General features: G+C 35.9%; 3 protein-coding genes, 1 long non-coding RNA gene and 1 other non-coding gene across 5 annotated transcripts; 3 read left to right on the forward strand and 2 right to left on the reverse strand.

Annotated features, from left to right (window-relative positions):
- The first annotated feature begins 32,722 nt into the window (after nucleotides 1-32,722).
- On the forward strand, nucleotides 32,723-32,830 carry LOC112713452 (small nucleolar RNA R71). The gene has a single exon (XR_003158425.1). It is a non-coding gene; the product is annotated as a small nucleolar RNA R71 (small nucleolar RNA).
- A 17,085-nt stretch (nucleotides 32,831-49,915) lies between these two features.
- LOC112709008 (protein ANTAGONIST OF LIKE HETEROCHROMATIN PROTEIN 1) lies at nucleotides 49,916-51,208 on the forward strand. Its single transcript, XM_025760919.2, has 3 exons — nucleotides 49,916-50,335; nucleotides 50,418-50,643; nucleotides 50,736-51,208. The coding sequence occupies exons 1-3, from the start codon at nucleotides 49,916-49,918 to the stop codon at nucleotides 51,206-51,208; spliced, it is 1,119 nt and encodes a 372-aa protein (XP_025616704.2).
- A 1,886-nt stretch (nucleotides 51,209-53,094) lies between these two features.
- On the reverse strand, nucleotides 53,095-55,409 carry LOC112712941 (uncharacterized). Its single transcript, XM_025765786.3, has 9 exons — nucleotides 55,271-55,409; nucleotides 55,026-55,148; nucleotides 54,673-54,744; nucleotides 54,488-54,559; nucleotides 54,332-54,403; nucleotides 54,073-54,144; nucleotides 53,898-53,969; nucleotides 53,558-53,784; nucleotides 53,095-53,407 (listed from the first exon to the last, which is right to left on the reverse strand). Coding segments are annotated over exons 3-9 (552 nt in total). The 5' UTR covers nucleotides 54,675-54,744; nucleotides 55,026-55,148; nucleotides 55,271-55,409; the 3' UTR covers nucleotides 53,095-53,372.
- A 727-nt stretch (nucleotides 55,410-56,136) lies between these two features.
- LOC140174958 (uncharacterized) lies at nucleotides 56,137-58,129 on the reverse strand. The gene is made up of 4 exons (XR_011865112.1): nucleotides 57,975-58,129; nucleotides 57,829-57,883; nucleotides 57,611-57,740; nucleotides 56,137-56,210 (listed from the first exon to the last, which is right to left on the reverse strand). It is a non-coding gene; the product is annotated as an uncharacterized lncRNA (long non-coding RNA).
- A 10,324-nt stretch (nucleotides 58,130-68,453) lies between these two features.
- On the forward strand, nucleotides 68,454-70,269 carry LOC140175085 (protein MAIN-LIKE 1-like). Its single transcript, XM_072201999.1, has 5 exons — nucleotides 68,454-68,573; nucleotides 69,195-69,332; nucleotides 69,415-69,878; nucleotides 70,055-70,142; nucleotides 70,231-70,269. Exons 1-5 carry the CDS (start codon nucleotides 68,454-68,456, stop codon nucleotides 70,267-70,269), a joined length of 849 nt encoding a protein of 282 aa, XP_072058100.1.
- The last annotated feature ends 1,820 nt before the right edge of the window (nucleotides 70,270-72,089 follow it).

Consider the following 72,089-nt stretch of genomic DNA (forward strand, 5'->3'; position numbering starts at 1 on the left):
GAAAGTAGACATCCTGGGCTTTCCAGAAATATATGATAGTCCATACTTTGCCCAAGATTTGATGGCCCAAACCGGCGTTCAAAGTCACCTCAAGAAATCCCAGCGTTAAACGCTGGAACTGGCACCCAAATGGGAGTTAAACGCCCAAACTGGCACCAAAGCTGGCGTTTAACTCCAAGAAGAGTCTCTACACGAAATGTTCTTCATTGCTCAGCCCAAGCACACACCAAGTGGGCCCTGAAGAGGATTTTTATGTCATTTACTCATTTCTGTACACCTTAGGCTACTAGTTCTTATAAGTAGGACCTTTTGCTATTGTATTAAAAAAAAGACTTTTGGTAGCTATCTTCATTTTGATGCTATCTTAGATCATTGGGAGGCTGGCCATTCGGCCATGCCTAGACCTTATGCTTATGTATTTTCAACGGTGGAGCTTCTACACACCATAGATTAAGGTGTGGAGCTCTGCTGTACCTCGAGTATTAATGCAATTACTATTGTTCTTCCATTCAATTCCGCTTGTTCTTGTTCCAAGATATCACTTGTTCTTCAACTTGATGAAGGTGATGATTGACGCCCATCACCATTCTCACTCATGAACAAAGTGACTGACAACCACTCTTGTTCTACAAGCATTTGAGGCTTGGTGAATATCTCTTGGATTCCTGATTGCACGATGCATGGTTGATCGCCTGACAAACGAGCCAACCATTCCGTGAGATCAGAGTCTTCGTGGTATAGGCAGGATCTGATGGCGGCATTCAAGAGAATCCGGAAGGTCTAAACCTTGTCTGTGGTATTCTGAGTAGGATTCAATGATTGAATGACTGTGACGTGCTTCAAACCTGTAACCTACTGGGCGTTAGTGACAGACGCAAAAGAGTGATTCTATTCCGGTAGGGGAGGGAACCAAACCGGTGATTAGCCGCACTGTGACAGAGTGTATGAGCATTAGTTTTCACTGCGAGGATGGGAGGTAGCTGCTGACAACAGTGAAACCCTACACGAGCTTGCCATGGAAAGGAGTAAGAAGAATTGGATGAAGGCTGTAGGAAAGCAGAGAGACGGAAGGGAAGGCATCTTCATACGCTTATCTGAAGTTCCTACCAATGAATTACATAAGTATCTCTATCTTTACCTTTGTGTTATTTTCGTTCATCACTATATCCATTTGAGTTTGCCTGACTAAGATTTACAAGATGACCATAGCTTGCTTCAATACTAACAATCTCCGTGGGATCGACCCTTACTCGCGTAAGGTTTATTACTTGGACGACCCAGTGCACTTGCTGGTTAGTTGTGCGAAGTTGTGTAATGCCATGGTATTGAGCTACCACGTTCTTGGAGCCATTACCGGGGATTATGAGAGTTGTGAAAAAGTATTGTTCACAATTTCGGTTATTATCTGTCATCTATGCAATTCAGTTGGAATTATCATAAATGGAGACATCTCCATTAGGGAGGATAAGCCCATCACTAAGAAGAGGATGGAGCAAACCAGAGAGCATACACAAGAGCCTGTGCATCCGCCTTAGCATGAGATCCATGAGATGTCTCAAGGGATGTACTTTCCTTCCCAAAGCTATTGGGATCAATAGTAAACTTCTCTTGAAGAATTGAGCACTAACATGGAGTAATTGAGGATGGAGCATCAAGGGCATGCTACCACCCTCAATGAAATAAGAGAAGATCAAAGGGCTATGAGGGAAGAGCAACAAAGGCAAATGAGTGATATAGAAGAGATCAAGCATCACATTGGATCCTTAAGGAGGAGCACTAGCCGCCACCATTAGAGGTGGACTCGTTCTCTTTTACTCCTTTCTTGTTATTTTTCTATTTTCTGTCTATTTATTTATCTGTTCTCTTGTTCTAGTTGCATGATCATTTGTATTTGATGTCTTAAAAGATGTAAAATATTCCATATATCTCTCACCTTACTTAAAATAATTTTTTTTAAAAGAATTCAGAGATGCATGAATTTCAAGTTTTATAATAAGATTAGTTTAATTATGTTGATGTGGTGGCATTGCTTTTATTTTCTGAATGAATGAATAAACAGTGCATATTTGAAGTTGAAATTTATGAATGTTGGCTCTTGAAAGAATGATGACGATAGTGAAATATTATTGGTAATCTAAAAAATCCAAAAATTGATTCTTGAAGCAAGAAAAAGCAGTAAGAAGAAAAAGAAAAAGCTTGCATGCAAAAAAAAATGGTGAAAAAAATACAAGAGAAAGCAAGCAGAAAAAGCCAAAAGCTCTTTAAACCAAAAGGTAAGAGAAAAAAACCAGTAACCCTTTAAACCAAAAGGCAAGGGTAAAAGATCCCAAGGATTTGAGCATCAGCAGTTAGGAGGGCCCAAAGGAATAAAATCCTGGCCTAAGCGGCTAAACCAAGCTATCCCTAACCATGTGCTTGTGGCGTGAAGGTGTCAAGTGAAAAGCTTGAGACTAAGTGGTTAAAGTCGTGGTCCAAAGCTAAAAGAGTGTGCTTAAGAACTCTGGACACCTCTATATGGGGATTCTAGCAAAGCTGAATCACAATATGAAAGGGTTCACCCAGTTAAAGGGTCTGTGGCATGAATGTATCCGGTGGTAATACTGGAAAATGGAGTGCTTAGGTTCACGGCCAAGACTCTAAAAGCTGTGTTCAAGAATAAAAAAGAACTTAACTAGGAGAATCAGTAATATCATCTGGATTCTAAGTTCCTAATGATTCCAACATCTCTGAGTTTCAATGGATAGCGAGATGACAAAACTATTCAGAAGCAAAAAGCTACTAAGTCCCGCTCATCTAATTGTAACTAAGCTTCATCTGAAACTTAGAAATTTATTGTATCTTAATTTTCTTTTTATCCTACTGTGTTTTTAGTTGCTTGGGGACAAGCAATAGTTAAGTTTGGTGTTGTGATGAGCGGATATTTTATATGCTTTTTGGCATCATTTTCATATAGTTTTTAATAGATTTTATTTAGTTTTTATTGAGTTTTTATAGGTTTTAGTGTTAAATTTATATTTTTGGATTCTACTACAATTTTTTTGTATTTTGTACAATTTTAGGTATTTTCTGGCTGAAATTGAGGAGCCGGAGCAAAAGTCTGATTTATAGATAGAGAAAGCACTGCAGATGTTGTCCAGATCTGACTTGCCTGCACTCGGAAGAGCTTTTCTGGAGCTACAGAAGTTCAAATGGAGCGCTCTTAATGGTTAAGGAAAGTTGACTTCTAGAGATTTTCAGAAATGTATAATAGTTTATACTTTTCTTCGGATTAGAAGGCCCAAAACTGACGTCCAACGCCAGCTTCCTGCCCCCTTCCAGGCGTCCAGCGCCCAAAGAGTAGAGACCAGCATCCAAACGCCCAATGAGGACCCCCTAACCAATGTTCAACACCTTATGAGCCTCATAGCACATGGATCTCATCAAAGCTCAGCCCAAATACTCACCAAGTGGGCCCTAGAAGTGGATTTTAGCACTAAATAGACTATTTTACCCTTACTAGTTATCTGTTTAGTATTTAAAGTATATTTTACACAATCATTAAAACAACATACGAGAGGACAACCATTATTTCAAGTTTTACTTTGTATTTTACATCAGTATGAGTTTCTAAACCTCCTAGGTTGAGGGGAGGAGCCCTGCTGAGTCCTATGCATTAATAAAAGTATTACTGTTTCTCTTCGATCCGTGTTTAATTAATTCTAAGATGTATATTCATACTTCAACATGGTGAATAGGATGATCAGTAACAATTAGCTCTGTTCATCACATTAAGACGAATGTGCCTGACAAACACCCACGTCTACATGGGTTCAGAGTGCGTCTTTCATCGGACAATGATGAACCACCAGCTTGAATATACGTCTCTCAGATGGCTAATCCATGACTTCATTGGGGACTTCTCGAGACATCAGTTCAGTCGATTTACGGGGAGATTAGGGTCTTTGTGATAGAGGTTAGAACCCAAGGTTCAGCATTCTCTGATCCGGAAGATCCGACCTTGTGTGTGGCGTTTTGAGTAGGATCATTAAAAAGAATGGACTGTACGAGCTTCACCCTCAATCAGAATGGATCTGCACTAAACCTGGGGTTCTGATCTGGAGGAGTATTGGCAGCTGCTCAAACTAGTGTCAATCACACACAGCCTGCCATTGAAGAAATCACTCACAAGCAAAGAAGACAGTAGTACCAAATTAATTCAGAAAGACAAAGCAACTCCAATCTTTAACCCTATTCCTATTAGTATTTTCTACCCCTTTTGCTTTATTCCTATTACTGCTTTTAATCCTAATACAAACTCCATATATGACATAAAATCAACAACCTTCTGATCCGCCTGACTAAGACCTGCAAGATAACCATAGCTGGCTTCAAACCACAATCCTTATGGGATCGACCCTGACTCGCTCAGGTATTACTTGGATGACCCAGTGTACTTTCTGGTACAGTTGTACGAATCTTGATTAGCATATCATCCACATATACTTCCATTAGTTTTCTAAGGTGGGATGAAAACACCTTAATCATTAATTGTTGGTATGTAGTTCCAGTATTTTTCAGTCAGAAAGGTATTACTACATAACAATAGTTAGCCTTGGGAGTGATGAAAGGTGTAATTGCACCTGTTTTTTCACGACCTGTGTCTTTTTAGGACCGAGCTTCTGCCGCTTTTGCTGAACCGGTCGAGAGCTGGATAAATGGCGAGCTTGTAAGACATAAGGTTGGGGTCTATACCAGGCATACCAGAGACTTTTCACGCAAAGATGTTGGAGGTCCTTCGTAAGAGATTAACGAGTTGAGCCATTAGAACTTTCTCCAGGTTGGCCCCTATACTCGTTATCTTTTTAGCATGATCCCTGATTTGTACTTTTTCTATCTTTTCTTCTACAGTTGGGAACTTCATACGTAGGTGAGGTGTAGAGACAACTGCAGTTAGTCGGGTTAAAGTGGTCCGGCCTATTAAGGCATTGTAAGCGGATATGACGTCGACCATAATGTAGTCAATACTTAACGTTCTTGATCTCGTGCCTTTACCAAAGATAGTGTATATCGAGATAAATCCAAGAGGTCAGATCAGTGTGTCTCCCAACCCAAAAAGGTTCTCTAGATATGCTTTTAAATCATTTTTTTCTAGTCTGAACTTGTCAAAAGCGGGTTTAAATAGTATGTCGGCCAAACTCCCTTGGTCCACCAATGATCTATGTAGATTGGCATTAGGGAGAATCACTATAATTACCACAGGGTGGTAAGGTGTCACCCTTAGTGCATCTTCTTTGGTAAATGAGATTGTTGGTAAGTCAAGAGTTTTACTATCTTTTCCGACTTAATATACTTCTTTGAGATGAGTTTTACATGAGGATGTGATGATTTCCCCTCCTGCAAATCCTCCATTTGGCATGTGTATGTGCCTCTCAGAAGTTTGTGGGGGTCAGTCTCGTCGTCCTCCGTCATCGTGATCTCTTTTCCTTTTCCTTGGGTCGTCCGACCTCTCGGCCAGGTACCTTTCTAGCCAACCTTCCCTGTGCAACTTTTCTATGAAGTTCTTTAAGTCATAACAATCATTAGTAGAATGTCCATATAGCTTGTGGTATTCGCAATATTCTAACCAGCTTCCAACATTTTTGTGCTTGATGTGGCGAGGGGGTGGAAGCTTTTCAGTGTGATAGATCTCCCTGTAAACATCAACAAGAGAAACTCGGAGTGGGGTGTAGTTGTAGTATCTTCGAGATTTTTTCGAGTTTTACTCTTCCTTTTTCTTAGCCTCCTTTTTCTTATCTCGAGCTTGGTAAGGAGGGTTTAGCGTTAGGGCTGGTTTTCTAAGTCGGGAATTCTCTTCCATATTGATATACTTCTCTGCCTGCTCTTGTACTTCATACAAGGGAGTCGGGTGCATTTAGATATTGAGGGAGAACGACCCTTCCCTATGGCCATTAACCAAACCCATTACTATTGTTTTAGGAAGTAAATTTTGTATTTCTAAGCAAACTTTGTTGAATATCTCTATATAATCATGGAAGATTTCTCCGACTCCTTGTTTGACCCCCAGCAGGCTTGGAGCATGCTCGACTTTGTCTTTCTGTATTGAAAATTAGGTAAGGAACTTCCTTTCCATGTCATCAAAGTAGGTTATCGATCTGGGTGGTAAGTTGTCAAACCACTTCATTGTTCCTTTCATCAGTGTTGTCGAAAAAGCTTTGCAACAAGTCGCATCAGACACAAAAGCTAAATACATCTGACTTTTAAAATTGCTAAGGTGATGTCTTGGGTTGGTTGTTCCATCCTTGAGATCCATGTTGAGGGTTTTAAAATTTCTGGGAACTTTGACACACATGATCTTTTCAGTGAACGAATCCTCCCCTCCCAGAGGACTTTCCTCCAGATCCGTCCTATGGCTCCGATTTCGACGGCCGGTCTTTAACTTTGAGAGTTTTTTCTCCTACTCTCTCTGTCGGCATACTTACTTTTGTAATTCTCTTTATGCTTCTCGGTGTCATTCAGTCTCCTGCTCAAGTTGTTCCAGCCGACCGCAATATCTATGTACTAGTCCTAATTTCTCCGTTAGATGAGGAGGATCTTCCGCCTCGGGCGAGTGGACTTTTGAGTGAATTCGTTGTAGATGGGGGTTTTCTGGTGTTCCTTCTCCATGGGGGCGCTTGTTCTTTCCCATGGTAAGGGTAGCGCAAGTTCTCGGTCATCGTTGTGAGGTTTTGGCTCGGACTCAGATGCAGTGTGTCCGTCTTCAAATTATTCATCCGCCATGGTAGGGTGTAGACTTCCAGGTCTCTGGCAACAGTGCCAATGTTTTGAGGGTTACCTGAAATTGAGTTTCTTTTAGGTGTGAACATGAGGTCCAAGCCCTTTTAAGGACAACATCCAACTTCTTTGTTGGTGCCGCTGTCCAAGTTCTTCGTAAGGAGGTGGGGAGTGGTACTTACAAGGAACTCCGTTGCTTAAGTTAGCAAGGATTTTTAGTAGGTTTTAAGTAGATTGAGTTTGCCATATACCTGAGGTTCTCAATACATTTGTAATAGGAGTAATAACCATCTTTGAGAGTAGTTTCTCCTTTGGTGATGGATAACTGTTTTCTTTTTTTGAAAAAGTCATTGAGATCTTCTTTCTAAAAAAGTAGGAGATATATTAAAAATTAGTTGCTGATTTAGATAGGTAGAACTACCATCGTCATGTTTGACTTCTATAACATTGGGTAAAAACAGAAGGAGCCATCCTTTTAAGTGAATTTTTTTTGACCTAGCTTAATATTTTTGGACCGATATGAATAACAAACAAAACTTGAATCAAGAGAAAGAGAAAATACAATTTCTTGACTTTTCATTCAACGGGACATCATTTTCAACTAATTAATGAACATTAACTTATATGTAGAATGAACCATACCATTTCATTGAAAATGATTGGAGCCTTTGAATTTTCTACCTCAAATGCATAAATTTTTTGACTACTGTTGATAATATCCAATTTGTGTGATGTTTTTCTTTTTCTAAATCACGAATATGACATTATCTGTGCTTGCTTATAACGTAAAATTCAAATAGTGTTAGTCAAAATAATTATTTTCGAAAGATTAAGCTGATTCAAAATGTTGGTAAAGTATCAGAAGGGAAGCAGAGGCCGAAAAGATACACGTGCAAGCGTTAAGTAGAAATTATTTGATACGAACTCGATTTCGGTACTTTGATAAATTGAGCAGTTACTCGAATGAAGAATCGGGCAGTTTCTCGAATGTAGAATTGAGTGGTTACACGAATGGGGAAAATCAAAGGTTCTCTCTGAGTTAAGGATTTATTGGTAACGCTCATGGGCAAAAGAGCGGAACGATTACCTAGAAATCCCCATACGGGGCAGCATCGTGCAATTAATGGTCGGTTATGGAAGTAAGTTATAAATATTAGTGAATCTTAGAAAATCATGATTGGAACTTTTCTCCAGAAATACACTCAAGTACACTCACATCCTCAGCGAATTTCTGAGTCTGCAATCGAGTTCAATTTTTGTAGGGTTCCTTCCATTGTCTTTGCTTTTCAAACTTTACAATTTCTGCAAGTTTTATCTTTTCCCGTTCAATTTTTCTTCAGAGCATACTTTAATTTCATTGTTAAATTTACTTTTTAGTATCTTTATTTTTCATGTCAAAAGTCCTTTGACCCAGTCGAAGGCATTTTAATTGCTTTATTTAAAATTCAATGCAAACCATTTCAATTTCAGTCAGTTTTACTTTTTGAATCTTTTATTTTAAACTTTTTCAGTCTTTTGCACTTTTTAAACTCATTTTCTTTCTTAGTGCTCATCTAATTCGAGGACCTTTCATGCACTTATAGAAAGACTAGTACCTGCAAAAGAGGAGTAGGTTTCACTCCCAGATCATTAGAATTGAACCACCATCGATTTGCTAAAAATTGACAAAACAAATTGGCACGCCCGGTGGGACAGTTTTAATCTGAGGTGTGTCAAAAGATTTTTTGGCGTCATTTGGTGTATGCAATTGAGAAGTGGAATGATTATTCACATGGCTGATGAAGTGTCAAATGTAAATGGTGGTTTGTCCACCAATAACAGTATACCAGTAACTGTGTAATCTTTGGACGTTACTTCACGTTCGGCAGGTTTGATTGTAAGTGAAAGTACAATGGTTACTAGCGTACAAACTGGAAATAATGGGCGTAATATTCACCCACGTGGTAACTTACCACCAGTCCAACCTCCAATAACTACTAGTTGGCCCCCTTATGGCCTTTTTCCTGGTTATACTCCACCAGTGAGTGGCTTTGTTCCTCCCATTCATTTTGGGAGTGTAAATGGAGTAAATAATTATCAAAATCAACAACAGTATTCTGAATTTTCTCGTGATTATAATGTGTGTTCTACGTTGAATGCCTCTAATTCTATAGCAGTATTTCGACAACATGTAGAGGAAAGTCATCATGATTTGGTCAATTTATTGACTCGACAAATGACTATAATTCTAAATCCTATGATGGCTGATCATGAATCAAAATTCGAACGTCTTGCAAGGCAAGTTGAACATGTTGCTCGAATCATTGATTATGATGAAGGAGAGAGGCATGCTGCTAGGGGGAATAATGAGAGTTTTGACAATGTATTTCAAAATGAAAATGATGTTTTAAATAGAGGGTGTTCTCTGATAATTCTCCATGGTCAAAATGCAGATGATGTTTTAGCCTTATTACGTGCTAATCATAGTGGTGAACGTTATCAAGTCACAAGGATTGTGAAAGATGTACTCAATCAAGTCGGTTTGAACGTTGGGTTTATGAACTGCCTCCATTTTGTATCTGCTTTTCCTCAAGTTGTTCAAATGGCCAAAGTGCCAAGAGGGGTGAAGAATCCAAAAATAATTATGAAATTTTCAGGGAAAGTTAGAGAATCGACTACTAAATATGTCGCGCGATATTTGGTTAAGATTGGGAACTTAGCCAATGATGAGAATTTGACATGAAGTTTTTTCCTTCTTCATTAACGAAGAATGTGTTTACTTGGTTTTTGAATCTCAGACCAAATTCAATAACGACGTGGAATCAGTTACAGACTGCTTTTCATGCTCAATTTTACCGAGGGTAGTTGAATGTAGCAGTTACTGATCTAATAGCTTTGAAATGAGAAGATGGTGAAACCATTGATGACTATATGATACATTTTAAAAATGCTAGAAGTAGATGTTATGTGTCATTACCTGAGAGTGAAGTTGTGAAAATAGCAGTCATGGGATTAGGATTCTATATGCGTCAAAAATTGCTTAATGTGCATATACCTGACTTAGTTCATTTGGTTGAAAGGGTTTGTCAAGTTGAACTTATGAAGAAGGAAAAAGAGAAATATAAGAATGAACAAAGGTTAAAGAGTAAATCTTTTACTTGAAAGGAGAAGGTTGCTTATGTAACATGGAGTCCTTGGAAGAGGAGTTCGATCTCGAAGTAGAAGTTGATTTGGCTAAACTTAAGAAGGGTCCTCCATATGTTTGCTCTTTACTTAAAAAGCTCCCTAGTAATGAAAAGTCGAATGATTCAAAACTAAAAAGTGGAAAGAAATATAGTTTTGATATCTCGAAATCTGATCAGATTTTCGATGTATTGCTTAAAGATAAACAGTTGATTCTGCATGAAGGTAGAACTTTACTTTTGGTGAAAGATTTAAAAGGAAAATCTTATTGTAAATTTCACCAAGCAACTAGTCATTCGACTAACAGCTGTGTTTGTTTCAGGGACCTGATATATGAAGCTATTATGGAAGAACGTTTGAAGTTTGATGATGGGAAGAAAGAGATGAAAGTTGATGTTGATCCTTTCGATGTTAAGGCCAGTTTCGTCGAACCATATTTTGGCATAAATATGGTTGGAATGTCTTATGATTTTGACGTGGCCCTAGGTGATTTCGAATCACAAGTCCGATCAGTATATCCTCGAGCGGGGGATGGTTTGTTAGATTTTCTGGTGCAGCAAAAGATCAAAGATCGAGACGTATCTCTGTGTCCTCGATGTAATGCTGTATTTGACGTTGAGGCTGCTACAATCTTTCAAAAAAAAAAAGGATGAAGAAAAAATTGGCTCAAATTATAGTAATTCTCTAACTCTATAGTGAGAACCAGCGAGGATGACGTTCTCACTCCCCTACAGATATCTTTTTCAGGTTAAGGACGATGAGGTTCGGAAGAACTTATATATTCCTTTTCTGTTTAAAAGATGTTTTGTGCTGTATTAGTTACTTTTTTTCCTCGCCTTTATCTTTACAAGTTTGTTTAAGAGGGATAGGATCTTGTTTATGTAATGCTTGTAAAACTAATATATATATTCTTTGTAAGTATTGTAATTTGTATTGAAAGTATGGACGTATGTTTAGAAAAATACGTGTTAAGTTCAAACAAGCTCATACTTTAGTATTAAATATTTAAGAGTCGTCATAATATCCGAGCTATCAGAGTGGCGCAGCCGAAAGCGTGACATTTTGATAGTTCGGGTCTTATATTATGGTATCAGAGTGGTCCTTCCTGTAGAGCCTGAGGAATGGACCGACTATGCTTCAATTGCATACTCTGAGCGTTTGTCATGTAGTAGGTCTTGGTCGGATAACGAGAATTAGAACTTTATGCACATGACGGTCTATTGATTAATGCCATTAGTCTTGCATTGCATATTTCCTGGTATTAAGTTTGGCCAGCTTAAAACTCGGGAATTATGTATATGAGAGTACTAATGGGTTGTCATAGACGATATACGAGTAATAGGTAATGCTTATCGTAGGTTTTAGGAACGTTAGAAACTATTTCTCGAGGTTACTCAATTATGTGTCTTGAATTCTGTTGGAGTCACGTGACTTATTACTTCCTAACCTATCTTGATGTTCATGTTGCCTTTTCTTTTGGAAAGCAGATTAGTTTTTCCAATCCTATTTTTCTGTTCATATGCATTCTTGCTTGATCCTAATTGCATATGCCTATTTGAAATTCTTGGTGTATCTGTCTTCCTCTGTTCAAACTCTTCTTCTTGATTTATGTAATTTTCGACATGACTTTGAACTTGTCTTGATGCAACATGCTTGTTTAAGCCCTTATTCTGAGTCTATTTTTTTAAAGAAATTGTGATTCATATTTTCTCTTATTTGATTGTATTTACAACAAATTTTCAAATTTTTATAAAATCGCTTTTGATTCAATATACACTTATCTATGTAAAACTTTGAAAAATTCCTTATGCAATTTAAAAACTATTTATTTCCAATACCTCGCCAGTTCTTTTACTGGTTTATGAAAATATACTTATTTTAAAAATACAACTTGATTTTCTAATAACTATATTACAGTTTTTACGAATATTTTTATTCGATTATGTATTTAGATATTCTTCAAAGAAATATTTTTGTCTCTTTCCAGTGATTTTCGTTGATAAATTTTACCTAATTTATTTTTAATTTGAGTTTGGTTTAGCATACTACATTGTTTATGCCATTGTTGTTCTTTTGAAAATGTTGGACTTATATATTTCTTCTTATGAACGGACTAATTCTTGCTTAAGCTTTTCATTTCTATGAATGTCATACTTGATTCTGTTTTTAATCATTCTTTTACATCTTGTGAGCACTACCATCAATCTCAACTTCCCTTTTATTGTGAATCTCATTTTTATATGAGTCAGCTTGATTTGTTTTAATTTAGTGCATCATTTTTCTTTTCATTGTTTTTTCCAGAGTTCTTAGTCAAATATTTTTTTCTCGAGAATTGCTACTGATGAGTTGATTTCCTTTTAGTGCGTCCTAATCTTCTTAGATGTTCTTGTGAGGTGGTGATTTTAAGTATACTCTCGGAGTTTTGTTTTGAACTTTTTAAAGACGTTTTGACTCCTCTTTAAGAATATTGTAAATCAAAATTTTCTGTTGCTTAATTATGATTGAAACCATTCTTCAATTGTTGACAAAGTCGTTTTAAAGTTGGCATGCACTATTTTAAATGAATTTTTGAAAAGCTTCCTTATTTAGCAGAAACTTGTCTATTTGTAACGCACTACTTATTTCCTTTACCGACTTATAAGTAAATTTTTACTACGGATTTTCTTTTCTGAATAGAGTTTAACTTCTTCTTCCATCCTTGCTATAACTTTTATATACACGCTTGTTTGAATATAAATCTTGAGTATTTTTGAACAAACATTTGATTTTATTCCAATCTTGTCACGATTTCACTATATACCTTTATTTGATAGAGTACCTAAATGTCTCTCGGGACTTTCGGAAAATTGTTTTGGCCTTAACCCAATTGATTTTCATTTTTCAAACCTCACCTATTTTGTCTCTAACTTAAAAATTGTTTTGACGTGAGGCAACTTGTTTTTCTTCTGAGTTTTATGCTTGTTTTTGGTTAAGTTGTACACCTAACTATCTTCCTGAATATTTGAGGAAATATTTTTGCTCTTAGTCAAACCGGTGTTCGTTTTGTTTTAAAATTTTACATTTTTTTTCACATAAAATTGTATTAAAGAACTGACACATTCATATTTTGTTATTCTTTTACAAAATGTTTGTTGCACACGTTTTCTTTAAGAATGTGAAATAGTTTTTGAAAAGTTTTTCCATTCTTTATAAGCAATGCATTCGAGAGCATTCTTAATCTTACTCTTGAGTCTTGTAAGCTTTGTCTTTGGTATTAGACATTCTTCTTCTGTAAAACTCATACTTATTGGGCTCAACTTAATTTTGTTCAGACTACTGCCTTGCTTTTTCTTTTATTGTTTCTATCAGTTATCTCTGATTCAGAAGTCATCATTGAGATTGTTAAACTGATTTTCTTTCCAGTACTCTTCATTCCACATACATCCTTGATTACTTGTGATCCCAATAAATCTTTTCAAGTTCTTGTGGATATTGTCCTTGTCGCTTGTCTTTTTCTAAGGCTTTGTACCCTTCTGAGTGAACTCGAGAATTATCTTTATGTCACGTGCAACCTTTAGGTATAGTAATGCAATGTGTTAGTTCTTTAAGACGTGGTTTGTGGATATGGAAGGTGAAGCGGTCTTAGTGCAACATTATGAGAAGTTTTGAGAGTTTCATTTCTCGCGAAAGGGGTTTGCGGATGTTAGGTTGGCGACCGGTTATGGGGTTGTGAAGTGTTTGATGGTGTTGGGAAGTTGAAATTCTGAAGTGGGTAAGAGATCTATGAGTAAATATTATATCCGTTATTTTAGTACTAACCTGCTTTGTAGTCTTTGCCACATTAACTACCGCTTTACTTTGTGAACACCTATCTTGACTTGCACCCTATTTTGTTCCTCTAAGCTTTTGTAAAGTTTTGGAAACCATATAACCATTTTGCATTGAGCCTATCTTGTATCTTCTACCTTACACCATACTTTATCCTTATATTTAAATCTTATACTTATCTGGTATTTGAACTTATATTTATATATGTGCTAAGATTTCTTACATTTTTAAAATGTATTTGAAAAGTAGAGAACTAAATCTATATATTATCTTATGTATTACTTTAATTTTCGAGGACGAAAAATTTTATAAGGTGGGTGGAATGTAAGACCCAGAGCTTTTGAAAAGTCCTATTTTGGACTAATCTAAAATCATATATATATATATATATATATATATATATATATATAATTGATAATTTTATCTAATTTTATAATTATTAAATTATTTTTTATATTTAAATTATAAAAAATTAGTGGTTGTAAAATAATAACATTTTTATTTGATAATATTTTTATAAATAAATACTTTAGGTTTTGCTAATAAAGAAAATTAATTATATTGTATTATATTTTCAATTAGAGTATGTGAGTGAAAATAGTATAGCAATTTGGTACAACAAATAATATTTTAGATTAATTAGGATTCAATTAGTTTCAAGTTAAACCTCAAAATCCTCAATTTTATACACAAACCCTAATTTTATTAACACACACATTTCTCCATTTTCCTAATTCAAACTCTAGCCGCCACCCACCCTTCCTAAAACACAAATGCATGCACTCAACGTAGAAAAGGGGAGAAGAGAAACAGGAAGAAAGAGAAGGGAGAAGGAGGACGACGTTGGCGGGCGTCACTGCTACCGTGCCGTTGTGTTGCGCAGAGAAGAGAGAGGTGAGAGCCGAGGAAGGAGAGGAGGAGAAGAGGTTGCTGCTACCGTCGAGCTTGCCACCGTCCTCACTGCATCGCCGCTGTCGAGCTCACAGGCGTGGAGGAAGCACAGCGCTGCCAGCTTCGTCGGATTTCTACCGTCGAACTTGTCCTTACCACCGCCGCTGAACTCGCATACAGAGGGAAAGGATGCGCGAAAGGGAGTCGTCGCGGGGATGCTGTCACTGCCGCATTGCTGGGCTCGCCAATTGTGAAGGGTCGTCACCGTTAATGTAGTTTCGCCAGGAGAGTGGAGACGCACGAGGAGGGAGCCAGAATCGTGGCCAGTCATGTTGCTCTCACTGTCGGAGCTTCATCCACCGCTGCTGCTTGACGTTCTGAGCTGCTGCGCCGCTTCTGCCACCGGAGAATGCCGCTGCGTCGCCGGGATCCACTACCGGTAAGGGTCTTGTTAATGGATTCTGTCCTTCTCAGATTCTGGGAATACTATAGTCACTGCATGTTGGTTTCAGTTGTCGTGGCTGAAATTCGTTGCCGCTGCTGCGTGAGGTGGCTACCAGGGGCTGCCGCCAAAATTGGTTCAAAGTCCGCCGCTGCTTCACTTTTCTATTACAGTAAGTATTTCAGCTTTGGAGACCCTGTATTAGTGTTCTATTATGTGTATTAAAGTCTTTGCAATATTAATGTTTTTTTGAATTAGAAAATCAAGTTTGCATGTTGCGATTGAGGCTGTTCTGCTATTGAGAAAGCAAGCAGAGTTGAGATTTCGGTTGCGGTTAATTTTGGGTTGAGCGAAAAGACTTCAGTTGACACGTTTGGGTTATGGTTTCACTTATTGGGGTAGGGGACTTTTTAGAAAACTATACTTTATAAATTGGAATTATTATATATGGATAATGATTTGAGAAAATGTATCTTTGGTGATTGTATATGTTTTATGTATTGTTTAATTATCTTGAATGGATAAGAATGCTTGTTTGATTGGATTATTGTTTGGTTTTGTGAAATGGACTATTTTAAAGTGTTTCTTTGAAGTTAGTTCTTTTAAAGTTTTGAAATCAAGTTTAATTCGTTGGAGATTGATTTGAGATTGAGTTGGATTTTCTTGAAATATGAAAATGGTATGCACTTTTGGATTCAGCTTGATTTTGAACTGATTTGGTTTTGAACTCGTTAAAGAGGGTTGTGGAATGGTTTGGTTGGGACCCAGAAAGGGTGGCAAAGTCCAAGTTTTAGGGAGTTGTTGCCGAATTTTCTATAAAATCTAAAATTTTGTTTGAAATGTTATTTAAAAAGTTTGAATTTGAGAAATCCTAATATTAGATTTATTAAGAAAATAGTATGTTTCGAATTTAATTTAATTGAAAAATACATGTATCTTGAGTTCAATTTATTCAGAAAAAGAATTACTTTACAGTTTTAAATCACTTAAGAAAAGTATTGTCCTAAGGTCGATTTTATCTATAAAAAGAGTTTATGTTTTGAATTAGACTTGAGGAATTTGTTCAAAGGAGCTTTAATGACTTTACAAGAAAATGGACTTTGATGGAATGATGTCGTTTTGTGATGTTTTTGAAAAAAGTTGAAAGAATTGGTTTCTAAGAATGAAATTGAGATTGGTTTTGGATTTTAAACTTGGTTTGGAATCACATAATTTAGTTTAGAAACTTCCTTTGAATAACTCAATTTAAGGAAACAATTATTTTTAAGAATCTTTACTGAATTTATGGAAATGAGGTTGGTTATTTTTTCTCTAAAGTCTTGAGACTCTGTTGAGGAATTTTATGACCAAATTCTAATTTAGAATGAATGATTTTGAGTTTTTAGAAGAGAATTTAAATGTGGCTTTGTTTTGAAAGGAAATTAAATTGAAGAAAAGTGGTCATTGAATATGTTTGTTATTGAAAGTAAAGGGGTCAAGAATAATTTTTTTGAAATAAGATTTCAAGCTTGATTGATTATGGATATTATTGAAAATATGATGAGGGTTTCTGGCCTGGTAAGGATGGTGGTATAGTCCCACTTGTTCAGTGCGTAAACCATTGTGCAGGGATGGTGGTTTTATCTCACATGCAGTGAGGACGGTTGTTTTATCCCGCTCACGTATTGATGAATTGTTAAGCAAGGACGGTAGTGTGATCTCACTTGCATATTGATTTATGTGCCCAGTAAGGACGGTAGTTTAATCTCGCTTGCGTGTTCTGGGCAAGGATGGTGGTTCAATCCTGCTTGTCTATGGAACCTACGGATAAGGATGGTGGTCTAATCCCACTTATCCGAGTCGGGTTTGGCAACATAATCGACGCGTGAGCTCATGGCCAGTAGGACAGGCATTCATCATATGCATCTATATGACATTGTTTGGCTGTGCATATTGTACTTGGTTTGCCTATGTGATTAATTGTGTTTAACTATTAATTGTTCTACTCGATGTAACTGCTTGATTGTATTTGAATCTTCTTACTTATGTTTGTGACTGAAAAATTGGTTGGATTGTGGTGGATTGGCTGTTGTTTGGATTGTTTGGGCCTAGGGCCGTGGTTGATTATGAGATGGGCCGAAGGCCGTGTTTGGTTTGTGTTTTTGGTTTAGAAAAGTATGAAAAACTAAACTGGTTCAGCATAGACTTAATGAATCTATGATTGGGACAGCTTGGTCCTTCATTCTATCTAGGAAAAACTTTTAAAAAGGTTTTGGAATTTTTGAAGAGTTGATAGTTTTCTCTTTTAAAAAGGATTTCAAATATTTGAATGTGAAAGGATACATAAGGCGGATATTAATCATTGTACTTTAAAAAGAGTTTTATTTTCACGTATCCTATTATAATAATTCTCTAACCCTATAGTGAGAACCAGCAAGGACGACGTTCTCACTCCCCTACAGATCTCTTTTTCAGGTTATGGACGACAAAGTTCGAAAGAACTTATATATTCCTCTTCTGTTTAAAAAGATGTTTTGTGTTGTATTAGTTACTTTTTCCCTCGCCTTTATCTTTATAAGTTTGTTTAAGGGGATGGGATCTTGTTTATGTAATTCTTGTAAAACTAATAATATATATATATATATATATATATATATATATATATATATATATATATATATATATATATATATATATATATATATGTTCTTTGTAAGTATTGTAATTTGTATTGAAAGTATAGATGCATGTTTAGAAAAATACGTGTTAAGTTCAAACAAGCTCATACTTTAGTATTAAATATTTAAGAGTCGTCGTAATATCTGAGCTATTAGAATGGCGCAACTGGAAGCGTGACATTTTGATAGTTCGGGTGTAACATTTTGATCCTCAATAATTTTTTTTTAAATATTATTTTCATTAGATAGATTGATTCTTATATTATTTTAAAGAGGGACTAATTTATTTTAAAGTGTCTCTTTTAAAGATCTAATTAATGGACATGCTTTGAAAATGTGACTTAAATTAAAAATTAGTCACACTTTAAAAACATGTCTTATTTTTCTACAGCCACACTTTGATAAGTGTGACATATAAAATGTGGCTAAAATTCTAGTCAATTGCCACTCTTATAAAAATGCAGTTGTTGATTATTTTAGGCCACGTTTTTAAAGCGTGGCAAAAAAAAATCGTTGCGACAGAACTAATTATTTTTTGTAATGAATAAGATCCCTGGTAGTATTTAGTGAATATTCTCTTATGCTCAAGAAAAAACAAAAATGTTATATATGTATTTTATATTAATGACTAATTAAATAACTAATTTTTAGTATACACTTAACACGACGGCTGATGCAAAAATATTTACTCCTTCATCCTGGTGAAAAAATTCTTCTTTTATTATTTTTTTATTTTTTTTAATTTCTTCTTCTAACACATAAATATTAAAAAATTCTCCTTTCTTTGTTATCATAAGTAAGAATTTGTCTTCCTCGTGGAAAAAACCTTGCATCTATCTTGTACTTATACGTTCGATACGCGTTGCATTTCCACTCCAACTAAATTATTATTTAATAATTTTTAATTATTATTTTTACATAATTTTTTTTTTATCTAATACATCTTATTTCACGTTATAAATATAGGAGTGATGCTAACCTCAAGCTCATCAAGGTAATGGAAGAAAAGATGTCATACATAAGCAAGCACCACCTGTTAGTATTGACTTTTGCACTTGTGCTACTCTTCCATACTCCAGAAGCTCCAAGGGTGCCGGCGCCGGAGCCTGTTTCTGTCTGCCCGCCTCATGAAAAAAACATACCGCTGCAAAGGTACCCTCCGCCATGCATACCGCGGCCACCAGTACTTGGCATTTCTTCCCCGTCTATCGATCATGAACAGGACACCAAATATAAGAACACAACTCATAACTGATAAACCAACCCTCCTCAGTCATCATACAATAAATATTTGTTGAATTTTATTTGTAAGGATATTACAAAGTCGTATGTATTGTCTTCAATTAGATATGATATTACTATTAGGATCTATTTGGGCGATTATGAAATTTTAAGATCAAGAATAAAAGTCACCATTATTTATGCGTGATGATTTGGCTGTCTCATTGTCTAAAATGAACTAATGATGGAGAGGCTCGGTATGATAGCCCTGTATTAATTCTAATTTTAAAAAGAATAGGTGACTTAGCTTATGGAGTACTCGTAACTAATACTCGATCGATCAACCCAAAGCCATCGGCATATAACACAACTGTTTTCAATTTTTCATATATACAAGAAATTTTTAGGAGCCCAAATATATAATTATATATATATATATTATAAGAGTATTTATATTCAAATTAAATGTATTAATTTTTACTGTTTTAATCATTATAAATTTATAATTATAGAAATAAATTATTAAAAAAATTATAATTAACATAATAGCATCTAAAATTATACTAAATATATTTTTTTTGTCTAAATCAATTTTTTTCAAAAAATATTGAATATCAATAAAAAAATATAAAATGACAAACTTAAAATATAATAAGGCTTTTTTTTATTTGATACTATGATACCAATTATTGTATTGTGCAACATATTAAAGATAGTAGTGATATAAAAAAAATTAAAATATTAGACTTATTTTAATAAATACTTATATATATATATATATATATATATATATATATATATATATATATAGTTTATCTATTTTATAATTTAGTTGAAAAATAATTTTATTTTATAAAACATTAAAATTAATAAAATAGTATGAAATCATTTATTTGTATTATTTATTATTTCATAGTTGAATTTTATACTTTAAAATAATAAGATTCTCTTTTTATTATAAACATAAAAATAAAAATGAAAATTAAAAATTTGTTGACCTTAAAAGAAAAAAAGAAAAGAATATACTATATATATATAAACACTCACAAACAGGAGAATGTGTTTCTAGTAAATTTTAAACCCAAGACCAAGAACTTGTGAAAAAATTGTAACAAAAATAATAATCAATTGAACAACTTGTAGAAAATAAAATAAATGGTCAAAATTTTACATACTTTTATAAAATATTTGGAGGACCATGGCCCCCTATATATTATCTTAATAAAGCTCTGCAGTGGTGGAGCTTGAACTAAAATTTTGTGGGAGTCAATATATAATTTGAAAAATAAAAAATATTAAACCAAACATATTAAAATCGTTTTGAATAATTTGTACTAGGTAAATAATAGTTATTTAAAATTTTTTTATATTGTTGTTATTTATCATAACATCTTTTAATTTCATTTTTTTGTTTGAATGATATTGCCAAAATTAAAATTAACTGTTTCTAAGATTTCATTCTAAAAAAATAAGATCAAACAAATAATATCAAATTTATTAATTAGTTATGATTATTTGAACCTTTAAAGGTTATATACTTGCATTGAATCACTTTTTTCATGATTTATTAAAATAGTAGAACCATCAATAGATGTTAATATTGTAGACTATATATTTTTCTTTTTTAAACATTAGTTTTTCTCTTAAAAAAGATATAATTTTTTAATTTTTATCATTATATTTGTAAAAAAATTAGAATATATAAAATATTAAATATGTAAAAGAAATTGTCATTACAATGATAAATATTAAAAATGATAATATACGCTAATTGATAATTTAAATTTTTATTGATAAAAAATTTAATTAAAAAAATAGAAAAATATAAAATAATATTAAAATAAATTAATAAAAAAATTATTTAATTTTTCAAAGATAATACATGAAATTATAATTATTTAAAATTTAGCTTGAAACTTAAAAGATTGAAACTTTGAATATTAATTATAACACTAATATTTATTGAATATCTTAATTTTGTATGTAAAAAATTAATAAAACTTAAAATAACATTAAATTAAATTATTATCAAAAGCTAATTATCAAAGTTTATTATAGTCCAATATATTAGGTTTTTTTACAATTTGTAAAACTTCAATTACATAAAAAAATCAAAGTCCAAAGTTCATTATATTAAATTTGGCATAAAATGTTACCAAGTGAATGAATTATGTGAGTTTTCAATACGCATAAATAACTTTAATAAAAAGATAGATAACCAAATTAGTTAAATAATATATTTAAAGAAATATTACTCATTTTTATATAAAATATTTGGGGGCATGGCCCCATTGCCCATAAAAAGCTCCGCCTCTCCGCCATTACTTTGTATTATAATTTATTTCCAACTTAAACTTAAAATATAATGCAGTTAATACAGTTTTATCTGTGACGGTTTTAATGTAATTACATTTTGCGACCCAATTTGAAGCATCCTTATCAAAAGTAGTGTACGTAAAGATTTTTCTTGAAGGATCTCAATTTTGTTCTTGTGTGTCTTGACTTTCGCCCGTGAAAATTTGCAAGCCAATTACGTTAACCACGCCGCAAAACATATGTTCCAACTACCCTTAATAATCAACATCACTACAACATTTTTTATTTATAGTAATATATGTTCAAGATAACATTTTAAAAAAATTATCTAAAATATATACGGAGAATATTTTATACTAATCACAAAAAATAGAATTATAATAATATATTTTTTATTAACACACCATAAATAATGTCTTTGATAAATTAAAAGACACTTATTAAGTGTTGCCTTATTAAATACACATAAATAACTATTATAAAGTTAATATATTACTTTTTGTAGATGTTGTCTTTAAATTTATTTTAAGCTTCACTCTTTAAATATTGTCTAAAATTTATAATGCCTCTTCCAAAAAATAAATCCTACCAATATATTTTATATAACTTTGTTTTTAAATTTTTACCAATTTTAAAATAAAACAAATCCAATTTAATAACTAATAAAAACAAAAGCACCAAAAGAGGATTAGGGTTCTACTGTGAGAAAAAGGAGGAAAAGAAGAAAGCGAAGAGAGAAGAAGGAAAAACCGCCATCGAAGAAGGAAGAAGAAAAAGAAGGAGAAGAAGACGGCAGAGAGAAAAGTTGCTATAGCCACTTTCTTCACCTTTAGCACCATCTCTGCCTTGTGCTGCTGTTGTCGTTTCTACCTTGCACTAACGGATCTGCCACTGTTGTATCCCTCTTCTCTGCTTGTCGTCGTGTTTCTTCCTCATTGCTCGAGCTCGCCCTGTGTTTTGCTTTGCTCGCGTTTGAGCTTCGATCCTCTCTGCTTGCGTTTGTTCATCACTGCTAGTTACTATTTTGTAGGTACCTATGATTCTACCTATTTTTTTCTTTTCCATTTTTGCGCTATGAATCCTAATTTTAATAATGTTGCTATTGCTATTATAGCATTTTTGGTAATAATATTGATGTTTTAAACTTCTTTAGTTTCTGTTCGCCATTCATTTTTTACCAAAGGAAGGATGGCAGGAGTTGATTCAGGTTCCCTCTTATTTAATCTTATGAGATATCTTCAATTCAGTAACAATATTTAGTAACCTACGAAGTGGTAGTGATGTTGTTGCTGTTGTCGATATTACATCCGTGACGTAGTAGTTGCTGCTGTTTGAATTGAAGCTGCTGCCACTGACTTGGTGCAAATTCTGCGTTCTTTGGTTCCATTCTATTCCAATCTTTCTCACTTTTTAATTTGGTACTCTGGGTTTGGTCTCTTCGGTCCTTTAGGACTACGCTGTGAGCAAGCTTTACATTTATAACCGTTAACCTTTCAGTTTATGCCATTTTGAGTTTTTAATTATATTTATAAAACTATTGTTGAAGAACTTTGATTTGATTAGAATAACTGATTTATTATAGTTGAATACTTATTTTTATGAAACTCATACCTTAAAAATTTTACATGAGACTATATATATATGTCTGATAAAGCTTTATATTATTTTAGAATATTTGATTTTACTCGAATATATACTTTTGAAGTATTGAAGTATTTGTTGGCACTCACTTACTTTGAAATTGTGAAATATGTTCTTATGATTGAAAAAGATTTCTGATGAGAAAGTATTATCTGATTCGATTTTATTCGATACCTTATATATTTGAAAGATCAGAGATATTTGAAATTATATGTTTTGAATTGGTTTGGGAGGCTCATATTAGAAAATCGTAGTTAACGGCGGTTATGACGTTAACCTAGATGCATCTGACTCAGATCTCAGCTAGCAGGGGCGTTGCTAGCCTAATGTGTAGGCCACATGTTGGATCTATTATTTCGTACGAGCACACGAGAGAAAAGAGCTACCCATAGATGTGGAGCCACCCAAGTGTGGACTTTTGATTTGATTTCTATAGAAGAACTCCCTTATTAATTCACTTATTATTATTAACTAATTTTTTCTAATTAAAATTACTTTTCTAATAATGTTTATATAGTTTTATATCGATTATAGATGTATTGTCTAGTCAGTGAGTTGCAAAACTCAACTCGTTTTTCTAAAAATATTTTTCAGGAATAAATATTTGATTATGTGAGCCTTTTTATTCAAGAGTAATGATCTGCAATGGGTATCTATTCTTTATTGAGTTCTTAGACGTCATCTGTTCCATATGTCACAGGTAGCATCCAACCATATTTATTTATTTTATTTTTGTTTAAAATATGTAATTATTCATTCTAAAAAGTGTAAATTTATCAAAAAATATTTGTAATCTTATTTATCTTATATTCGAATTTGTTAGGCTTACTTGTGGGTCTTTTATGAACACTTTAGCTTTTGTAATAGTTAATTTTTGACCAACTTTTATTTTGCTCTAGTTGTAGTTTAAACAACTTTTATATTTTGTTAAAATCCTTCCTCCACTATTTTAATAGTGTTTTTTTTTCATAAATGATTGTGTCGTCTGAAACATATTTCTTTAGTCAGTACAACTGTTTAGTTGAACATGAATTTTTATTATTCCGACAACTTTGAAGTTTTTTTTTTGCTTAGAAAAGACATCGGTGAAGTAGGTCTATCCTTTCTAGACCTTCCGTAAATATTATTTCTCTTAGATGTTAGAGTTTCGACTTCGAGTAATTAGACTATATACCAAGTTACTTTTACATTTCATTTTCGGTCCAATTTATTTTGAGGTCGGTCCAGGAACTGCTTACATAACTTCTTACACTAATTTATACCTCGTCGCTTCATCTCACCAACCATGTAGGTCGGACAATGATTTTTTCAGTTTTTTGAGCTTAAATTAATGCATTTGAAATGAAAAATCTGGTAGAAAAATATTTTATTATTAAGAGAGAGAGGGTTTACATAAATTTGTTTGATACTAAGGATTTTTCTTATCATCCTTAGCCCTTACTATGATGCCTCGTTAAAATCCTTTTTAGAAAAAAAACTATGAAGTTAGAAAAAAGAGTACTCCAGGAAACAAGGCATGCTTCTTTAGCTACAATACCTTTTCAAGTTACTTGCATGCCACGACCTAAGGAGCTTGTTCCCTTGCAAGTCGGATACCTTACAATAACCTTTTCCTAAGACTTCGACGACCTTGTAAGGTCCCTTCCAGTTTGCAGCCAGCTTTTCCTCACCCGACTTCTAAACCTTGATGTTATTTCAGATTAGTATGAGGTCATTCATGGTGAAGCTTCTTCTAATGACTTTCTAGTTGTATCGTAAGGCCATCCTTTGTTTCAATACTTCTTCTTTTATCCAAGATTCTTTCAGACTTCTGGGAGGAGGTCGAGTTCTTCTTTTTGTGCTTAGACATTGATCACTTCATCCTAAAATCTAACTTTTGGAGATTCCTCAGCAATCTCTACAGAAATTATAGCCTCTACACCATAAGCAAGTCGGAAGGATGATTTTCCTGTTGCTGAGTGGGGAGTTGTTTGATATATCTACAAAACTTGAGGAAGCTTTTTTGTCCATGCTCCCTTTGCCTCTTATAGTCGGCGTTTTAACCCGGCCAATATGACTTTGTTTGCAGCTTCAACTTGTCTGTTAGCCTGAGGGTATTCTACCGATGTAAATTGGTGTTTGATCTTGAAGCTGGTCACCAAGTTTAATTTCTAAAGGTCGAGTCGATGAACTGAGTTCCATTGTCCGTGGTGATAGAGTGTGGAACTCCAAATCAGGTGACAATGTTCTTATAGAGAAATTTTTTACTTCTTTGAGCTGTGATGGTTGCCAAAGGTTCTGTCTCAATCCACTTAGTAAAATAATTAATACCCATTATGAGGTATTTACTTGTCTGGGAACTTGTGCAAACAGAATGAGGAGGTCAAGGCCCCATTTTGCAAATGGCCAAGGCGAGGTGACACTGATAAGATCCTCTGGAGGTGCTACATAAAAGTTGGCATGCTTTTGATAAAGTGGGAAATTTTTAACAAAGTTGGCTGCCTCATTTTGCAAGGTAGGCCAAAAGAAGTACGCTCGAATCACTTTCTTGGCTAATGATCATGCTCCTAAGTGATTTCCACATATGCCACTATGAACTTCTTCTAGGACCTCCTTAGTTTTGGAGGTTGGGACACACTTTAATAGAGGTGTGGATACTCTTCTTTTGTAAAGAATATTGTGAAACAAAGTATAGTTTTATGCTTCCTTTATGAGCCTTCTTGCCTCCTTTCATCTTTCAGGGTGGTATCGAATTTAAGATATTCGATTATGGGAGTCATTCACCCTAGGCTTTGGTTGGATATGGTCATTGTGTATCACTTATCTTCTCCCTTCGATACTGAGGGTGCGTGGAGAGTTTCCTGGATTAGGCTTCTATTTTTGTGCTATATGTCGGACCTTCGTTTTCAAGAACTGTGCTAATTATTCTCGTGCTTCTTTCAGGTACTTTTTCATGTTGGGATCTTTAGCTTGATAAGTGTCGTTAACTTAGGAGGTGATCACTTGAGAGTCACTAAACACTACCAATCTTTCTACCCCTACTTCTTTAGCCAGATTTCATCCAGCAAGCATGGTTTCATATTCTGCTTGATTATTAGAAGCGGGAAAGTCAAACTTTAGTGATAGTTTAATCTGAGTTCTTTTTTCATTTTCTAAGATAACTCCTGCCCCACTCCTGGATTTGTTAGATGATCCATCTACATACAGATTCCAAATTGACGGTTTCCCCAGGTTTCAGTGTATTCTGCCACAAAGTTGGCCAAATATTAGAATTTGATAGCTGTCCAAGTTTTATATCTTAAGTCGAACTCGGATAGCTCTACAGCCCATTGTAGCACCCTTCTCGCAAGGTCTGTCTTCTGTAGAATATGCTTCATGGATTGATTAGTTCAAACCTTAATATTGTGAGCTTGAAAGTAAAGTCAGAGCCTTCTAGAAGTGTTGATAAGGGCATATGTAAACTTTTTTTTCTTTTAATAGTTTAGTTTTGCCCCCTGTAAGGCTTTGCTTCTGGTGCGCGAAATTGTGAACAATACTTTTTCACAACTCTCATAATCCCCGGTCATGAACCCCAAAAACTTGGTAGTTCAGTACCATGGCATTACACAACTTCGCACAACTAACCAGCAAGTGCACTGGGTCGTCCAAGTAATAAACCTTACGCGAGTAAGGGTCGATCCCACGGAGATTGTTAGTATTGAAGCAAGCTATGGTCATCTTGTAAATCTTAGTCAGGCAAACTCAAATGGTAATGGTGATGAACGAAAATAACACAAAGGTAAAGATAGAGATACTTATGTAATTCATTGGTAGGAACTTCAGATAAGCGCATGAAGATGCCTTCCCTTCCGTCTCTCTGCTTTCCTACTGTCTTCATCCAATCCTTCTTACTCCTTTCCATGGCAAGCTTAAGCAAGGGTTTCACCGTTGTCAGTGGCTACCTCCCATCCTCTCAGTGAAAGCGATTGCATATGCTCTGTCACAGCATAGCGGAATTCATCTGTCGGTTCTCAATCAGGCCGGAATAGAATCCAGTGATTCTTTTGCGTCTGTCACTAACGCCCCGCCTTCAGAAGTTTGAAGCATGTCACAGTCATTCAGTCATTGAATCCTACTCAGAATACCACAGACAAGGTTAGACCTTCCGAATTCTCTTGAATGCTGCCATCAGTTCTCGCCTATACCACGAAGACTCTGATCTCACGGAATGGTTGGCTCGTTTGTCAGACGAGCACTCGGTTGTCAGGTGATCAACCATGCATCGTGCAATCAGGAATCCAAGAGATATTCACTAGAGCCTTGATCGCTTGTAGAACAAGAGTGGTTGTCAGTCACCTTGTTCATGGGTGAGAATGATGATGAGTGTCACGGATCATCACATTCATCAAGTTGAAGAACAAGTGATATCTTGGATAAAGAACAAGCGGAATTGAATGGAAGAACAATAGTAATTGCATTAATACTCGAGGTACAGCAGAGCTCCACACCTTAATCTATGGTGTGTAGAAACTCCACCGTTGAAAATACATAAGCATAAGGTCTAGGCATGGCCGAATGGCCAGCCTCCCAATAATCTAAGAACTAAATGTCCAAAGATGATCAAAGGATCTAAAACAATCCCCCGATATATAAATACAATAGTAAAAGGTCCTACTTATAGAAAACTAGTAGCCTAAGGTGTACAGAAATGAGTAAATGACATAAAAAATCCACTTCCGGGCCCACTTGGTGTGTGCTTGGGCTGAGCAATGAAGCATTTTTCGTGCAGAGACTTCTCTTGGAGTTAAACGCCAGCTTTTATGCCAGTTTGGGCGTTTAACTCCCATTTGGGTGCCAGTTCCGGCGTTTAACGCTGGGATTTCTGAGGGTGACTTTGAACGCCGGTTTGGGCCATCAAATCTTGGGCAAAGTATGGACTATCATATATTGCTGGAAAGCCCAGGATGTCTACTTTCCAAAGCCGTTGAGAGCGCGCCAATTGGGCTTCTGTAGCTCCAGAAAATCCACTTCGAGTGCAGGGAGGTCAGAATCCAACAGCATCTGCAGTCCTTTTTAGTCTCTGAATCAGATTTTTGCTCAGGTCCCTCAATTTCAGCCAGAAAATACCTGAAATCACAGAAAAACACACAAACTCATAGTAAAGTCCAGAAAAGTGAATTTTAACTAAAGACTAATAAAAATATACTAAAAACTAACTATATCATACCAAAAACATACTAAAAACAATGCCAAAAAGCATACAAATTATCCGCTCATCACAACACCAAACTTAAATTGTTGCTTGTCCTCAAGCAACTGAAAATCAAATAAGATAAAAAGAAGAGAATATGCAATGAATTCCAAAAACATCTATGAAGATCAGTATTAATTAGATGAGCGGGGCTTTTAGCTTTTTCCTCTGAACAGTTTTGGCATCTCACTTTATCCTTTGAAATTCAGAATGGTTGGCTTCTTTAGGAACTTAGAATCCAGATAGTGTTAATGATTCTCCTAGTAAAGTATGATGATTCTTGAACAAAGCTACTTATTGAGTCTTGGCTGTGGCCCAAAGCACTCTGTCTTCCAGTATTACCACCGGATACATACATGCCACAGACACATAATTGGGTGAACCTTTTCAGATTGTGACTTAGCTTTGCTAAAGTCCCCAATTAGAGGTGTCCAGGGTTCTTAAGCACACTCTTATTTGCCTTGGATCACAACTCTTATTTCTCTATAATTTTTTTTTCGGTTTCTTTTCTTTCTTTTTTTTCGAAATATTTTTTTTTTTGAATAGAAATGCTTTTTTCTTGCTTCAAGAATCATTTTAATGATTTTTCAGATCCTCAGTAACATGTCTCCTTTTTCATCATTCTTTCAAGAGCCAACATTCATGAACCACAAATTCAAAAGACATATGCACTGTTTAAGCATACATTCAGAGAACAAAAATATTGCCACCACATCAAACTAATTAAACTGTTATAAAATTCAAAATTCATGCAATTCTTTCCTTTTTTCAATTAAGCACATTTTTATTTAAGAAAGGTGATGGATTCATAGGACATTCATAACTTTAAGGCATAGACACTAAGACACTAATGATCACAAGATACAAACATGGACAAACACAAGCATAAAATTCGAAAAACAGAAGAATAAAGAACAAGGAAATCAAAGAACGGGTCCACCTTAGTGATGGCGGCTCTTTCTTGTTCTTGAAGATCCTATGGAGTGCTTGAGCTCCTCAATATCTCTTCCTTGTCTTTGTTGCTCCTCCCTCATGATTCTTTGATCTTCTCTAATCTCATGAAGGATGATGGAGTGTTCTTGATGCTCCACCCTTAGTTGTCCCATGTTGGAACTCAACTCTCCTAGGGAGGTGTTTAATTGCTCCCAATAGTTTTGTGGAGGAAAGTGCATCCCTTGAGGAATCTCAGGGATCTCATGATGAGTGGGATCTCTTGTGTGCTCCATCCTCTTCTTAGTGATGGGCTTGTCCTCATCAATGGGGGTGTCTCCACCTATGTCAACTCCAACTGAATAACAGAGGTGACAAATGAGGTGAGGAAAGGCTAACCTTGCCAAGGTAGAGGACTTGTCCGCCACCTTATAGAGTTCTTGGGTTATAACCTCATGAACCTCTATTTCTTCTCCAATCATGATGCTATGGATCATGATAGCCCGGTCTATGGTAACTTCGGACCGGTTGCTAGTGGGAATGATTGAGCGTTGTATAAACTCTAACCATCCTCTAGCCACGGGCTTGAGGTCATGCCTTCTCAATTGAACCGGCTTTCCTCTTGAATCTCTCTTCCATTGGGCTCCCTCTTCACATATGACTGTGAGGACTTGGTCCAACCTTTGATCAAAGTTGACCCTTCTAGTGTAAGGATGTTCATCTCCTTGCATCATAGGCAAGTTGAACGCCACCCTCACACTCTCCGGACTAAAATCCAAGTATTTCCCCCGAACCATAGTAAGGTAATTCTTTGGATTCGGGTTCACACTTTGGTCATGGTTCTTGGTGATCCATGCATTGGCATAGAACTCTTGAACCATCAAGATTCCGACTTGTTGAATGGGGTTGGTAAGAACTTCCCAACCTCTTCTTCGGATCTCATGTCGGATCTCCGGATATTCACCCTTTTTGAGTGAAAAAGGGACCTCGGGGATCACCTTCTTCAAGGCCACAACTTCATAGAAATGGTCTTGATGCACCCTTGAGATGAATCTCTCCATCTCCCATGACTCGGAGGTGGAAGCCTTTGCCTTCCCTTTCCTCTTTCTAGAGGTTTCTCCGGCCTTGGATGCCATAAATGGTTATGGAAAAACAAAAAGTAATGATTTTACCACACCAAACTTAAAATGTTTGCTCGTCCTCGAGCAAGAGAAGAAAGAAGAGAGTAGAAGAAGAAGAAATGAGGAGAAAGGGAATGGCTATGTGTTCGGCCAAAAGGGAGAAGAAGTAGTGTTTAAGGTGTGTGAAAATGAAGGAGTGAAGGATGGTTTATATAGGAGAGGGGGAGAGAGATGTTCGGCCATTAGAGGGTGGGTTTGGGTGGGAAAGTGGTTTGAATTTGAATGGTGGGGTAGGTGGGGTTTTATGAAGGATGGATGTGAGTGGTGAAGAGAAAGATGGGATTTGATAGGTGAGGGGTTTTTGGGGAAGAGGTGTTGAGGTGATTGGTGAAGAAGAGAGAGAGTGGTAGGGTAGGTGGGGATCCTGTGGGGTCCACAGATCCTTAGGTGTCAAGGAAAAGTCATCCCTGCACCTAATGGCACTCAAAAACACGTTTTGAGCCATTTCTGGCGTTAAACGCCGGGCTGGTGCCCATTTCTGGCGTTTAACGCCAGCATCTTGCCTCTTTCTGGCGTTTAACGCCAGTCTGGTGCCCCTTTCTGGCGTTAAACGCCCAGAATGGTGCCAGACTGGGCGTTAAACGCCCACCAGCTAACCTCACTGGCGTTTAAACGCCAGTGGGTGCGTCCTCCAGGGTGTGCTGTTTTTCTTCCTATTTTTCATTCTGTTTTTGCTTTTTTTCATTGTTTTTGTGACTTCTTATGATCATCAACCTACAAAAAGGAGAAAATAACAAAAGAAAATGGTTAATTATAAAACATTGGGTTGCCTCCCAACAAGCGCTTCTTTACTGTCATTAGCTTGATAGAGGACTCTCATGGAGCCTCACAGATACTTAGAACCGTGTTGGAACTTCCCAACACCAAACTTAGAGTTTGAATGTGGGGGTTCAACACCAAACTTAGAGTTTGGCTGTGGCCTCCCAACACCAAACTTAGAGTTTGACTGTGGGGGCTCTGTTTGGCTCTGTTTTGAGAGAAGCTCTTCATGCTTCCTCTCCATGATGACAGAGGGATATCCTTAGGCTTTAAACACCAAGGATTCTTCATTCACTTGAATGATCAACTCTCCTCTATCAACATCAATCACAGCCCTTGCAGTGGCTAGGAAGGGTCTGCCAAGGATGATGGACTCATCCATGCTCTTCCCAGTCTCTAGGACTATGAAATCAGTAGGGATGTAATGGTCTTCAACTTTGACTAGAACATCCTCCACAAGTCCATAGGCTTGTTTTCTTGAGTTGTCTGCCATCTCTAGTGAGATTTTTGCAGCTTGCACCTCAAAGATCCCTAATTTCTCCATTACAGAGAGGGGCATGAGGTTTACACTTGACCCTAAGTCACACAAGGCCTTCTTGAAGGTCATGGTGCCTATGGTACAAGGTATAGAAAACTTCCCAGGATCCTGCCTCTTTTGAGGCAGTTTCTGCCTAGACAAGTCATCTAGTTCTTTGGTGAGCAAAGGGGGTTCATCCTCCCAAGTCTCATTTCCAAATAACTTGTCATTTAGCTTCATGATTGCTCCAAGGTATTTAGCAACTTGCTCTTCAGTGACATACTCATCCTCTTCAGAGGAAGAATACTCATCAGAGCTCATGAATGGCAGAAGTAAGTCCAATGGAATCTCTATGGTCTCATTTTGAGCCTCAGATTCCCATGGTTCCTCATTGGGGAACTCATTGGAGGCCAGTGGACGCCCAGTGAGGTCTTCCTCAGTGGCGTTCACTGCCTCTTCTTCCTCCCAAAATTCGGCCATGTTGATGGCCTTGCACTCTCCTTTTGGATTTTCTTCTGTATTGCTTGGAAGAGTACTAGGAGGGAGTTCAGTAATTTTCTTGCTCAGCTGACCCACTTGTCCTTCCAAATTTCTGATGGAGGACCTTGTTTCAGTCATGAAACTTTGAGTGGTTTTGATTAGATCAGAGACCATTGTTGCTAAGTCAGAGGTATTCTGCTTAGAGCTCTCTGTCTGTTGCTGAGAAGATGATGGAAAAGGCTTGCTATTGCTAAACCTGCTTCTTCTACCATTATTGTTATTGAAACCTTGTTGAGGTCTCTGTAGATCCTTCCATGAGAGATTTGGATTATTCCTCCATGAAGGATTGTAGGTGTTTCCATAGGGTTCTCCCATGTAATTCACCTCTTCCATTGAAGGATTCTCAGGATCATAAGCTTCTTCCTCAGATGAAGCTTCCTTAGTACTGCTTGGTGCATTTTGCATTTCAGACAGACTTTGAGAAATCATATTGACTTGTTGAGTCAATATTTTGTTCTGAGCCAAAATGGCATTCAGAGTGTCAATTTCAAGAACTCCTTTCTTCTGACTAGTCCCATTGTTCACAGGATTTCTTTCAGAAGTGTACATGAATTGGTTATTTGCAACCATTTCAATCAGTTCCTGAGCCTCTGCAGGCGTCTTCTTCAGATGAAGAGAGCCTCCAACAGAGCTATCCAAAGACATCTTGGACAGTTCAGAGAGACCATCATAGAAAATACCTATGATGCTCCATTCAGAAAGCATGTCAGAAGGACACTTTCTGATCAATTATTTGTATCTTTCCCAAGCTTCATAGAGGGATTCTCCTTCCTTCTGTCTGAAGGTTTGGACTTCCACTCTAAGCTTACTCAATTTTTGAGGTGGAAAGAACTTTGCCAAGAAGGCATTGACTAGCTTTTCCCAAGAGTCCAGGCTTTCTTTAGGTTGAGAATCCAACCATGTTCTAGCTCTGTCTCTTACAGCAAAAGGGAATAGCATTAGTCTATAGACCTCAGGGTCAACCCCATTAGTCTTGACAGTGTCACAGATTTGCAAGAACTCAGCCAAAAACTGATGAGGATCTTCCAATGGAAGTCCATGGAACTTGCAATTCTGTTGCATTAGAGAAACTAATTGAGGCTTAAGCTCAAAGTTGTTTGCTCCAATGGCAGGGATAGAGATGCTTCTCCCATAGAAGTCGGGAGTAGGTGCAGTAAAGTCACCCAGCACCTTCCTTGCATTGTTGGCATTGTTGTTGTTTTCGGCTGCCATGAGTTCTTCTTCTTTGAAGAATTCGTTCAGGTGCTCTAAAGAGAGTTGTGCTTTGGCTTCTCTGAGCTTTCTCTTCAAGGTCCTTTCAGGTTCAGGATCAGCCTCAACAAGAATGCCTTTGTCTTTGCTCCTGCTCATAAGAAAGAGAAGAGAACAAGAAAATGTGGAATCCTCTATGTCACAGTATAGAGATTCCTTTAGGTGTCAGAGGAAAAGAAGAGTAGAAGACAGAAGTAGAAAATTTGAACTTATCAGAGAAGATGGAGTTCGAATTTTGCATTAAGGAATAGCGTTAGTCCATAAATAGAAGGATGTGAGAAGGAGGGAAGTAATTTTTCAAAAATTAAGTGAAAAATTTTGAAAACATTTTTGAAAAACATTATTTAATTTTTGAAAATGAAAATGGAAAAGAAATCAAGTGATTTTTGAAAAAGATTTTGAAATTAGAAATCAAAAAGATTTGATTGAAACTATTTTGGAAAAGATGTGGTTAAGAAGATATGATTAGTTTTAAAAAGATGTGATTGAGAAAATATGATTTGAAAAACATTTTAAAAAGATTTGATTTGAAAATTAAAAACTTGACTAACAAGAAAAGATATGATTCAAACATTAAACCTTTCTCAACAGAAAAGGTAACATACTTGAAATGTTGAATCAAATCATTAATTGATAGTAAGTATCTTTAAAAATGGAAAGAAATTGGTTTTGAAGAAGATTTGATTGGAAAATTGATTTGAAAAATATTTGATTTTGAAAAGATTTTGAAAACTTAGAAAAAATTTGATTTGAAAACAAAATCTTCCCTTCTAGCCATCCTGGCGTTAAACGCCCAGAATGGTGCACATTCTGGCGTTTAACGCCCAAAATGCTACCCTTTTGGGCGTTAAACGCCCAACCAGGTACCCTGGCTGGCGTTTAAACGCCAGTCTGTCCTTCTTCACTGGGCGTTTTGAACGCCCAGCTTTTTCTGTGCAATTCCTTTGCTGTATGTTCTGAATCTTCAATTCTCTGTATTATTGACTTGAAAAGACACAAATTAAAAATATTTTTGGATTTTTAATAATAAGGAAAAATCAAAATGCAACAAGAATCAAATAACAATGCATGCAAGACACCAAACTTAGCAGTTTGGATACTACTGACACTAACAAAATGAAAATGCAAATGAGACACTCAAGTCAATAGAATTCAAAGATCAGAGCACGAAAATCATCAAGAATTACTTGAAGATTCTTAAGACACATGCATGAATGCAATAAGAACAGAAACATGCAATTGACACCAAACTTAACATGAGACACTAGACTCAAACAAGAATTATTTTTGGATTTTATGATTTTTTTGATTTTTTTGTGTTTTTTTCGAAAATTAAGTGGAAAAAGGTATCAAAATTCTTAATGAGAATTCCAGGAATCAGTGCAATGCTAGTCTAAGACTCCGGTCCAGGAATTAGACATGGCTTCACAGCCAGCCAAGCTTTCAAAGAAAGCTTCGGTCCAAAACACTAGACATGGCCAGAGGCCAGCCAAGCCTTAGCAGATCACTGCTCCAAAAGCAAGATTGATAAAAAATCAATAAGCTCTTGTGGTGATAAGTTGAAACCTCGGTCCAATGAGATTAGACATGGCTTCTCAGCCAGCCAGATTTCAACAAATCATCATGAAACTCTAGAATTCATCTTCAAGAATTTCGAAAAAAATAAATACCTAATCTAAGCAACAAGATGAACCGTCAGTTGTCCAAACTTGAACAATCCCTCGCAATAACGCCAAAAACTTGGTGTTGTTGCCGGATCTTGGCACTGATGTTACCAAAAGCTTGCTCAAAACTTGAACAATCCCCGGCAACGGCGCCAAAAACTTGGTGCGCGAAATTGTGAACAATACTTTTTCACAACTCTCATAATCCCCGGTCATGAACCCCAAAAACTTGGTAGTTCAGTACCATGGCATTACACAACTTCGCACAACTAACCAGCAAGTGCACTGGGTCGTCCAAGTAATAAACCTTACGCGAGTAAGGGTCGATCCCACGGAGATTGTTAGTATTGAAGCAAGCTATGGTCATCTTGTAAATCTTAGTCAGGCAAACTCAAATGGTAATGGTGATGAACGAAAATAACACAAAGGTAAAGATAGAGATACTTATGTAATTCATTGGTAGGAACTTCAGATAAGCGCATGAAGATGCCTTCCCTTCCGTCTCTCTGCTTTCCTACTGTCTTCATCCAATCCTTCTTACTCCTTTCCATGGCAAGCTTAAGCAAGGGTTTCACCGTTGTCAGTGGCTACCTCCCATCCTCTCAGTGAAAGCGATTGCATATGCTCTGTCACAGCATAGCGGAATTCATCTGTCGGTTCTCAATCAGGCCGGAATAGAATCCAGTGATTCTTTTGCGTCTGTCACTAACGCCCCGCCTTCAGGAGTTTGAAGCACGTCACAGTCATTCAGTCATTGAATCCTACTCAGAATACCACAGATAAGGTTAGACTTTCCGGATTCTCTTGAATGCTGCCATCAGTTCTCGCCTATACCACGAAGACTCTGATCTCACGGAATGGTTGGCTCGTTTGTCAGACGAGCACTCGGTTGTCAGGCGATCAACCATGCATCGTGCAATCAGGAATCCAAGAGATATTCACTAGAGCCTTGATCGCTTGTAGAACAAGAGTGGTTGTCAATCACCTTGTTCATGGGTGAGAATGATGATGAGTGTCACGGATCATCACATTCATCAAGTTGAATAACAAGTAATATCTTGGATAAAGAACAAGCGGAATTGAATGGAAGAACAATAGTAATTGCATTAATACTCGAGGTACAGCAGAGCTCCACACCTTAATCTATGGTGTGTAGAAACTCCACCGTTGAAAATACATAAGCATAAGGTCTAGGCATGGCCGAATGGCCAGCCTCCCAATAATCTAAGAACTAAATGTCCAAAGATGATCAAAGGATCTAAAACAATCCCCCGATATATAAATACAATAGTAAAAGGTCCTACTTATAGAAAACTAGTAGCCTAAGGTGTACAGAAATGAGTAAATGACATAAAAATCCACTTCCGGGCCCACTTGGTGTGTGCTTGGGCTGAGCAATGAAACATTTTTCGTGCAGAGACTTCTCTTGAAGTTAAACGCCAGCTTTTATGCCAGTTTGGGCGTTTAACTCCCATTTGGGTGCCAGTTCCGGCGTTTAACGCTGGGATTTCTGAGGGTGACTTTGAACGCCGGTTTGGGCCATCAAATCTTGGGCAAAGTATGGACTATCATATATTGCGGGAAAGCCCAGGATGTCTACTTTCCAACGCCGTTGAGAGCGCGCCAATTGGGCTTCTGTAGCTCCAGAAAATCCACTTCGAGTGCAGGGAGGTCAGAATCCAACAGCATCTGCAGTCCTTTTTAGTCTCTGAATCAGATTTTTGCTCAGGTCCCTCAATTTCAGCCAGAAAATACCTGAAATCACAGAAAAACATACAAACTCATAGTAAAGTCCAGAAAAGTGAATTTTAACTAAAGACTAATAAAAATATACTAAAAACTAACTATATCATACCAAAAACATACTAAAAACAATGCCAAAAAGCATACAAATTATCCGCTCATCAGCTTCCAAAGTAGATGGGTTGTTGTCTGTGTTCATCTTCTCGAACCAGGGCTGAGGCCATAGCACGACTTGCTAATGCTAGGTAGAGGATGAGCTCTTCTCCTAGAGCAAGTCGGGTGAGGATTGAGGGTTGGCTTAGGAACGTTTTAAAGTTTTGGAAGGCTTGTTCACATTCCTAAGTCCATTAAAATTGTTTCCTTTTTTTAAGGATTGGGAACAAGGGTAGAGATTTCAGGGCCGATCCTGCTAGAAACTTGGATAACGCAGCCAACTTCCCATTTAATTGTTGGACTTCCTTGAGATAAGTCGGGCTTTTTATCTCCAATATCGTTGTGCACTTATCTGGGTTGGCCTCAATGCCTCTTTGAGTGAGCATGAAGCCTAAGAACTTCCCAACCTCCATTGCAAAGGTGCATTTTATAGGATTTAACCTCATCCTATGCTTCCTTATTATGGAGAATACCTCAGATAGGTCGGTCAAAAGAGCGAGGTCATCTTGGATCTTGATGAGCATATTGTCCACTAGCTCCATTAGTTTTCCAAGGTAGGATGAAAACATGTTATTCATGGTATATAGCTCCAGCATTCTTTAGTTCGAAAGGCAACACTACATAACAATAGTTAGCTTTGGAGTGATGAAAGAAGTCTTTTCCTGGTCTGGCTTATACACTGAGATTTGATTATATCCCGAGTATGCGTCCATAAAGGACAAATACCTATACCCTGAAGCTGAGTCAACCAGGGCGTCAATGCTGGGGAGAGGGTATGGATCCTTGAGGCAAGCTTTGTTGAGGTCGATATAATCAACACACATTCTCCATTTTCCATTCTGTTTTTTTACAAGGACCACATTAGCCAGCCACAAAGGATACTTTACCTCTCTTATAAACCAAGATTAAGGCTTGCACCTATTCTTCCATGACCTGTGTTCTTTCAGGACCGAGTTTTCGTCGCTTTTGCTGAATAGGTTGAGAGCTTGGATAAACGGCGAGTTTGTGAGACATGAGGTCAGGATCTATACCAGGTATATCAGAGGCTTTTCACGCAAAGATGTTGGAGTTCCTTCGTAAGAGATCAACGAGTTGTGCCTTTAGACCTTTCTCGAGGTTGGCCTCTATACTTGTTGTCTTTTCAGCATGATCCCTGATTTGTACTTTTTCTATCTTTTCTTCTACAGTTGGGAACTTCATTCGTAGGTGGGGATTAGAGACAACTGCATCTAGTCGGGTTAAAGTGGTCCGACCTATTAAGGCATTGTAAGCGGATATGATGCACAATGTAGTCAAAGCTTAACGTTCTTGACATTGTGCCTTTACCAAAGGTGGTGTATATCGAGATGAATCTAAGAGGTCGGATCGGTGTGTCCCCCAACACAAAAAGGTTGTTCGGATATGCTTTTAAATCCTTTTATTCTAGTTTGAGCTTGTCAAAAGCAGGTTTAAACAGTATGTCAGCCGAACTCCCTTGGTCCACGAAAGATTTATGTAGATTGGCATTAGCGAGAATCGCTATAATTACCACAGGGTCATCGTGGCCTGATGTGACCCCTAGTGGATCTTCTTTGGTAAATGAGATTGTTGGTAAGTCAGGAGTTTTACTATCTACCCCCACTTGATATACTTCTTTGAGATGCATTTTACGCGAGTATTTGGTGATTTCCCCTCTTGCAAAAATCCTCCATTTAGCATGAGTATGTGCCTCTTAGGAGTTTGTGGGGGTCGGTCGTCCTTCGTCATTGTGATCTCTTTTACTTTTTCTTGGGTCGTCTGACCTCTCGGCCAAGTACCTTTCTAGCCAACCTTCCCTGGCCAACTTTTCTATGAAGTTCTTTAAGTCATAACAGTCATTAGTAGAATGTCCATATAGCTTGTGGTATTCGTAATATTCTAACTGACTTCCAACCTTTTTGTGCTTGATGGGGCAAGCGGGTGAAAGCTTTTTGGTGTGACAGATCTCCCTGTAAACATCAACAAGAGAAACTCAGAGCGGGGTGTAGTTGTAGTATCTTCGAGATTTTTCCAAGTTGTACTCCTTTTTCTTAGCCTCATTTTCCTTATCTCAAGCTTGGTAAGGAGGTTTAGCTCTTGTACTTCATAGAAGGAAGTCGGGTGTCGTTTAGATATTGAGCGAGAACGACCCCACCCTAAGGTCATTAACCAAACCCATTATTATTGCTTCAGGAGGTAAATTTTGTATTTCTAAGCAATCTTTGTTGAATCTCTCTATATAATCACGGAGGATTTCTCCGACTCCTTGTTTGACCCCCAGCAGGCTTAGAGCATGCTTGACTTTGTCTTTCTGTATTGAAAATCGGGTAAGAAACTTCCTTGCCAGGTCATCAAATTAGGTTACCATCCTTGGTGGTAAGTTGTCAAACCACTTCATTGTTTCTTTTGTCATTGTTGTCAGGAAAGCTTTGCAACGAGTCACATCAGACGCATAAGCTAAATACATCCGACTTTTAAAATTTCTAAGGTGATGTCTCGGGTTGGTTATTCCGTCATAGAGATCCATGTCGAGGGTTTTAAAGTTTCTGGAACCCTGGCTCGCATGATCTCTTCAATGAACGGATCCTCCCCTCCTAGAGGACTTTCTTCCCGATCCGTCCTATAGCTCCGATTTTGAAGATCGGCCTTTAACTTTGAGAGGTTTTCCTCCAGCTCTCTTCGTCGGCGTACTTACTTTTGATTCTCTTTCTGCTTCTCGGTGTCATTCAGCCTTCTGATCGACCTGTTCCAATCGACCATGATATCTATGTATTAGTCCTAATATCTCCATTGGATAAGGATGTTCCTCCACCTCAGGTGAGTGGACTTCTGAGTGAATTTATCGTGGATGGGGTTTTCTGATGTTCCTTCCCCATGGGGGGCGCTTATTCTTTCTCGTGGTAGGGTAGCGCAAGTGCTCGGTCATCGTTATGAGATTCTGGCTCGAACTCAGATGCAGTATGTCCGTCTTCAAATTGTTCATCCACCATGGTGGGGTGTAAGACTTCCAGGTCCTTGGCATTGTCTGTGCTTGCCTTATAATATAAAATTTAAATTGATCTAAACTTTTTAGTATTTTATTATTCATATGATTAATTATATTTATTTGATTATGAAAAATTAATAATTTAATGTTTTTAATTAATTTTTTATAATTTTAAATAAGTACGGTCTATGTAATTTAACTTTTGTAACACCATACCACACTAAGCTTTACGCTTAAGTCGTAAAACAGAGGTGGAGTGGTAGTACGACCTCTAAAATAATATATACATATAATAACAGAAGAATTGTAATAGACTGGGAGCCTTGAAAAATAGGGAAAATAAAAAAAATCGCAAAATAAAAGCGCAATGATCAAGGAACGAGTTAACTTGCATGCTAAGAAAACAATAACTGTTAAACATAAGATAACAGAAGTAGGAATAGAGTGCCAAGGATACAAAATAACAAGCTCCTGACTCAGCCTGCAAAGTCAAGATTGGCCGGAGAATATACACACATATATACATATATATACATATCCAAAACCCAAATGTACATAAACAAAATCCTACCTCTCCATACACCTCTAGGAGGATCAAAAAGAATAAGTTATATGGAGAGAAAGCTAAGTACATATATATATATATATATATATATATATATATATATATATATCGGTGGAACTGCCATTAAGCGACTTATTAGTAGATTAATAGATCACTTCGGAATGGCATATACATCACATATACTGGATCAAGTAAAAACTTTGGGGTTCCGGCAAGCTACTGTTACATCCATTTCCTTAGGGGTCGACGATCTTTTAACCATACCGTCTAAGGGGTGGCTTGTTCAAGATGCTGAACAACAAAGTTTTATTTTGGAAAAACACCATCATTATGGAAATGTACATGCAGTAGAAAAATTACGCCAATCCATTGAGATATGGTATGCTACAAGTGAATATTTACGACATATATATATATATATATATATATCATAGCATAACAAAATAACCCAGTAACCACTTCGCTTCAAGAGTCCAGATGCCTAACGAGATGCCTCTCGATCTGCATCTGAAAATCAACAACATAGTATGGAATGAGAACCGGAGGTTCTCAGTATGGTAAAGGTGCTACACATATAATATATAAGGTCCTGGGAATGCCAGAGGCAATCCTAGAACGCTGACACTCAGATTATAGAGCTTAAAGTATTAAACAGAAGCCATAAAAGATGGTTTTCTATGAGCATCTATACCTAACTTAACTTAATCTTAATTCTAAATCTCATACTGTCATTCCTCCATACCTCCAACTCCATCATGCATTTTCACAGACAAATAGACAGCTAAAGGCAAGCACAAGAAGGTTACAAATACTGCAGGTAACAAATATACATTTAACATGGCAAGTACATGTAGACACACCAAATTAAAGCACAAGCAAGTAATTCAAGTAATATGCACATGATGCATGTCTGTCCTATGGCTGATGAGGCTCATCTGTCGGTTATCCAGCCAACCCGACAAGTCTGAATTGCACTTAGACTGTCCCCCGATGTGCATCCTCAAGAGTCTATGCATAGCTTTATCTCAAATAATCAATATTGCTTAATGGGGGTAACATACCCGGGAATTTATATAGTGCCTGGTCACACTTACGTCGTAGGGTCAACAGAGTATCGAGTATTCAACCTGGTACACGTGGTGGCAAGCCACGACACTTGATCCAGGGAATCTCGTATCTCAGATTATTCAAATTCATAAGCCATATAAATAATTCAATTATAATTTATCAACATCCACATCATTCTCAATCGCATCTCATTCATCATTATACGTCAATTATGTTCAATCCTTATCCTTCATTGTCACACCTCCCATTCCGTCCATCAATAGTTCCTATTCAAAACATAGTTCATTCTTTTCTAAATGAATCAAACTTAAAACATGCTCATTTTCTTAGTAACTCTAAATCAAACCATATAACTTTTGAATCTAAATCTTTTTAAATAATCATATAAACAAAATCTCTAATTTTTATAAAATTTTGGCAGCATCTCCTCTAAAACTCGGACTTTGCCACCCTTTTCGGGTCCAAACCTGCTTTCTGTTCAATCCAACATACCATTCCTTATCGTCATAACAATCACCACAATAAATCTACCTCAAATCAACAATTATACTCATACAAAATTCAAATCCAACAACCAAAATTCAACTAAAAATCATAGTTCACAAATCCTAGGCTCATAACACAAAATACCTCATTATCACAACAACCTCCACAATAATTATACCTCAAAATCAATAATTCACTAAATCACCGATTAATCCTCAAGCACCAAACCAACCATATTCATCAACAAGATACTAAATATTAAATATACACATGCAATCCAACTTATCCTATGGTCATCTAGCCTAAGTTTTCACAGAACATTATGTATTAAATACAAGAAACCTAAACCATACCTTAGCCGATTTCCACGTAACGACCAAAGTAAATTATTTAAAACCAAGGCAGCCCCTTCAAAATTCAATTAATCAGCTTCCTCCAAGTTCCAATAAAGGAACCCCCGAACACGGAAACGAGGCACCAGCAGCCCTTTCATTACTTGGGCGTGTAGGTTAGCCTAAAAAAGCTCCATGCTATGCTGCCCCGAAGACCCCTATTCTTGGTACTCATTCTTCACTTCAAGCCTGCTAGAGATAATGCATCAAAAGAAGTTTCTCGGCTAATCTAATATGATTCTGAAGAAGGATGAGAAAGCGGACATGCTGGTGAAGTTTTATTAAAAAAGATTCTCTCTGTCAAAGATCATTACTTTGGCAAAGAAGGTTGATAAATCAACGTTTTCTAGTAGAGTAGAACCCCACCGGCTTTCAGAGCCTACTTACTTGCCTACCTTTTAGCAGTAAGGTCTTTCAAAGACTTCGGCCTTTAGAATTGCTTACCTGAGTTGTCTTATATGGCATTGTCTCATAATTTCAAACTCCAATTATTTATTCACAACCTAATACACATTTGTAACACATATATATCCAATTTAATACTCAAAGCTCAAATTTAATGAAATTAAAATAGAATTATCATATCCTCACCTTACCCAAGCTTCACATAAGCAAGAGTAAACGCTTTTCTCAAGCTAATTGGATCCTAAAACATCAGAAATCAAAGAAATTCAACATTCCTTTTCAAAACTCAAAGATTGGGGGAAATGAAGGCTGAGTGTAAAATAACGAGTTAACTATGAAATTGTTCTGGTAGAAATGTAGAGCTCGACGTGGTGAACGCGTGGCCACAAATGGTGCGATAATCGGAGCTCAGACGAAGGAGTTACGGCAAATTGAATTTACCATAAGGGTTGGAAACGTTCTTCGTTTCTCTCTTCCCCCAAATGTGTTTCAGCGCTGCCTCTGATGAATGGGGAAAAAGAGTGGCTTGAGTTCATTAAATGCTGGGCCGATTGAGCCCACGGGCCCGGTTCAACCGGTTCGGCCCGTTCGGCCTAATTTTGGACCGATTTCTTCGAAATTAGTGTCAAAATTCTCGTTTCGTTGAGCTCTATCCTAATTTGATATAATATTTGCATTTCTAATCTTCCTTATTAAAAACTAATTTATTGACTAATTATTTACTAATTTAACCGGAGTTTACATCCTACCCACCTAATAAAGAATTTTGCCCTCAAAATTCAAATCTAGTTACTTGAAAAGAGATGTGGATAGTCCTTTCGCATATCTGATTCGAGTTCCCAGGTATGTTCCTCAATACCAGCTCGACTCCAGGCTACTTTTACCAATGATACTTTTCTTCCTCGTAATCGCTTAACACTAGTGTCATCAATTCTTACCGGAATTACTGGAAGTGTTAGATCTTCTGTCACTTGGATTGGTTCTGGTTCTAGAACATGACTTGCATCAGGAGTATACTTTTGAAGCTGTGATACATGGTACACGTCATGCAGATTCGAAAGATACAGCAGTAAGGCAATTTTATAAGCCACTGGTCCAATTCTTTTCAGGATCTCAAACGGACTAATATAACGGGGATTCAGTTTCTTAGTCTTAATAGCTCTTCCCACTCCAGTGGTTGGTGTTACCTTCAGAAAGACATGTTCTCCTTCTTCAATCTCCAAAGGCTACCGCCTTTGATCTGCATAACTCTTCTGACGGCTTTGGGCTATAAGCATTCGATTACGAATCTTCTTTATTTGCTCAGTCGTTTCAGTTATCATCTCAGGCCTTAATAAACTCCTTTCTCCAGTTTCATACCAACATAGTGGAGATTGACATTTCCTGCCATACAGAGCTTCATATGGAGCCATTCCGATACTCGCATGATAGCTATTATTATAAGCAAATTCCACTAATGGCATATATCGATTCCAGCTCGCCGGCTGGTCCAAAACACAAGCCCTTAGCATATCCTCCAAGGTCTGAATAGTTCTCTCTGACTGACCATCTGTCTGAGGGTGATACGTAGTACTCAAGCTTAACTGAGTCCCAAATGCACGCTGAAAAGCTCCCCAGAACCTTGATGTAAAACGAGGATCCCTATCAGATATAATGGTAGAAGGCATGCCATGTAACCTAACAATCTCTTTGATATACATTCGAGCAAATTCCTCCATTGTGCAACTTATTTGGATAGGAAGAAAATGAGCTGATTTTGTTAGTCGATCCACAACCACCCAAATAGCATCACAACCAGACCGGGTTCTAGGCAAACCTATTACAAAATCCATTGCAATACTCTCCCATTTCCATTGTGGAATCTCCAAAGGCTGAAGGGTCCCCGATGGTCTCTGATGCTCAATCTTAACCTTTTGACATGTTAAACATTTAGATACGTGCAATGCCACATCATTCTTCATCCCTGGCCACCAGAACATCACTTTCAGATCCTGATACATTTTGGTACTCCCTGGATGAATTGAGAACCCACTCTTATGGCTTCCTTCAAGATACTTTGTCGTAGGTCTCCAACATCAGGCACAACAATCCGGTTCTTAAACCTCCATAAACCATCCTGACCTTCTGACATTCTCCATTGTTTTCCCTGTTCAACTGCTGGTAATACCTTATGTAACGCTTCACTGTCTTGATGAGCCTTCAAAAGTTCTGATTTAAAATCACTTGAAATCTGCAACTAACTCAAACATAGAGTTCCAAATTCTTTTCTAACTCCCAAATTTAAACCGTGAAATGCTTTCAGTAACTCTTCCTCCCGTAGCATCATCCAAGCTGCATATAAAGACTTCCGACTCAAGGCGTCCGCCACAACGTTCGCTTTTCCTGGATGATAATTCAATTCAAAATCATAATCTTTCAAAAGCTCCATCCACCTCCTTTGACGCATATTCAACTCTTTCTGCTAAAAAAAAATACTTCAAACTCTTATGGTCTGAGAAAACATAAAACTTAACGCCATAGAGATAGTGCCTCTAGATCTTTAAAGCAAACACAACAGCAGCAAGTTCCAAATCATGTGTCGGATAATTCATCTCATGCGGCCTTAATTGCCGTGAGGCGTATGCTACAACATTCTGGTGCTGTATTAGAACACACCCCAAACCTTTCAGAGATGCATCATAGTACACTTCAAATGGTTCACTTAGTTCAGGTAATACCAATACGGGTGCAGTAGTCAACCTGTGCTTCAATGCTTGGAAACTCTCTTCACACTTTGGAGTCCAGATAAAAGGCGTATCCTTCCTAGTCAACTTAGTTAAAGGTAAGGCGAGCTGTGAAAATCCCTTAATGAATCTCCGATAATACCCCGCCAAACCTAGGAAACTCCTGATCTCTGTCACTGAAGTTGGTCGCTCCCAATTCATCACTGCTTCCACCTTAGCAAGATCCACAGCTATTCCCTGCTTACTTACCACGTGACCAAGAAACTTCACTTCACTCTTCCAGAACTCGCATTTAGATAACTTAGCATATAGCTTCCTGTCTCTCAGAATTTGCAGCACAGTTCGCAAGTGGTCAGCATGCTCCTTTTCAGTCTTAGAATAAACAAGAATGTCATCAATGAAGACAATAACAAACTTGTCTAGATACGGTCGGAAAATCCTGTTCATATAATCCAGATATACTACCGGGGCATTTGTTAACCCGAAAGACATCACTGTATACTCATAATGACCATAACGGGTCCTGAAAGCAGTTTTCGAAATATCCTCGTCTCTAACCCTTATCTGATGATAACCGGATCGCAGATCAATCTTAGAAAACACACCGGCACCTTGTAACTGATCCATTAGGTCGTCAATTCTAGGCAACGAATATTTTTTCTTCACAGTGATCTTATTTAATTACCGATAATCGATACACAATCGCATACTCCCATTCTTCTTCTTTACCAGTAACACTGGCGCTCCCCACGGAGAAACACTTGGTCGAATAAAATGCTTACCCAATAGATCTTCCAGCTGAGCTTTCAATTCAACCATTTCTAAAGGTGACATCCTGTAAGGAGTAATCGAAATCGGACCGGTTCCAGGTACCAACTCAATTGCGAATTTAACTTCCCGGTTGGATGGAAATTCATTAATATCATCCGAAAACACATCTGGAAATTCACATACAACCGGAATCTGCTCTAAAATCTGATCATCACCTGATACTCCCGTAGTTAATAACATAATACCCTGACACTCAGTTCCAGAACAGTTTACTATCATAGAATTCAAATAGTAACTATTCACCACAATCGGTGCTTCTGACCCTTCCGGCATAAACTGTACTAATTTCTCAGAACAATCAAGCAAAACATGATTCTTGGATAACCAATCCAATCCCAAAATGAGATCAAGATCAGTCATAGGCAAATAAATTAAATCATGCACAAACTCACGCTATTGCACTCGAAAGGGAACTTGTGGACATCCTATCCTAGTCACTATAGCTTCATGAGTAGCATTATATACTTTCAAATCATAACCTAAAACCACCATTCTCAATCCTAACTCATGGGCCTTTTCAAATGCAATAAATGAATGACTTGCTCCTGAATCAAATAAAGTATTTAAGATTTTACCAGCTATTTCACAATTACCTCTAATCAGTGTCTCAGATCCCTCAGCACCTATGGTAGAAGTGGTGTATACTCTCCCCGGCTGCTGCACCCTACCAATCTCATACTTCTTCTTCTCTAGGCAATTAGTGGCCATGTGTCCGGGCTGTCCACAGGAATAGCATACTCTAATTCCTAATCTGCATGGAACTCCAGGATGATACCTTCCACACTTCTGACAATTCAGATCCTGCTGTGGCTGCTTCACAAACCTTCTTCCCTGATTGACATTAGTATTCGGCCTTCTGTAATTATCTTGACCCTGAGTTTGCTGCAGAACAAAGCCTCGACGCTTGAAATTCCTACCTCTTAGAGCAAAGCTCCTCCCTGAAGGCCTCTGAAAAGGTACCCTCAAACTCTCTTTCTCTGTTGCCGCCTTCCTCACACAATCCTCAGCCACCCTACTCTTATTCACCAATTCAGAAAATATCCTGATCTCCATTGGAGCAACGAAGCTCAGAATATCACTCCAAAGACCTCCTTTATATTTAATACATTTCCATTCAGCAAAATCTTCAGGCGCACCTTGACAGATACGAGAAAAGCGACACAACTCCTCAAACTTACTAGTATACTCAGCAATAGTCATCTGTCCTTGTTTTAACTACATTAATTCAAGTTCCTTGGCATTTCTGACTGAATTAGGAAAGTATTTCTTATAGAATTCTGTCCAAAAAACTTCTCAAGGAATTACAATACCATCAGGCTGCAGGATACGTCGGGTTCCCTGCCACCAATACTGAGCTTCACCTTGCAATTGATAAGTTCCAAATTCAACCCATTGCTCCTCAGGAACCTGTTGGGTCTGCAACGCCCTTTCCATAGCCTGAATCCAATTATCTGCATCAGTGGGATTTGAGGTTCCCCTAAAAGTCGGAGGGTGAACTTTCAAAAATGTAGCAAGTGTCATAGGACCGTCCTCATCATTATTGTTCCCATGATTACCCTGATTTATCTGATTACCCAATGCCTCGGCTGTCACCTGCATAGCTGTAGCCATATTTCCCAGGGCAGCCATAAAATCTACTGGATCAGTCCCTATGGGGGCAGGAGTAACGGTGCCGGTTCTACCTCTACCTTGCCCGTGACCGCGTCCGCGAGTCGACATCTGGTCCCTATACACACCAAACAAGTGATATTAAGTTGATCAGTCTCAATATCGCAGGTCTAATGCTTTAAGTTCCAAATGCATGGTCACAAACGCTTATGCCATATATATCAATCAGATATCCTAATAGCACATACACACCTATACAGAGAATGCACAGAAGTACAATCAGTCCGTCTTTCAGGCTCTATCACCCCGTTTGTTTGATGTCCATGTCTTGCCAAGACATAGACACGGTGGGACGTGTCTATTGTTTGGTTTGTGAGACACAAAAATAAGAAGGACACGCTTACACACAAACATACACAACATACATGTATTTCATGTCTCAAGAAAATGGCGAGACACGGATTTTGGGTGAAGGACACGGATCTGCATTCTTTTTTTTAGACTATTTTATCCTTATTCATTTTCTAAAATTCCAAGTATCTCCCTTTTTAATTACAAACCCTAACAAGTGTTTCTTCTTCTGCAATTGCTCAATCCACCATCGAAGCTGTACCACCGTCGCACATCATCTCCGTTTCCCACCGACTCTCCTCTCTGCTTATTGCGGGCTGTGCTCCGGTAGTGGTGAGCTTGTTTTGCTGCTCTACCCCCTTTGCCTCTTCATCCCGCAGCCGTATTAGCCTCCTCCTAGCTGTCCTTTGCATTGTTGCCTCTGGTATTTTTCTCTATTATTATTGTTTGGATGGAAAAAATTATATAGTAGGATAATGCACGAGATTTATAGTCTTGATGACTCATATGTATTACCTACCTTGTCTTTTACTAAAGAAATCATTATCATCATTAGGTGGAGGGAGCCACACCTACCGTTTGTTGTGCTGCTGTTGGTGCTAATTGAATAATAGTAAATAATGGAATCTTAAGGGAATTTTTTGTTTGCCAAGTTAATATTAGTTATAATTATTATATATAATAGAAACGGGCCAGATAAAATGACAGAGATGGTTGATTATTGATAATATGTGTTATTGTTGATTGAGTGCTATTCTAGTGTATGGGTATGTGAACTATCGAATTGTAAGGCAATGGAATTCCTGGGTGTACCCTGGCCACGGCCTGAACAAAGAAAAGAGTGGACCCAATTGTTTAAGAAAATTGCTTAGGTCATAAAAAAAAGAGTTGTAGAAGGAGATTTTGCTGTTGTGATAAATGAAATTCTGCTATCAATTTGCTCTTGTTATTGTACCTGATTGTTGATAAAACTAGTGATAAAAATATTGTTGAAATTGCTGATTAATATGTTAATGAAATTGCTTATCAAATTATTAAAAGGTCAGCTTTTTAATTATTGTCTTTGAGGAATGCTAGAGGGCAATTTATTTGTATTGTGTTTATAAAATTGCTTATTAAACTGCTTACTAAATTGTTGATCAAATTGTTTGTATTATGTGTTTGTAGAAATTAAATAAGTTGGATGATAATTGTTTGTAGAAATTGATATGTTAATTTACAAATTTGGATCTTGTTTCATTGTGATAGTAGTCAGAATCAATTTTGTTTTAGAAAGTTATCAATCACCTATCTTAAAGTATTATTTTTTAGAAATTTCATATTAAAACCCTTAATTATTTTTCAGCTGATAATTTTATTGATATGTATTTAATTAGATTTCAATCATGCCTTTTCTATTTAATTAGTTTTGAACTCTATTAGTATGCTTTGACTTTGATTATGTGAGTATATGCTTATGTAATGTGAATTTTTTCTATTTTTAGTTTAATTGAGTATTTTTCCTATTCTCTCAAGTTATTAGAGTTCTTCATTTATGTATTTACTTGTTATTGTTTCTTAGGAAGTGATGATGGATCGTTCTGAACAAATTAAGCTATGTGTTGGATATTACTGGATTATGAGAATGCAATTTGACACGTTAATGCTGCTTTTTTTAGTTACTTTATATATGTATATTAGGAATAGAAGGCGGGGTCATACTTCGATTGGTCGAAGAGTGAACACATTGCCATTAAGGCGAGATGCATTAGATAATATCATTGGGGAGGGTGGAGATAGAAATTGCATATGGGAGTTAAGAATGAGTTTAAATGCATTTGCAACTTTATGTGAATTGCTACAAGTTCAAGGTGGATTAGACGAAGACGGTCATGTTGGCATAGGCGAGCAAGTAGCTACTTTCTTAATCATATTAGCTCACCATACCAAAAATCGGAGCGTACAAGTTAGGTTCTATAGGTCTGGTGAAACTATTAGTAGGTATTTTCACAAGGTATTGTGTTCGGTTTTGCGTGTCCAAAGTATCTTATTTGCAAAGGCAGACCCTGTACCGGAAGATTGTGTAGATCCCAGATGGAAATGGTTCAAGGTAGGTCGTGTATGTAGCTCCAATGTTTATTGGTCAAGTTTACTCTGCGTGTAATAACTGTTTTTTTTTATATATTTGATAGGGTTGTCTAGGAGCATTAGATGGAACTTACATAGATGTCACAGTCCCGAAGAGTGATAAATCCAGATATCGGACGAGGAAATCTAGAATATCCACCAATGTCTTAGGAGTCTGCAATCGGAACATGAATTTTGTCTATGTTCTTAGCGGTTGGGAAGGATCGGCATCTGATTCAAGGGTACTTAGGGATGCTATTACTCGACGTAATGGCTTGAAAATACCTATTGGTATGTCTAGAGTAATCTTTTGAAAAGAATAATAACTATTGTTTATGAGAATTACAATGTATTTCTTATATTTTTCCATCCTTTCGTTTTAGGGTGTTATTACTTAGTGGATGCTGGCTATACCAATGGGAGAGGATTTTTATCTCCTTATAGAAATGTTCGCTATCATGTGAATGAGTGGGTTCAAGGTCATCGGGCACCACAAAATCGTCTAGAGTTATTTAATAAGAAGCATTCTTCGGCTAGAAATGTGATTGAGCGGTGCTTTGGGTTGCTTAAGAAAAGATGGGCAATTCTACGAAGTCCCTCGTTCTATCCTATTAGGGTTCAAAGCCACATTATTATTGCTTGTTGTTTTTTACAAAATTTTATTCGTATGAACATGGATGTTGATCCCGAAGAAGATGCAACTCTTTTGCCAGAACACATACCGGTAGGAGATGATACTATTGTTGATGAAGCTGACACTATTGATGTTGTGGAAAGTAGCCATGAGTGGACTCAATGGCGTGAGGACCTAGCAACCGAGATGTGGGAAATATGGAGAGGAGAACGTGGCGCGTAAAGTTTTTATGCTTTGCTAGTTTTGTTATGTTTGCAATTGTCCTAGACTATAGATTATTGTATTTGAATTCATTTAAGCTTTTTTCTTTATGCAATATGTATTTGCCAACTCGGATTCATAATTTGTATTCTAATTAAACATATAATTAGACAAGGGTTTGTTTTAATTGTTTCAAAAAGATGTCAAAATTCTAGAAAAGTATTGAAATCTTTGAAGATGTTAATATTGTGCTACTGATTATTTTAATTGTACTGCACTTATAATTTCGAGGTAGTACTTTTCTGCACTACATTTGCTAGTAGGTTTTACTTTGCTGTAAGTAATTCTAAAGCTAATTCTAATACCATTGAACTCTAATTTTGATAGTAATTATGCTGCCATGGTTTACTTTATTTGTTATTGTGCATAAAGATTAGCTAGCAGCAAATGGCCTCCACACCCCGCCAATGGACTGAACAAGAAACTGAACAATTTGTGGCGTTCATGGAGGAATTGGTTGTTGAAGGCAAGAGGGCAGATGCCGGTCAATTTAAGCCAGGGGCATTTCAAAAGCTGGCGGATAAGATGAATGAGAAGTTCCCTGGATGTGGTCTCACTGTGAAGCACATCAGAAACAAACACAAGCGCCTGAAAGAAAAATATATGTTTGTGGCTGAGATGTTGGGTTGTAGTGGTTTTGGGTGGAATTCTGAAAAGATGTGTGTTGAAGTGGATAGTAAACAAGTATTGGAAGCTTGGGGAAAGGTGAGATAGTAATTTTTACGCATTTAATCATTCTTCTTAGCAAGAACTTTTTAATTTTCATGTAATTGGATGCTTTGTTTTATGTTGTACAGGGCCGCAATGTTACACTCTACACTCCAGGCAAGCCATTTCCGTTGTTTGAACGTCTTGGGGGTATTTTTGGCAAGGATAGAGCTACTGGTCTTGATGCATGCAGTGGAAAAGATGCTGAAGAAGATGTCACACCGGGTTCTACATTTGCTGCGGCCACAGCTGGTGGCTTGGGTTTAGCTGGAGATGATGTTGACATGGAGGACTTAGCAGCTGCCGAGAGCGAACTACCCAATACCTTTTCAACCTCGTTTGCCTCTTCAAGTGAGAAAAACCAAGGACGTCACACTGCAACTAAGAAAAACAATGATGCTGCAGTCCTATCAAACTTAGCTGAAACTTTTAAAGCTGCGGTTGAGGATCAAGGAAAGCATGTGCAGGTTCTAGCCAATGCAATGTCTGGTGTTAATGAGCAAGTGAATCTTGGCCGAACGCTAAAGAGTCTTGGTTTTAACACAATGGAGATCGTGCAAATTGCAAAGAAATTTGTGCAGAATCCAGAATTGAAGGCAACCTTTTGGAGTTTGGACGAAGAAAAGGCAGCATTCGCACGAGATATAATGGAAAACTTTTAGCTATTGTTGGGTGTCGTTGGTGGTCTTAGTTGTTAGCATATTATGGTCTCTTTTGCTAAAACTTATTAGACTTTTTCAGTCTTATGTTGTGCAATCCTACCAAAAGACTTATTGAATTCTGCATTATGTATATTAGGTTTCTGCACTTAAGTTATTTATCAGGTGAGTGTGTGCAACTTTGCACTTAAATTTGTGCAAAACTGCAAAATTCTATTGAATTCTGCATTATCTATGTTAATCTTCTGCACTTAATCTATTTATCAGGTGAATATTAATTGTATTGTGTAATATTGTCTCAAAAATTTATGCACTTCCACAGATTTGGAATGAAAAATTGCTTACAACTTGTGTTTTCTTAATCCTGTGTTGATGTTTATAACCTGAATTCTTAATTTCTGCACTGACATATTTGTGCAAATCATTCAAGATATAACTCCAAACACTGTTGGTAAAAAAAAGGAACAAAGCAAACCAAAGTAAACATCAAAGAAACAACTTTTCATTGAATTTTCAATTCATATAATTTCATTACAAAAGAAGGACCCAGCAATCGTATATTTGCTAAAGCTAAACACAAATTACTCTTATGCTATTGTTTGTCATGATCCATTGTAAAAATACAAAGCCAAATATGACAAAAGAAAAATACAACTTTCAAAGTCTATTAATATCCCAACAGCCATCATAAGATACTAGCGCTTTGTCTTCTCCTCTTGTAGCTTTATTCCTTGAGATTTTCTTTCTTTGTATGCTCCTTATGCATTCAAAAAGTCTATTTCCTTGAAGTGACCTATGCAGAGAGAAAGATAGTCATAACACGATAATGATGATGAAAATAATCCCCTTAGTTTCGGGATTAATCATTAAGACACAGAAAATACAAATCAATTGATCATATCTATGCTAATAACTACAATAATTCCTTAGCCAGAATACTCACAATGTAGCCACTTGAAGAAATCCAATATTATAGGGAATCTCTCCAGAAATCTGATTATATGAGATGTCCCTGAAAATTCAATGATAACATATAGTAACACTGCAAAACTAGAGAAAAGAAATACAGACATTGAAAGCACCAGAAAATTTACATACAATATTTCAAAACTTGTACAGTTCCCAATGCTGTCAGGTATAGTTCCAGTCAAGTTATTGCCTCTTACATCACTGGGAAGTCAAGGAGAATAATAAAGGATAAGAAAGGTCAAAACTTAAAAACCAAAGGAAGAACATAGGATACAACAAAGAGAAGCCTAAGGTGTATGCAAAGGGGTACTTACAAATACCACAGACCAGTTAATTGACAGATATCATGGGACAAAGTTCCAGTCAACATGTTCCCTCGCAATCCACTTTACCATTGCATAATCAAAATTAACCGTTTGGAGATTAGTGCAAACACCAGGAAACATCCATCCATAAATGAAAATTATACAAAGAAAGGAGAATACACACAGGTACTGCAAGACTTCATTCCAATAGAGTAGTCTAGGTATCTCTCCAATGAGCTTGTTTTGTGCAAGATCGCTGCAAATGAGAGAATGCAATTATTAGAATGCATTCACGAATAAAAGGACTTGCAATGGAACATGAAATACAGAAAATCAGAAATATCCGAAGAAAGATTACCACCAAGATTAATGCACATTTGAATTTGATTGAAATACATGGCATAACCCCAAGCTCATAAAAATTTACATTTAAATAAACTTACAGGGTTTTCAGGTTTGGGATTTGGGATAAAGTTGTGGGAATGGGACCAGTCAACTGATTCCTCTTCAAATTCCTGCATTTGCCAACAAAACATAAAACTCTCCTATCCACATGAAACAAGACAAACTTAAAAATAATATACTGTTTTAAAACTTACAAAAACTCAAGCTGTTTCAGCTTTGATATGGACAAAGGTAAATCACCATATAGCTGATTGTCAGACAAATCCCTTCAATTTCATCACGTAAGTAATCGTATCAGGAGTTATAATATAGATAAAACAATTAACTGAATTAGAGAACAACAACATGCAAACAAGGCAAAGTACTAGAAAGCACGTACATATGAGTAAGATCAGCACAGTTCCCAATTTCATCTGGTATTTGACCGGATAATTTGTCCCCCTGCAGGTCTCTGTGATTGTAACATAGAATTCAGATTGAATAATTATGCAAAGGATATACTCAACCTGAATTTTCATATCAGTTGAAGGCTAAAATAACCAAACATATTAATTCAGTTTTAATTTATGCAGGCAAATATCTGAAAATATTAAAAGAAGTATAGAAAAACTATTAATAATTTTATCACTAATTAGTCTTTGAACACTATTAATAATTTTGTCACTAATTCACTTTCATGGGACCAAAAACTCATCATATGCTCTGTAGAAAATAACAATAAAACATTCATACCAATACAGAGAAAGAGAGTGGCACCTCTGGAGTATTTCGACGGTAACGAATAAAACCAGATATCAACACACGGCGCTTTCCATCGATGAGCAATACTCTGTGAGCAACGCCGGCTAAATGGACCTGCAAATAATGACCCAACAATTAAGAAGAAGAACAAGGAGAAGAAGGAGAAGACGAAGAAGAAGAAGAAAGAGAAGAAGAAGAAGAAGAAGGAGAAGAAGAGGAATCGCACAGAGATTCACCTCGAAGAAGAAGAACCACACAAAGATCCTCCCAGAAAAGATCCACCCATCGGCGAAGAAGGAGGAGGCTAGAAGAGAGATTTTTGGGGGTAGGGGTAAGGGGAGAGAAACCCTCGAAACAATTTGCAACTTCCTGAAGTAGTTTTTGTTTTTTTATTTTTTTTTATTTTTATTTTAAATTACAAGGACAAAATAGTCTTTTATTAATTATGTAGTGTCTTGTTCTTTAAAACAAACACAATATTAGACACTCTCCTAATGTCATGTCTATTTATATCCAAACACCATACACAAATACAAATATTTTATGTCTATGTCTCAAGTGTCTATGTCTTAATACATACACAAACCAAACGCAGCCTATAGGAACGAACTGCTCTGATACCATAATGTAACACCCTACCACACTAAGCTTTACGCTTAAGTCGTAAAACAGAGGTGGAGTGGCATTACGACCTCTAAAATAATATATACATATAATAACAGAAGAATTGTAATAGACTGGGAGCCTTGAAAAATAGGGAAAATAAAAAAATCGCGAAATAAAAGCGCAACGCTCAAGGAACGAGTTAACTTGCGTGCTAAGAAAACCATAACTGTTAAACATAAGATAACAGAAGTAGGAATAGAGTGCCAAGGATACAAAATAACAAGCTCCTAACTCAGCTTGCGAAGTCAAGACTGGCTGGAGAATATACACACATATATACATATATATACATATCCAAAACCCAAATGTACATAAATAAAATCCTGCCTCTCCATACACCTCTAGGAGGATCAAAAAGAATAAGTTATATGGAGAGAAAGCTAAGTACATATATATATATATATATATATATATATATATATATATATATATCATAGCATAACAAAATAACCCATTAACCACTCCACTTCAAGAGTCCAGACGCCTAACGAGATGCCTCTCGATCTGTATCTGAAAATCAACAACATAGTATGGAATGAGAACTAGAGGTTCTCAGTATGGTAAAGGTGTCACACACATAATATATAAGTTCCTGGGAATGCCCGAGGCAATCCTAGAACGTCGACACTCAGATTATAGAGATTAAAGTATTAAACAGAAGCCATAAAAGGTGGTTTTCTATGAGCATCTATACCTAACTTAACTTAATCTTAATTCTAAATCTCATACTGTCATTCCTCCATACCTCCAACTCCATCATGCATTTTCATAGACAAATAGACAGCTAAAGGCAAGCATAAGAAGGTTACAAATACTGCAGGTAACAAATATACAGTTAACATGGCAAGTACATGTAGACACACCCAATTAAAGCACAAGCAAGTAATTCAAGTAATATGCACATGATGCATGCCTGTCCTATGGCTGATGAGGCTCATCTGTCGGTTATCCAACCAACCCGACAAGTCTGAATTGCACTTAGACTGTCCCCCGACGTGCATCCCCAAGAGTCTATGCATAGCTTTATCTCAAATAATCAATATTGCTCAATGGGGGTAACATACCCAGGAATTTATATAGTGCCCGGTCACACTTACGTCGTAGGGTCAACAGAGTATCGAGTATTCAACCTGGTACACGTGGTGGCAAGCCACGGCACTTGATCCAGGAAATCTCGTATCTCAGATTATTCAAATTCATAAGCCATATAAATAATTCAATTATAATTTATCAACATCCACATCATTCTCAATCGCATCTCATTCATCATTATACATCAATTATGTTCAATCCTTATCCTTCATTGTCACATCTCCCATTCCGTCCATCAATAGTTCCTATTCAAAACATAGTTCATTCTTTTCTAAATGAACCAAACTTAAAACATGCTCATTTTCTTAGTAACTCTAAATCAAACCATATAACTTTTGAATCTAAATCTTTTTAAATAATCATATAAACAAAATCTCTAATTTTTATAAAATTTCGGCAGCAACTCCTCTAAAACTCGGACTTTGCCACCCTTTTTGGGTCCAAACCTGCTTTCTGTTCAATCCAACATACCCTTCCTTATAGTCATAACAATCACCACAATAAATCTACCTCAGATCAACAATTATACTCATACAAAATTCAAATCCAACAACCAAAATTCAACTAAGAATTATAATTCACAAATCTTAGGCTCATAACACAAAATACCTCATTATCACAACAACCTCCACAATAATTATACCTTAAAATCAATAATTCACTAAATCACCTATTAATCCTCAAGCACCAAACCAACCATATTCATCAACAGGATACTAAATATTAAATATACACATGCAATCCAACTTATCCTATGGTCATCTAGCCTAAGTTTTCACAGAACATTATATATTAAATACAAGAAACCTAAACCATACCTTAGCCGATTTTCACGTAACAACCAAAGTAAATTATTTAAAACCAAGGCAGCCCCTTCAAAATTCAACTAATCAGCTTCCTCCAAGTTTCAATATTCACAATTTCAAGCTCCAATTATTTATTCACAACCTAATACACATTCATAACACATATATATCCAATTTAATACTCAAAGCTCAAATTTAATGAAATTAAAATAGAATTATCATATCCTCACCTTACCCAAGCTTCACATAAGCAAGAGTGAACGTTTTCCTCAAGCTAATTGTATCCTAAAACATCAGAAAGCAAAGAAATTCAACATTCCTTTTCAAAACTCGAAAATTGGGGGAAATGAAGGCTGAGTATAAAATAACGAGTTACCTATAAAATTGTTCCAGTAGAAACGTAGAGCTCGATGCGATGAACGCGTGGCCGCAAACGGTACGACAATCGGAGCTCAGACGAAGGAGTTACGGCAAATTAAATTTACCGTAAAGGTTGGAAACGTTCTTCGTTTCTCTCTTCCCCCAAATGTGTTTCAGGGCTGCCTCTGATGAATGGGGAAAAAGAGAGGCTTGGGTTCATTAAATGCTGGGCCGGTTGGGCCCACGGGTCCGGTTTGGGCCCGGTTTAGCCGGTTCAGCCTGTTCGATCTAATTTTGGATCGATTTCTTTGAAATTTGTGTCAAAATTCTCGTTTCAATGAGTTCTATCCTAATTTGATATAATATTTGCGTTTCTAATCTTTCTTACTAAAAACTAATTTATTGACTAATTATTTACTAATTTAACCGGAGTTTACAACTTTTTATACTAATATAAAACATAAATTTATAAGAATCAAGTCGGTGATCAAATCGGTTAGACTATTATTTTATTGATACAACCGATAAATGACTGGTTAAATCGATAGAATCGATCCTACGTAAATAAAAAATATAAAATAGTCAAAAGTCTAAAATTAAAAGAAAATATCTTCACTAATATTTTAAAAACAATCAAGTTTCAACAAATTATTATCAACAAATTATAATTTAATTATCATTAAATAAGTATATAAAATTTTATTATTTTTTAATAATAAATTTTTTTAATTTTATTTTCATACTAAAGTAACTAGTTTTTATTTCAATAACTAACTAATTAGTTTATATTCATTATATTATTTTTATTAAAAAATAATATTTAATAAATATCATATAATCAGAAAAAGAATAATAATATTGTAATTAATAAAAATATTTGATCTTTTTATTTATATATGTTTAATAATATTTATATTAATAATTATGAATAATAAAAATATAATTAATTTAAATATAAGTGAGTATAAAATTAAAATAATATTAATAAAAATATTTTATATTTTTAATATATAATTAATAATTAATTTAAAATAACAAGAAATAATAGAGTTTAGTGACAAAGAGAATATATAATAATAAAAGAGATTTCACTTTAAACCATATTTTCAATAATTTTAGAATTTTTTTAGAGTGATTCAGTTGGACCAATTTTTTTGGTTTTGACAGGTTCTCATTGGTCTTAAACGGTTCTCACCAGTTTTATTCTTTAAACGATTATATCATTAGATTGGTTGAGGGTTCAATTTACCCATTCTTTAGTCAAATTGATTGGTCCGATCCAATTATTACAACACTGATATAAAATATGAGTACGTTTATTTTTATTAAATTAAATAATTAATTTAGATTATATCTATCTAATTTTAAAATTATAAATTTTATAATTTTAAAATTTTAAATTATTTGACTAAGATTGGATTAAATAAAAATATAAAAACAAGCTTATACAAACTAAATCGTAACAAATTATATCAATTTTAAATGTAGGTATTTAAATTTCTGATATCTAAGATGCTAGCTCCAAATTAATTTTATACACATTTTGGTTGCTGTGCCTCCAAAATATGCTCAATTTCCTATACGAGTCTGCACCTAAGATCAATGTATTTAATTTTTTTCATATTTTATTCTTCTTGGAGTCACTGTACGTATTTGAGATGTTTTATGTATTTATTTTATTTATATATAAAAAAATTTAATCTTATTCCATTATTAATATTTGTCATGGACTCATGCATGGTAAAGAAACAGAGAGCGTGAGAGGAAGAAGGAAATAAATATTGTTGTGACTTGTGAGTGCTCTCGCTCTTGAAATGAGAGTAAAATATTATACTAATTTGGTTAGCAACTAAACTGATATATGTCCTTATTTGATTTTGGTTAATTAACTTTGGTTACCTAGCCATGCTTTGGTTACCCGGTACTACTGTTTGAGTTATCTTAAGTTGATAGTGAAAAATACTTAAACAGTAGTATAAATAATAATTATTATATATATATATTAAAATTAGTTATCAAAATTAATTATTATTATAAAATATATATTAAAATATAAATATATATTAAAAATAAATTAAAATATATATATTAATATACAAATATATTATTAATAAATTTTAATAATTAATTTTAATATATAAATAATATTTTTATATAAATAAATATATTAAATTATCTAATAATTCTTAATAATCAATTTTACGTTAAAACATTTTCTAAATTCATATAGCATTTTCAGAAAATAGACTATTTAGCCATTTATTTATAACAAGCAATGCCTGAATCAAGAGAGAGAAAAGACGGTTTCTTGACTTTTTGTTCAACGGGACATCATTTTCAAGTTTCGATTAATTAATGAACGTGTACTTATATCTAGAATGAACCCGACTATTTCATTGAAAATTATTGGAGCCTCTCTAAGAAATTTCGTTTGAATTTTTTGCCTCAAACGCATCAATTTATCGACTGTGACCAAGGTTGCGAGAACCAGATCGGTCAAAAAATCGATGAAATTACTGGTTTAATAGTTTATTGGTTCGACCGGAATTTAACTGGAATTTAATCGGTTTAATTAAATATTAAAATTATTAAAAAACTTAAAAATAATTTTAAATATATAAATTCAATAATTTCTAACTTAATAAAATTTAAAAATTCACATAATAAATTATCTATTACTTAATATTAGAGGTTCACAAACAACTTCAAACATCAAACCAAAAAAAAGGAGAAAGAAGGAGATGGGAGAAGGATTGGAGACTGGAAAGTGGAAACTGAATAGGGATTTAGGGCTTCCTTCCACGTTTTTTTTTAGTCAAAACGACGTCGTTTAGCAACTTAGCTTTCAAACCAAAAACCGCTAAAAAATCGAATAGTTCTTCTGATTTACCGGTTAACTGTCGGTTCGATCGGTTTTTTGTTGGACAATTTTTAACATTACCTGGACTGGTTAGGTGACCGATTCCCGGTTATTCCGGTTGAACCGGCCGGTCCGGTTCGATTTTTAGAACCATGACTGTGACAGATAATATCGAATAATGTTTACTATAGTACCTAAAAATATAGTCTAATTATTAAAATAAATTAAATAATTAATTTTAAATTTAAAAGTATAAAAATTAAAAATTTTAAATATTTAAAATTATTTTAAAAAATAATTTAGACAAAAATTAGATACCAAACAAAAAGAGACTATAAAATTGGCATTATCGAATTTGTGCGATGTTTCCTTTTCCTAATCACGAATATGACCTTGCCCGTGCTTGTCCTATTTAACGCTTGTAATCGTCTAAATTTATTTGGCCAACTGAAAATTAAAAAAAGAAAATCACGGGACTCGTTTTTCTTTTACACTTTTTACAACCATGGCAAAGTCAACGCACGAAAGAAGCATTTCTTTTGCTTTTCTTTTCCTGTCGATTGTATTGGCAGTGGCGGTACAAGCGCTGCAATCCTCCGGCCATGCCCCACCAGTTGGTTGCCTGGAAGAAGAGAGGCAAGCTCTTGTCATGCTGAAAGCAAGCTTCAAAGATCCGTCATCGCGGCTTATCTCTTGGGAAGAAAAGCATGACTGTTGCCAATGGAATGGTGTGACTTGTAACAACATTACCGGCCATGTTGTCAAGCTTGATCTCAGGAATCCATGCTTCCTATCAAGGGAGTATGGATATTTTCAACCAAATTGTTCTCTCACCAAATACACGCTTGAATCTAAGCAACTGCATTCTTCTCTGTTTCAGTTCAAATATCTCACTTATTTGGACTTGAGCGGAAACAATTTTCATGCAAGTTCAATTCCCACGTTCGTCAATTCTTCTATGCAGCAGCTGCAGTTTCTCTCTCTTTCTTACTCTCGTTTTAGCGGGATGATCCCCTTCGGTCTTGGAAGCCTTACAAAACTGTTGTTTCTTGATCTAAGCTTTAATGCTTTGTATTCTGATGATGTGTTTTGGGTTTCTCATCTTTCTGCGCTTCGGTACCTTCACATGAGTGATGTGCATATGGGGAAGGCACACAATTTGTTGCAGGTACTTAACATGCTTCCTTCTTTGTTAGAACTTGACTTGACGAATTGCAGTCTAAATGAGTTGCAGATTCGCCATGAACTTGGTGGCGCCACAAACCTCTCTAGACTTCAATTCCTTAATCTCTCAAAGAATGGAATTGTTGAGGCTCCTTTTCTGGACACTTTTCAAAACTCAACTTCCATTGCTGTGCTCGATCTTTCTTACAATCGGTTGAAGGAAGTTCCATTTTGGTTGGGTAAATTTCTTAACCTTGCTTATTTGAATCTAAGGAGTAATGTTCTTAGTGGTTCATTTCCCTCTGTTCTTCAGAATCTGACTGCTTTGAAAAATCTTGACCTCTCTCAGAACAATATTGATTCTGTTCCATTGTGGCTAAGTGACTTAAAGGGTCTTCAACATCTAAATGTTTCATTGAATAATTTAAGTCATGTTGAGGGTTCTCTAGCTTCAATTTTGGGAAACTGTTGCCATCTCCAAACATTTAATTTGTCCAACAATAAGATTCAAGGAGATCTAGGCCATATGGAATCTGGTTGCATGAGTTATGATTTAGAGAAACTGGATTTGAGTAAAAATGAATTTAATGGGCAACTACCGGCATGGTTAGGGCAACTTGAAAATCTGGTAGTCCTCTCACTTCATTCAAATTTATTCTATGGTTCCATTCCTTCTTCTATTGGAAAGTTATCAAACTTGAAACAACTAATCCTTTATGAAAACCAGTTGAATGGGACTATTCCAGATTCCATTGGTTTGCTTGAAAAACTCAGTTACTTGGATCTTACTTATAATCAATTGGTTGGTGTGCTACCTAATAGCATAACAAAACTTGCAAATTTGAAGTATTTGTATCTTTCATATAACAAATTGCATGGCTCTCTTCCGAATTCTGTTGGACAACTTGTCAGTCTAGGTACCTTGCTTCTTGCCACTAATAATTTTAGTGGTGTGATTCCTAGAAGTCTTGGGCAACTTGTAAACCTAGAAATCCTGGATCTTTCAGAAAACTCCATACAAGGTACAATTCCTCAAAGTCTTGGTCAACTTTCAAAATTGCGGTCCCTATATCTTTATAAAAATAATTTGCATGGCAACATCCCCCAAAGCTTGAGCCAACTTCTAAGGTTGCAAGTGTTAGATATGTCTTCTAATCATTTAGAGGGCTTGATTTTTGAACTAAGATGGTCTAATCAGCTGCAATTATTCAACCTCTTTGGTAATGCTTTCATCGGTTCAGTTCCCCATGATATTGCTGATAGATTGCCAAATGTTAGCATGTTCCTTCTCGGAGACAATCTTCTAAATGGATCAATTCCGAATTCATTGTGCATAATAGACTCTTTGTACATTCTTGATCTTTCAAGCAACAATTTTTCTGGGGAAATACCTGATTGTTGGAGAGCTACACAGGAAGTAAGTGATATTGATCTTTCATCAAATAGATTATCTGGCATTATTCCAAGTTCCATTGGTAATCTTCCCTCTTTAGAATGGTTGCATTTGAATAATAATAGTTTTCATGGAGACTTTCCACCATTTTTGAGAAAGCTAAAGCAACTCAGACTTTTGGATCTTGGAGAGAATAATTTGTCAGGGATTTTACCTTCATGGATTGGGGACTTTCTTCCCTCAATGCATTTGCTTAGGCTACCACAAAACAAGTTCTATGGAAACATTCCAACAAAGATATGCCAACTTCTTGAACTTAAAATCCTGGTTCTTTCTAACAACAAGATGAGCGGCCCAATCCCTCCTTGTATCATGAATCTTGCAGGAATGATTTTGAAAAAGAAATCAAATGAAACAAATGCAGATTCTCAAGATCAACTGCAGAATGAACAAGAAGTCATGTTGAGCATGAAAGGAGAAGAGCTTGTTTATAGCACAAATCTAAAACTAGTAGCCGACTTTGACTTGTCCAATAACAATTTGAGTGGATCTATTCCTGAAGGAATAACTATGCTCACAGCATTGCAAAGCTTAAATCTATCATACAATAAGTTCTCAGGCAAAATCCCTTCACAAATAGGAGATATGAAGTTGCTAGAATCTTTTGATGTTTCCCACAACTTGCTTTCAGGCATGATTCCAAACAATATGAGTAGTTTAACTTTTCTAAGTCACTTAAATTTGTCCTACAACAACCTTTCAGGACCAATCCCAAAAGGAAACCAGTTTCAAACCCTTGATGATCCATTTTTGTACATTGGTAACCCTTCTCTTTGTGGGCCTCCACTACAAAATCAATGTAATGCACCTGTTGATGATTCCCAGGAAGATGATGATGAAGATGAAGATCGCAGAGACAAAGAAGACCAGAAAGAAAAATGGTTGTTCTACTTTGTTGTGGCTTTGGGCTTTATTACTGGGTTTTGGGGATTCATTGGTGTTTTTTTGTTGAAAAAAGGTTGGAGGCATGCTTACTTTCAATGCATTGATGATGCAATGCACAAGATTGTTACAATTGCAAGAAGTAAGCAAGATTGAACAAAATTTGAAAGTGAAGAATCAAGAATGTTGACACTACTCTTGTTCATCAGTGGCTAAGAAAGGTCGTTGGACATGTATATTTGTCGACACAAACTTTTTTATCATTTTCTATCTTGTCCACTCTATATTTATACATATACATGTTAATGTAAAGAAATGTTAACCAATGAGTTATAACTCAAATGGCATAATCTCTTTATATTCATTTTAGAGATGTGATTTTTTTGGATACGGACAAAAAGGTGAAGTTTCATTTTAAAATGAATGTCTATAAAATAAGTTCAACTAGATATTCTTTAAAAGTGGTTCTTAATTCAGTCTTTTATTGTAATAATTAAAAAAATTAAAATAAACACATTCAAATAGATTTAGTGTCTTTTTAACATTAAATTTACATTCAAAATACAAACTAAATAAAACTAAAATTTAAAATTTAAAATTTTTATTTCAATTTCAGCATTTTTAATAACTAATAGATTATAATTTACATCCAAAAATAAAACAATAAAATTAATAAAGACATTAAAATAAATAAATACTGATGCTCAAATAAATAATAAAAATCCCAACTAATACTAAGATAAAATATGTTAGATATATTTTTATTGAATAAGATCTAAAAATTTTAACTTAATTATGCATTTTAATAATTTTAAAAATATTAATGTTCAAATAAGTAATTTTAGATTTATGATTTTGAATGTGTTTCAAAAATATTTTGTATATAACTCAATAATTTTAGATGTGTCATAATTGAAAAAAAAACCAATTTTTACGAACATTTATTTTAATAATTTTAAAAGCATTAATGTTCAAATAAGTAATAAAAAATCTAACTAATAATTAAAAAATAAGAAATATTAAATGAATTTTTATTGAATAAGATATAAAAAAATTAATTTTATTTTTAACGTTTAAATTAAAATTTTAAATTTATGATTTTGGATATGTTTCAAAAATATTTTGTATATAACTCAATAATTTTATATGTGTTATAATTGAAAAAAAAAATAATTTGTATGAACATATATTTTAATCATTTTAAAAGCGTTAATGTTCAAATAAGTAATGAGAAAATCCAACTAAGAATAAAAAAAATATTAGATAAGTTTTTATTGAATAAGATAATAAAAAAATAATTTTATTTTTAACGTTTAAATTTAAATTTTAGATTTATGATTTTGGATGTGTTTCAAAATTATTTTGTGTATAATTTAATAATTTTAGATGTGTTATAATTGAAAAATAAATTTAATTTTTATGAACATACATTTTAATAATTTAAAAGCTTTAATGTTCAAATAAGTAATGAAAAAATCCAATTAATAATAAAAAAATAAGAAATATTAGATGATTTTTTATAGAATATGATATAAAAAAATTAATTTTATTTTTAATGTTTAAATTTAAATTTTAGATTTATGATTTTGGATGTATTTAAAAAATATTTTGTGTATAATTAATAATTTTAGATGCGTTAAAATTAAAAAAAATCAATTTTTAGAAACATACATTTTAATAATTTTAAAAGCGTTAATGTTTAAATACGTAATGAAAAAATCCAACTAATAATAAAAAAATAAAATTATTGAAAACTATAAACATTATGGTTTTAATCTTAAACCATCAACATCAAAATCTCTAACACCAACAGACACTTGCATAAATAAAATCTTCATAATATATGTGGAGGCAATTATGGAAACAAAAGTGAATTTTTATTTTCGCAATATTTTGTTTTTCTTTTTCATAGTCATTACTTTTTTTTATTGTGAATCATTCATAACCAAATTCGCAAACTAAATAATTGGAGGACTAAGTAATTAAGTCATTTGCATATATTTTTTTATTTTTGTACTTTAAAACGTGAAATATTAAAAATAAAAAATATAACTAACAAATAATTAATAATTAATCAATCGGACGATATTAGATAGATATTATGAAATCTTTTTGAATTTAAAACAAAAGGAATTGATGTTTTGATCGTCAATAAATATTTTTCTTTAAAAATTTTTAAATATTATTTTCATTAGATATATTGATTCTTATATCATTTTGAGGAGAGACTAATTTATTTTAAAGTGTCTCTTTTAAAGATCTAATTAATAGACATGCTTTGAAATGTGACTGTAACAAAAGACTAGCCACACTTTAAAAACATGTCTTTGTTTTTTTACGGCCACACTTTGGCAAGTGTGACATATAAAATGTGACAAAAATTCTAGTCAATTATCACCTTTATAAAAACGCAATCGTTGACTATTTTAGGCCACATTTTTAAAGCGTGACAGAAAAAAGTTGTAATGACAGGATTAATTATTTTTTGTAGGGAATAAGATTCCTGATAGTATTTAGTGAATATTCTTTTATGCTCAAGGAAGAACAAAAATGTTATCTATACATTAAAAATTACTCATTAAATCAATCATAATATATTTGTATAAACATATATATTATTTTATTTATTTTTAATATATATTTTCTATTTTAACATATATTTTATATTAATGACTAATTAAATAATTAATTTTTAGTGTACACATAACACGACTGATATAGAAATATTTACTCTTTCATCATGGTAGAAAAAAAATCCATACTTTACGTTATTTTAGAATGTAATAGATTTTTGGATAAATACCTGAATTGATTTTCAAAAGATTTTAGGAATTGATGTTTTGATCCTCAATATTTTTTTCTTTAAAAATTTTAAATATTATTTTCTTTAGATAAATTAGTTCTTATATCATTTTAAAGAGTGACCAATTTATTTTAGAGTGTCTTTGTTAAAAATTTAATTGTGTTATAATAAAATTTGTTATGGATTTATTTTTCTAACATATATATTGTAAAATTGATTGAAAGTAACTAATAAGAATAATCTTAAAAAATAAAAATTTAATAGATATCAAAATATTTGGGTATGTCTAAAACGAGCACAACAATTATGTGTTTATTGGATGCATCATATTTATATAGATTATTAGATTTGATTAAATGAAAATCAAAGGCTAATAAAAGAAGAGTATTGATAGACTCTAATAAATAATATAGAATATCTTAGTACATAAATAAATGCTTTAAATGACAATACTTTAATACACAATACTTTAAATAGTAACAAAATATTTTATTTTTAAATAATTAAATATAAAATATATAAATGAAAAAATATGAGTATTTTTTATTTAATAAGATTAATTATTATGTAAGAAATTTTTATGATATTAAAATAAAATTTTAAACTGTAACATAAAATATAAAATAATTAAAATTTTATTTTATATTACTTGACAAATAATTAGATATTTAAAATTTATTAACTAACTAATTTTATTAAAGATATTATTATATAATATATTTTTTCATCAAAATATTTTAAAAATATAATTTATTTAAAATATTATATATAATACATAAAAATATTAACCTTTTTATTTTTTTTTCAAGTTTTTAAAAAAAATAAATAATATAATTCTAAAAATATGCCTATCATATTACATAGGGTAAAAAACTAAAATAAACCAGGCTGAAAAAAAATTTATCCAAATCAGCCAAAACCAAAATTTTTTCAGCAATCAACCAATGACCATAATAATGTAATTCGAATCAACAAGATTCGAACCAAGATTGCAAATAATTCGAAACAACTTGCTTCGAACTATGTATAAATGGTGTTGCATGTAATCGAATCAACTAGTATTGAATTAGAGAGGAGTAAATCGAAGTGACTTGATTCGAATTACTAGGGCAACCTGAGATTAAGGAGTTCGAATCATATTAAGTCGAATTACTAGGGTAACGTGAGTTTAGGGAGTTCGAATCAAGTTGATTCGAATTATTCAATGTTGTTGACATGAAGTAATTCGAATTAAGTTGATTCGAATTACTAGTGAGTTGCCTATATAAGGAGTTCGAACCAAGCTCATTCGAATTAGTTTTCGTTCCTCATACCCCACCAAATCCCAGATAAAATGACCCAGAATCTGTTCGGGCAAGAACTCGAGAGGCATATTGACGAGATGGGGGACGATCCGGGAAGGCTGTATCGTTTGGATGGAGTCGCTCATATCGCCGGGGTGATCAACGACGAGGTTAGTGGTTTTTGTTAGTGGTATATGTTTAGTGGTTTTTGTTGTTAGAATATGTTAATGGTTTATTGAAGTTGTATTGCTAGTGGTTTATATAAGTGGTATTGCATGCGGTTTTGTATAGTGGTTTTCTATGTGGTTTTGTTGATGGTTTTGTTTATTGGTTTTGGTTGTTAGTATATGTTAATGGTTTATTGAAGTGGTATTGTTAGTGGTTTATATAAGTGGTATTGCATGCGGTTTTGTATCGTGGGGTTCTATGCGGTTTTGTTGATGATTTTGTTTAGTGGTTTTTGTTGTTAGTATATGTTAATGTTTTATTGAAGTGGTATTGCTAGTGGTTTATATAAGTGGTATTGCATGCGGTTTTGTATCGTGGGATTCTATGCGGTTTTGTTGATGGTTTTGTTTAGTGGTTTTTGTTGTTAGTTTACGTTAATGGTTTATTGAAGTGGTATTGCTAGTGCTTTATTATAGTGGTTTTGCTAGTGGTTTATATAAGAGGTTTTTCATGCGGTTTTGTTGATGGTTTATGTTAGCGGTTTATTAGCTGTTTATGTCCTGGTTTGTATTTGTAACCGATTTTTGAATCTGTTCTAATCATGTGGTCCGTGTATTACGCAGCCCCGGCATTGCATATCGAGTATGCAGCGCCAGCAGGGAATGCGACTCGATGAGCGGTACGTTCTGTACTTGCAGATGGCTGGATTATACCATCTTGCGAGACTGAACGACAGATGGTTCCGACTAGACGAGCCGCATGTGAGTGCATTTGTCGAAAGGTGGCGTCCAGAGACCCACACTTTCCACATGCCTTTTCGGGGAGTGTACCATCACACTTCAGGACGTGGCCTACCAGTTGGGTTTGCCAGTGGACGGACATTACGTCAGCGGTTGTCTTACGGATTTCCACGTATATATACAGGGTAGCCGGCCAGCTTGGCAGTGGTTCCAAGAGTTACTCGGTGTGTTACCTCCCCCGAGCCAAATTCAAAAGTTTGCTGTGAACTGCAGCTGGTTCCAGGAGACCTTTGGAGAGTGCCCCGAAGGGGCCGATGAGGCGACAGTTAGGCGCTTTGCCCGTGCCTATATCATGATGTTGTTGGGCATGCAGCTGTTTGCAGACAAGTCAGGCAATCATATTCACATCAGATGGCTACCGTACGTGGCTAGGCTTGAGGAGATGGGTGGCTACAGTTGGGGGTCGGCGGCGCTTGCATGGTTGTACCGATGTATGTGCCGAGTGGCCAACAGACATGTCGTGAAATTAGCTGGGCCATTACAGTTACTTCAGTCTTGGATTTTTTGGTAGTTTCCTAGATTTCGGCCCGATGGGTATGATACGTTTAGCTGGCCCCTGACATCCAGGTATGACTATGTCATTATATTATGTTTACTTATTCTATGAATTTAAGTTCTCGCCTGAAATTTTATACTAGTTCATCACCTTAATTTCTGACTTCGTATCATAACGACCTTTGCAGGTGGTCAGGTTACAATCCTGGCGTTAGCGAGAAGGGACCTCAGGTGCAGATGACTCGGTTGAGGATCGACATGTTACAGGCTAGGGATGTAAGTATGCATAAAACATTTGCCTAGTCAATGTAAATTTATTTATAGCTAAATTTCTCTTCTAATGTATTCGTGTTTAAATTTTCAGTTTATATGGATGCCATATAGCACACCCGACGTCCTCTAGGTTGTCCATCCGGAGGTGTTGGAGCCTCGTCATACGGCTTTATGGCGTTCTATGACGTCGCTGATATATTTTGCAGTGGTTGAGTGGCACCAGGTTGATAGGGTGTTACCTCAGTTTGGAGGCGTACATGCTTGTCCCCGTCCCGCCCTGAACATCGACTTCTTGATGTCGAAGGACGGTAGAGGGGGTGATCGTTGGTTTCTGCACCATCTGCAGCACTGGCATCTTCACTGGGGGACACGTGCGGACCACGTCCTTCGGTTTGATGTTGTTGCCGACCCGGGTCCTTCACATGACTTCTTAGATTGGTGGCATCAGTACAGAAAGAGGTTCTTGTCACCAGAGATGTACTTGGGGGATCCTAGAGACATTCCTATTCCAGTGGAGGCGACACAGAGGGGTGTCGATAAAGTTCCCGACATGGACTGAGTCGATGATGTACCTGATAGGCGTCAGATTGACAGGAGAGCTCGTGTTAGGACACGACGTAGCGATCGGGAGTGGAGGTGGCTGGACCAGGCTATAGAGGATGATGACCAGACAGGTAGGGGTCGAGGTAGACGACGAGGTCGTGGGGGCAGACGGAGAGGGCCTGCAGACCACCACGTTGGAGGTGATCCTCGTGACGATGCCGTTCCAGGAGGGGTTGCTCAGGGGGTTGTTATACCCGATGCCGGCGGAGCTGGTGGACAGTTGTATAGGTCTGGTATGGGAGATCCTTCGGCACCTGTTGACGCTGGAATAGGAGAGGGGCCATTCGGAGATTACTTCGTCGGTGTCCCAGGTCACGACCAGACGCTTCAGGAGAGTACACCTTGGGTGAGTCCGGGTACCATGTTTTCAGACTTTCTTGCCAGTGATACTCTTGATGCGGACTACGGTGGGGAGCATTTTCTAGATGAGATCACTGCCATCATGCAGGAGGATGAGGCTGGTCATCGAGGGGGTCAGACGACGAGGTCACAGGCACATTTAGATGTAGATCTGAATGAGCCTCCATCCGTACCTCAAACTGAGCATTTTGCCCTGGGCGGTACACCACCATCAGCGGTTACATGTCCATCCTACCAGAGTTGTACAGCCACCCTAGGATGAGGAGGAGGATGACATAGAGGATGAGGAGCCGCTGATCCGAAGAGGTCACAGGACACAGGTTCCACGCCGGATCCTCAGAGCGAAGAATATCAAACCAGTAATGGAACTCGACCTCCGTTTTAGCATAGGCAGCGTTCACGAGAAGCCTCCTTGCTTCTTTACTCTTGAAGGTGAGGGCGAAATTCGCTACTACGTGACGAATGCAGAAAGCTCGATATGCAGCCGGAGGTAGCCAGCCCCCGTTGGGAGCCTCAAGGGCGACCTTGATGCCGTTATGCCTGTCAGAGATAACGAGCAGACCCAGCTGTGGTGTAACGTGCTGACGGAGGTGCGAGAGAAAGAATGACAAAGACTCAGCATTCTCACCCTCGATTAGTGCGAATGCAACAGGGAGTATGTTGGAGTTCCCGTCTTGTGCAATCGCAACAAGCAGAGTACCCCCATACTTGCCATATATATAGGTCCCATCAATACTAACCAACGGCTTGCAATGACGAAATGCCTCGATACACGGTGGGAAAGTCCAGAACAGTCTGTGAAAGTATGCCTTAGATTCGTCCAGTTGTCCCCTAACTCGAACAGGGCTAGTCCGAAGAACTGCAATAGAACCAGGCATCGTCACCTGTACTCCTAACACCCACCTTGGGAGCTCGTTATAAGACTCATCCCAGTCACCATAAATGAGCGCAACAGCCTTCTGCTTCGCCATCCAGACCCTCCTGTAG

The sequence above is a fragment of the Arachis hypogaea genome, chromosome 9 (assembly GCF_003086295.3).
Source record: "Arachis hypogaea cultivar Tifrunner chromosome 9, arahy.Tifrunner.gnm2.J5K5, whole genome shotgun sequence".
Taxonomy (NCBI): Eukaryota; Viridiplantae; Streptophyta; class Magnoliopsida; order Fabales; family Fabaceae; genus Arachis; species Arachis hypogaea.

Coding starts and splice junctions, on each gene's coding strand:
- LOC112709008 (XM_025760919.2), top strand. CDS start 49,916: ATGTATATTAGGAATAGAAGGCGGGGTCATACTTCGATTGGTCGAAGA. Junction 50,336..50,417: donor CCAGATGGAAATGGTTCAAG/GTAGGTCGTGTA, acceptor TATATTTGATAG/GGTTGTCTAGGAGCATTAGA. Junction 50,644..50,735: donor TGGCTTGAAAATACCTATTG/GTATGTCTAGAG, acceptor CTTTCGTTTTAG/GGTGTTATTACTTAGTGGAT.
- LOC112712941 (XM_025765786.3), bottom strand. Junction 53,785..53,897: donor TTAACTGGTCTGTGGTATTT/GTAAGTACCCCT, acceptor TTGACTTCCCAG/TGATGTAAGAGGCAATAACT. Junction 53,408..53,557: donor TTTCTTCAAGTGGCTACATT/GTGAGTATTCTG, acceptor CTCTCTGCATAG/GTCACTTCAAGGAAATAGAC.
- LOC140175085 (XM_072201999.1), top strand. CDS start 68,454: ATGACCCAGAATCTGTTCGGGCAAGAACTCGAGAGGCATATTGACGAG. Junction 69,333..69,414: donor TCCGACTAGACGAGCCGCAT/GTGAGTGCATTT, acceptor ATCACACTTCAG/GACGTGGCCTACCAGTTGGG. Junction 69,879..70,054: donor CTTCAGTCTTGGATTTTTTG/GTAGTTTCCTAG, acceptor CGACCTTTGCAG/GTGGTCAGGTTACAATCCTG.